The following is a 72,089-nucleotide window of genomic DNA, read 5'->3' on the forward strand; positions in this document are numbered from 1 at the left end:
ACGGGATATTCAGATTGCAGCATAGGGAGGGCAAGTGGGAGGTTGTATGCAATTATCTTTTTGTGTGAGGGATAAGACTAGAGTCTACACTTTGGCAAGGGTGACCTAGTGGAGCTTGGATCTACTGATTCCAAATATACTCTTCCTAAATCAAACTTTAGGTTCCCTAATGGATGTAGAGGGAGGAGTGTCTATAAAATTGCTCCAAAATCACATGCAGAAGATGGCTAAAAGCGTTGGAGGTGGGTAGACATCCATGAGGAGCTATAGAACCTCAAGTGTCTCCTTCAGTTTTGTATTTTTCTTGGTGATTCCCTAGTTGCAATGGTGTGTATGTTGCTTAACCTGGAGTGGAAGATCTATCATAACAGGCCATACGATCGAGATATAACCCAGAATAAACAATTTTTTATGTAAATCCTCTATATAGCTTTTTTTGTAATTACTTTTCATAATGAAATTGGGCCTAACATTTAGCAATTCCTTATGAAAAAAATTGTGTTTGTTTATGCACGTTGCTCAACAATGGGATCATGGACAAGGTTATTGTTCAATGCATAGTTATTGGAAGCTAAAAGTGCCACCCTTCCTCCTTTTGGGGGAAGTGTGGGCAAACTTGCTTCTCATTTGGGGGATGCACACTTCTCACTTGCTTTCCAAATCTCTTTCCTCTCACATATGTTTCATTTTTCATTCGTTATGATGTAAGGGTGGAGTCAAATGACTTGGAATCCACCTTTATTTTATTTGGATTTAAGTAATTGGATATTGGATCATTGAGTTTGATCCATATCTTTAGGATAAGTTTGTTTTGGTTGAAAAGTTATTAGAATATGGTAATTAGTTTGATTATAATTAGGAAACTCACATGTAAAAAGATGAGAATCTAGAAGTTTTATTCAATTGTTTATATGAGATAAATCCAGTTTATTTGAATATCCTATTATTTCTATTTTTTTCTTGCTTTTATAGATAAAACTAGATAAGTTTAGATAATTATAGAAGTAGTTGGTAGTTTGGTAAATCTTCTCATAAATCAGGTGATGGGTTTATGTCAATTGTTATTAGATCAAGGGATCATAACCTTGATTCCATTCTAGGGATGATCCTATCAGTTTTAAGGCATTCAATCCAGAGAGTGGCACCAAACGGTTTTAGGTTATGGGTTATGGCTATCGGGATGGACGACAAACACAATCATCGACAAAAGAAGTCATGTGGCAGCATGATCCCTCATGACCACTCATAACGGCCACCACAACTGACTATTCCATGTTGCACGATTCTTCATAGCAACAATCAATGGCAACATAACCCTAGTCATCTGGCAACCTGTCCGTTGACCCCCACCTTACTTTCTTTGCTTTTCCTTCTCCTCCCTTTTTTCCCTTCTTTTTCCCTATCTACTCATGTTCTCTATCACAATCCAATGGGACAAGGTTGGCAGGACCCCTGCATGTTGTCTAATTCCTCTCCTTCTTTCTCGGCCATGGTGAGTTATCAACGGGTGGGCACCAACCACCCTAGGCCAGCAGTACACCTGGCCATCGATCGTTGGCCCTACTGGTGGCTTGGCCATGCATGTGGATGTTGAGAGTTGTCAAAACCCAAAACACAAGTGAGATCCAAACTTGAGGGCAAGTCTTCTTCAACCTAGCGAGAATGATGCAGGATCAAAGCTGAACGACCCAAGATCCAATGGATCATTTTTAGATTCATCTTTGTTTTATTTGGATTTAAAAAATTATAATTGTATATTCGATCATTGTGTTTGATCCTTATCTTTTGGATAAGTTTGTTTTAGTTGAAAAGTTATTATAATAAGGTAATTAGTTTGATTGTAATTAGAAAATTCATTTATAAAAATATTGGAATCCAAGAGTTTTATTGAGTTTTTTATATGAGACAAATCTAGTTTATTTGAATTTCTTATTATTTCTAATTTTTTCTTGCTTTTCTAAACAAAACTAGATACTTTTAGATAATCATAAGAGTAGCTAGTAGTTTGGTAGATCTTCTCGTAAAGCAGAAGATAGGTTTATGTCAGCTTTTTTTTTTCACTTCCACTTGCTTCCACTTTGTTCTCCCTCACTTCCTCTTTGTCTTACGAAAAATGATCGTACTATACAGTAAAATTGATTTATTTTTCTAAAAACTCCACAATTTGCCAAAATCCACTTGATGACCAAAACTGCAAATAATTGGATATAAAAAGACCATCTTAACCTTTACATATACAAATTTTCTTCACATATAAGAAGTTTCTCCCAAATATGTGCCTAAGTATTGCATCCAAGATCTTTGACAAATTTTGTCACAATTTTTTTACCCATAAAATGAAGAATTTTTGAAAAAATACAAAAAAAGCAAAAAAATTAGACACAACTATCTTTCCAACGATGCTTGATTTGCTGAAAAAAGATGAATGAGTGTTGAGATACAACCCTGTCAACATTCCTAAAATAGGAGATGAACAAACACAGTTGTTTCTATCCTGATTATTCTATACCATTTTTTGGTCATCTACCCTAAAAATCTAAAAAAATAATAAGAATCAAGATAGATCAGGATGTTAGCTTTTCAATGGAACCAAGATCACCTTAATCTGATGAGTGGTTGGAAAGAAATGTCCTTTGGAAAATAGATTGTTCAGTTGTTCCTATTTGCAAAGCATATTTTTGTTCCAGTCTTAGAACTAAAAAACAAGAACCTTAAAGGGGTTTTCGGTTCTGACTCAAAACAGTAAATTTATAGGCTTATGTCTCATATTTTCAATTACTAAAAATGAAGATTTTTTACGTCGAATCGAAGAGATACATATATGAGAGTAGAGATTATTTTGCATAAAATACATGAATATGTGAATATCTTCATATGCATGCAAAGTTTCTCTTATATATGTGGATTTCCTCGTAAGCATGTGAATTTTCTCATATATATTCTCCTAAACATGCAAATTTTCTCTTAAATATATGTGAAGTTTCTCTTACATATTCAAACGTGTAATCCATATATATATATATATATATATATATATATATATATATGAGGAACTTTGCATATATTTAAGAGAAAATTCACATATATTTAAAAAAATATATATATTTTAAGAGAAAATTCGCATGTTTAGTAGAAAATTCACATATATAGAAGGAACTTCACATATATTTTGGAGAAAATCTAAATGTATATGGGAAAATTCACATGTTTAAGAAGAAATCTGAATATATATGAAGAACTTCACATATATTTAGAAAAAAATTCACATATATATGATAAATTTCTCATGTTTAGGAGAAAATTCATTTATATATGAAGAAATTCAAATATTTTAAGAGAAAATTTGCATGTTTAAAAAAAATCATATATATAGGAGGAACTTTGCATATATTTAGGAGAAAATATGCATATATATAAGAAAAAACACATGTTTAAGAGGAAATCTACATATACAAGAACTTAGCATATGGGTAACTGGAATATGTAAACTAACAAAATATATAAACTGGTATACACCGAGATTTTTATAGATCGTTTTATTTTTCAAAAATTTTACTATAAAGATGCGATCTAGATGCTTGGTTTTATAGAAACATACTCTTAGATTATTCGATTATGATGTATACGAAGGATCTTTTAAGGCTAGAAAATCAATGACTCAAAATTTTTATAAATATTCAAGCATACAAAATCACATTTCTTGATCTGATTATGATGATCTAATAGTCGATTTCAAGCAAATGGACTACATCGAATGCATATGTAGGGCTAGATTTGCAAAAAACCTATAAAAGTCTTGATTCATACTACTTTACATATTTTTATTGGTTTACATATTCCAGTTTTCCCGTCGCATATATATGAGAAAATTTGCATATTCGCATATTTTTTGCAGAATAGTTTATGTTCCCAGATCTATATCTCTTCGACCCAACATCATAGTCATTAAAAAGTTGAGTCATATGCCTATAACTTTATTGTTTTGAGTCAGAACCAAAAACCCCTCTAGGGTTCTTATTTTTTAGTTCTAAGAATGAAACAAAATATGTTCTATATACATGAACAACCAAACTGTCTATCTTCCATTGTGGGATTTGCAACTTCTGGTTAGTTGAACCGTCAAAAAACAAAGGTTTGGGAGAACAAAAAAGTAAAGATGACCTATATGTTTCTTCTCAATCGCTCACCAGATCAATGTGATCTTGATGGTGTTGAAAAGCCAACACCCTGATCTATCTTAGTCCTTTTTATTATTTTTTCAAACTTCTAGCGTAGGAGGCTGAAAAATAGTATAGAATAATCAGGATAAGTACAATCGTGCATGTTCATCTCTTGTTTTACGAATGATGTTGGAGCTTTATCTCAACATCCGTTCATCATTTTTCAGTGAATTAGGTGTCGTTGGAAAGGTATTTCAGTTTAGTTTTTTTATTAATTTTTGTATTTTTAAAAAATTCTTTATTTTTTGGATAAAAAATTAGTGACAAAGTTTATCATAGATCTTGGATGCAATACTTAGGCACATATTTGGGAGAAAATTCACATATCTGAAGGAAATTCACATATGCGAAAGTGAAAATGGTCTTTTTACATTTGACTATTTACGATTTTGGTCACTGGGTAGATTTTAAAAAATTATAGGGTTTTTGGAAAAACACGTCATTTTTACGGTACAATATGATAATTTTCTGCTTGTCTTATGTGTTTTTTCATAATATTATTTGTTTTTTCGCTCCCCCTTCTCCTTTGCTTCCTGCTTGTTTTTTTCTTAGTTTCCTTTCTTCTCACGTGCTTTCAAAACAAATCCCACTTCATGCTTAATATACTTTGTAATACTCATTTCCTTGCTTCCTCTTCACGTATCACTTTTCGTATCAATTTAGCTTCCGGGTAACCATGGTTCAAAGACTGCCTAGTAGAAACAAATTATAATGTGTTCCCGAAGAATGTAATTACATCCACAGGAATTATTGGAATTAGGAGCCCTTTTGCTTAGATAGGTACTAGAAGGATAAACCTCCAATTTGGTTCATTTGATTCATTAATTCTCTTCCATGTAATACTTTGTAATTTGGTAGTAATCTGTGTAAACTTTGCTTGCCTAGAGAGGAACGAAGTAAGGAAATGTATCCAATACCAATTTCGTCTAATCAAATATTGGCTAATGGGCATGGATTGGTGGAGTTCAAACTCTGATGAAAAAATCCAACACCAAATCCTATTCAGTCATGAAATCCCTAAACAAAATCACCCCATTAATCGGATTCAGACTTGGATTGGATATCATATATGACACTTATGTCCAATCCACATCAGGTTTCATAGTAATTACCAAGTTCACACACGGATCAGACAGATACATAGGATATGCATCTTAAAAATGGACCTTTCTCTGCAATCTAGATCAGGTTCGAGGTTCCAGACCAGATCCAATCCTGTTTTTCTCACTTTTTTACATGTGAAGTTTGTTTGGATCTTTTTTCTTTCTTTTGGTTTTTTTTATGTATCCAGTGTTATCATCTGAAATTCGAATCCGGAATCAGTTCTGTATTTAGTTCCGATACCGATATGTGTTTGTGCCCAATATAGAATTATGGTTCGGATCTTAAGCCATCAGGCCTGTATCCGACCCGTTTAAACATCGTCAGTGGCACTGTATCATGCAGTCAGGCAAGTATCACATTTCTCGCGTTCCATTTGGTCCTCGGGACTCTCTCTCCTTCCTGTGGGCTGTTTCAGAATCGGTGGCCACTCTTCTCCAATAAGAAAAGGAAAAAGACTTTCAAAGAGGAAAACAAAGAAGAAGAAGAAGGGAAGAGGAGGAAAGAGAATTCATTTTCCACCTTTTTCCCGGTTTGGCTGGAGCTGCAGGAAACCGATGTTCCAGAGTCGATTGGTTTCCCTCCTCCGGCGAGGCAGGACGCCCCTCCTCTCTAGGGTTTCCAATGAGGCCGGGATGGCTTCTAGGGTTTCCTCTCTCTCGATCTCCAGCAAGGAGATCGCCGGCCGGAGCTCCTCCCTCTTCTTCAACCGATTCGTCCAGAAGGTTAGGTTTTTGTATCCCACCCTTTTATCCCCTTGTTTTTACTTCTGTTCATTCCATTCTGATCACGAAAAAGTCGTACTTTTTTGGTATTCTTCGAATGGATTTGCTCAATGTTCTTCTGTTATCTAGGTTTCAAAATTTCCCCTTCTAAGCTATATCTTTTTCCCCCTATGTGATTGTCTGTTCATTTCTTTCGCTCGATCCTTATCCGGATTATTGATTTTTTTCCTCCTGCTTTTAGTATTTGGTGTCCTTTTTGTTTAAATTTCTTAAGTTATTCAAGCAACGAGTTTCATTGTGGATTTTTTGGTATTTCCCAAAAAAAAACTGTTTTTTGAATTAGTTAGCTTAATATTCTCTCTCTCTCTAAATCTACGTTTCAAGTTTGCCACCCTTTCTTGTATTTATTTTTTATAATGTGTGGTTGCATCTTAAGTTTATTTGATTTATTTCTTAAATTTTACTCTCAACGTCTGGTTTTTTGTATTTAATGACGTTTTTTATCAGATACTTTTAGTAGATACTTGCATTTACTTACATATAGTTTCTGAGTTTTTAGTATTCGCTCCTGTGTTTTTTTGGGTGTTTAATTGCGTTTTTGCGGTTGTGCATCATAGGTACAAAATTTTTATTTTCTTTCTGAATTTATTGGGTTGATAATAGCAGGTTTTCTATGCCCCACCATCAATGAACATGTCTACTACATCGACTTTGTTATCATCTGCGGAAATTACAAAGGCTGGGATCTCCATGCTCGTAACAAAAGGGCCTGATGCCCAGAAGAAGGTTGGAATTTGGCTCTTTGGTTGTGCTACTTGGGTGTTTAGCATGGTGGTGCTTGGTGGTGTGACGAGGCTTACACGGTCCGGCCTCTCGATGACTGACTGGAAATTCACAGGCAGGCTTCCTCCTCTGTCACAGGAAGAATGGGAGGTCGAATTTGAGAAGTACAAACAGTCTCCCGAGTACAAGAGGTTAGTGCAATCTAAACCATGCTTGTTTATGAATCAGCATTCCATGCTATCTAAAATTTATTATCCATTTTGGTTTCATCATGAAATCCTTTTTTTTTATCAGCAGCATCTGTATTGCCCAAAGAAACAAGGAAAGGGCATTGTCAACCAATATCTAGTAGTGCACTGTCCTCAGTATTGGTTTTCATGTTTCACATACTTTTCTAATGATATACAATTGTGAATTCAATTAAATGAGCTTTTTTAGTTCCCACAAACGGATTCATTGTTCTTGGAGGATGTATGTCCCTATGCACTCGAAAGGACTAGTGGCACGTAGGTGCCAGTCCATGGTCACCAGGTGCATTGGTGACTGGTCGCAGGTTGCCAAGGCCCAAAGACTCTGTTATGCTGGCGTATGTTCATTTGAATGGAAAGGGACTTGGTATTCTTGGAATGCTCCATTGAGGGTTGTGGTTTGCTGCCCAAAGTAGAGAATCTACTAATTGTTCACCAGCCCCCTTGGTGACACTTAACCCCCTTCCCCCCACCACCCCCAAAAAAGTTAAATAATAAAAAAATTCAATTTTAAATAATATGAAAAATTCTGGAAATTTATTAATATGACCTTATATTTTTGTAACACTATGTAGAAATTTTTGAACAATTTCTTGTAAGTTACTATCCTAAGAAGTTGCCTAGTTCCCCATCCTTCACCAAGCTATCTAGGAAGCGGGCCAGCACCTATGTTGTCCTAGTGTCAACTAGGCATCTGTTTAACTACATAGGTATTACTAGGGTTACCAAGAACATCACCTACATGTGGGAAATAGATTTTTTAAGAAATTGTTTCCAATGCGAAACCCAACATTTCTGAAACGTGTAGGAAACACATGGGGAACCCGTTAAAATATTGAGACATGAATTATTCAGAATTTTTGTTTACTTGTTTTCTTTAAAAATATTATGTTTTTTGAATAATTTTTTAATGTTAAAAAGGATGTAATGTGCTGGATGAAAGTAGGAAGTTTTATAATTTAATGTAACTGCAATATTTTTATTGTATTTCTTGAATCTATTCCATCTAAGCACTAAAGCCCTATATTACGTTTAAATACTTGATTATGATATTTATTATTTTATTAAAAGTATCCCCATTATACACTTGTTTACATGAAGTATAAACAACTACTTAATGGTTTTATAGTTGTAATCAATGCATTCACATGTTCTATGAAAGAACTTAATTTATTTATTCTTACTAGTTATCATGACTTGGTAAACAAGTAAAGTTTGTCTAAGTTTATAATATTCTCTTCATAAATATTTTCATATCTATACTTTTCATATATATATATATGTATATGTGTGTGTGTGTGTGTGTGTGTGTGTGTGTGTGGAACCCCTTAGTAAAAACTGAATATTTTTAAACTTTTAATGTTTTTTTCACATCTGACCCTCCTGATGTGATCTACATGTTTGGGTTAGTAGAATTTGGTGCTTGGATCATGCTATTTGAACGTGTATGTAAGATTTTGCAGGGTTGAAAAATCAACGGCCTACAATGTATCAAAATTCCAACCCCCATAAAATCATATTTTTACATCAAACAACATGATCCAAGAGTTGATTCCTACTATTTTGACAATGCCAAACACATTCTTTTCATTTTCAATGGCATGCCTTTTCATTTTCAAGTGGCTATTATGGAAGGCAGCTATTTGTTTCTACTAGGTTAGTCTATAAATAGAGAATGTGCAAAGAGATCCAACCCATCAAAAAGCAAGAATGGCTCCACAGCATTCCCTATTGGTTTTACATTCCAACGACATCTCCAACACCTTCTAATTTGGCTGATATACCTCTCAATTCATATATGCAGTACCCTTAATGGTATGCATTTTTTAACACTTTTTGCCATGTAAATATTTTAAAATTAATTTTTTTCTATTGCTTCATCCTAATTGTGGACAAAATGCTTGGTTAATCTTTTCAGAGTTTTCTTATTCAATTATATGTTGTATAAAATGGTAGTTGTTTGCTTTAATATTTTTTCATATACATATCTTTAAGAAACTTCAATTTACTTGATATGTAGACTTATTTTAATACATTTATTAATTTTATTTGTTCTCATAATAAAATTTTGACATAAGCTTTACTTATAAAGCTTGGCCATATGGACAGCTGCTCTTCTTCCTTTTTTAGATTGGCAAGCTGGGGTTGGGCAGACCCCGACCAGTTACATAGGTTCAGTATGCGACATTTTAAAGATTTGGAAACCAATCAGGAGGTTTATATTTCCAGATATGGTCCTCCTGAAAAATCTCCAACCTCACCAGACAAAAAAGGGGCATAATTATGTTCTGCAGGCACACATACAGCAAAAGTCACCAAAAATAGCTATAGAATCACCCACGCAGAAAGATGGACTCTGTGGAAAGCCTCTTCCAATAAGCAACTGTGAAGTAGCTGCCATCAAATCCCAATTTGATGACTCTAGAACACACTTACTCTTCTAGTATGTATAATGTGTATTGTAATATACATGCATGTATACAAAGTGATAATTTTATTATTTGTTTATTATGTAGTATATTATTCATATATGTTCATGTATCCTTTTATATATAATATGTATAATACGTATTATGTCATATATAATATATATAATTCTATATAGAATATATAATATGTGTTTGTCCATATATATATATATATATGAATGAATGACTTGGCTGGTCAATCTATGACTTGGCTCAGTCATGACTAACCTCGGTTAACTCAGTCGAGTCAGCCCATCAATCGGCGGAGGTTTGTGAGGTTCTGGGTCGTTCACTGGGTTAACCCAGTAAGAGGCTGAGTCAACCCAGTCACCAGGTTGATTTGGTGTGTTTTCAAACGCTAGTTTCAGTTGATTGCAGGGATACAATGTGTGACTATCCCAAAGTTCAATGCTATAGGAAGATATGGAAGGGGAGGCATAGTAAAATTTCAGTCAGAGTCCAATTGTTATTATCATGATGTTAGGAAACATTAGTAGCTTGGTTCAGTTTCTGGAACATACAAGGGCAACCCCTTTATCCATGTGGATTTTCTTGAAGAATTTAATAGATACATGCAAAGATGTACACATATTACAAACTTGGTATTATTTTGCAGTTGAGTGAAAAATATACTCACTCTGACTGTACCTGTATTGATGGCATGATTGGTCAAGTGAAACACTTGCACGGGTGCATACTCTCTCTCTCTCTCTATATATATATATATATATATATACAAACACACACACACACAGACCCATGCACACAGGCGCTCTGGTGCTACTGGTGGTTATTCATTTTTACTGTTCCTCTTGGTAAGATTATTGTCAGTTCAGAGGTCAGTTTTCTCATGTAGTTCACTTAGAATCCTCTACTTGTAAGGCACAGTTATTAGAATGTCTTGGCTTCTAAAGGTAAAAAGGTTATTGAAATATCTCCACCTTAGTTTGTTAATTTGGATAGACTGATGAAGAAATTTATTTACTAGATTATGTGTGCCGTGTTCGTCGACATTTTGGTTGTGTACATTGTGCCTTTTTCAATTTCTTGTAGACCTTCACATTTATTTGTTGCAATGTCTCAAAGAGATGTTATTTATTATTGTTGGTGACATTAGTTGGAACATGACACCATGCAGATTAAACAGAGGCATGAGTCTGGAAAATTTCAAATTCATATATTGGATGGAATATGCACATCGTATGTGGGGAAGGGGATTGGGTATCATCTTTGCAGTGCCTTGCACATATTTTCTTGCTAAAGGGTATATCACTCGTCAACTAGGACTGAGGCTTTCTGCTCTCTTTGCACTTGGTGCTGGGCAGGGATTTGTTGGCTGGTGGATGGTGAAGAGTGGCCTTGATGTAAGTGTTTCTCAAGTAAGGTTAGGTAATTGGAAGTTGTCACTCAATTCAGCTGTATATTCAACTGTAGTTCTTTCTTTTTCTAGGAACCAGTATCCAAGTACGTTGAACCAAGGGTTAGTGCTTACCGTCTGGCTGCACATCTTACATCTGCTTTTGTAATCTACTGTGGCATGCTATGGACTGCTCTTTCAGTTGTTATACCAGAGCCACCCATGGGAACCATGCAGTGGGTTCATGGATCTGCTAAAGTCCGCAAGTTCATTCTACCTGTGAGCATTTTGGTGGGCGTCACTGCTATCTCTGGAGCCTTTGTTGCAGGAAACGATGCGGTATGGAAGTATGCTGTTTTGTTCATCTTTTCTGTTTATTAATATTCTGTCTGCTTGATGTTATGTGATGATTTTACACAACAGTTTCATTTTTCACTAGTGGACTTTATTGTCAGGGCCGTGCATTCAATACATTCCCAAAGATGGGCGATAAATGGATTCCTGATGACATTTTCGACCTCAAGCCAATTTTTCGAAATTTTTTTGAGAATACATCTATGGTTCAGGTAACTTTTATTTCTTCATGCATGGCTAGACTCATGGTGTATGTGACTCCCTGTAACTAGTAACTGTATTCATCTTAATATTAGTGTATCCGTGTCATAACATGTTCTTAGGTTTGTAATCATATACCTTATATACTTAATAGATGAATAGACATCAGTTGATACATCCAATTCTTTCTACTATTGATGGCTTGATTGCATCTATGGCTTACAAAATTGGAACTACTAAACTCTTTTTACATTTTACACTGATGTGTTTCCCCTAGTGGATTAGGATATTTACATTCTTCTTTTGAATATTTTATTTTGCAGCTTGATCACCGAATTCTTGCAACAGCAACACTGTTTGCTATTGGGGCAATGTGGCTTACAACAAGAAAACTAGACATTCATCCAGGAATTCAATCCCTGATTGGAAGTACTGTAGGCATGGCAGCTCTGCAGGTAATTACTGCATAGGCAAATCAAGTCCTTTTTTCCTTGTTTTACCCATTTAGGGGCCTGTTTGGTTAGATCTGCATATCCAGATAAATGAGATAATGGAAAAATAAAAACTCAGAGTATTTATGTTCAGATGTTTGACTAGTAAAGCTTGATAAGTAAAAATCAGATTATTAATAAAAACCAGAAATGTTTTAATCCAATGCATACTTGGATTTATGAAAACCCAAAAAATATGTGGACTTTTTATCCTAAAACACGGGCTCCCCCGCCCCACACCCCAACCCCTGATACGCTTCTCTCTCTCTCTCTCTCTCTCTCTCTCTCGTAGAGGATCAAAACATCTTCCTCTCCTCTCCGTCTCCTTCCCGAAGCATCCGATGAATCTCGGCCATCGATGGGTTGTCTCCAGTGATGCGGAAAGACCCACGGTTTGGTGGTTTTCCGGCCGATCTAGGCTGTTTCGGTGAGCCCTTGCATCGATTGGTGTTTGGCGCTTCACCTTTTCTTGATGAATTCATCAATCGTCTGCCCTAGCCCTTCTCTTCTCTAGCTCCCCTACTCAGAACGTCTTCCTCTACCACACCATCGTGCGAGCTCATATCAGCTGTTCTGATCATGCCCTTGACACCAAATTAGGATCTGCATACCAAATGTTTGATGAAATGCTTGTTAGAAATATAGTTTGTGGAATGCTATTATTTCAAACTCCTCTTGAAAATCCTGTTGTAAGTGAGATTAGAGATGTTTGGAAGATGGAGGGTGGAGCCCAATTCAATCACCGTGGTAAGTCTTCTTCCATCACCTGTGCAATTGATCTCCCTAGGCAAGGACGTAGCATCATGTAATGGAATACCATGACACTGTTACGGCATGCAGCATGAATTAGAATCAGCAATTAATCTGTTCAAAAGTATGAAAAATAAGTCAGAACACCTGGATGGAGGGTGAAGATATTCTATAACTTCAAATAAATGACCAAACAGGGGGAAACTTTAATTTGGTGTTTTTTCTAGATTTTTTAAGTACATCCAAGCATTACATGTTTCTAGATTTTGAAAAAACTAGAGGTTTAAAAACTCTGAAGATCAGAAAACTTAAAAATTAAATTTCTGGATTTATATCCAAACAGGCCCTTAAAATCTTTTTGTAGGATAATATTGTGTACACGACTGATCTATATAAAGTCTTTGGATTGTGCACGTGAGTAACTGAAAGCTTAAAAGAAAATTCAAGCTTACTGGGCCCCTCTCCTACTGTAAATTGGGTACCACCTTGGTTATGAAAGTAAGAATTGCTAATCTATAAGCCGCAGCTAGGCTGCATGTTTAATGTTCAAGTTTTCTTGCCAATCAATAGACCGCATTCATGCTTACTATATGGCCAAAATTGGAGAAACCGGATCAGAATATAAAATGAACATCGATGAGCATTTACTTGGTAAAGTTTTTATTCTCTAATCCACTTGACACTTTAGCGTTATCTTGCATGAAATCAATGACTAAGAAAACCACATTACGTGCCGTTAATATTTTGGCTCAGCTAATTGAGCTGGACACTGTAGTTCTTTACCAGAGCTGCTGTAGCGAATTGATGGGCTGGCTAGTACATGTTCCTCGTGCTTTTGTTGGTGTCATCATTTGTTGACGACTCTAAGCCTAGATTGCCGCTTCCCCCTAAAGGGTGTATACCATAATTGTACAAATGTTTCCAAACATGACAAAAAGCTGTATTTATATCCCTTTACATGATAGGGATCTTCATTCATTTTAAACCATGCAGGTTACACTAGGCATATCTACTCTTCTGACGTATGTTCCTGTTTCGCTGGGAACTGCACACCAAGCTGGGGCGTTGACATTGTTGACAATGATGATCATCCTTGCTCACACTGTGAGGAAGCCATCTCCAGCCCTTCTCAAGTCTTTGGCTTCACTACCAAAATCCGGTGGGTAAACCTTGTGACTCAATATCTAAATTTATTGGCTATTCTGGTAGTTGGGATCTACAAACATGACAATTGAGTGTTACTTTTTTATACAGGCTGATATGAAGATTGTTATCTTGTTCATTGAGGCTTTGGCCAATCCATCTTTTTTGGTTGAGGTTAGTGTCAGAGATCCATTCATCAACAAAGTTTTCACTGTTCAATTATAGTTTTCAAAATTTTTCATCATATTTTGCTGAAATCGCACTCAGCATGGCATCAACTTTCTTGCTCTGTTCACGGCGGAGTTAGTTCAGATTTTGTCATCTTAGCTGTTGAGAACTCGTTCATTTGGTTTCATGCAACATACGGCTTATCAGTACGTAAGTGTAGCAGATATATTTCTTTGTAGCAACCTGCTACTGCAGATGCATCAGGCAGTTAGAAGTCGTCTCAGAATAATGTAGGAGCATTCATCAAGTTTTTTGGAATTCAAATAGCCATCCAATGCTCGACTCATATGAGGTTTTGATTGTAGACGATCAAAGATACAAGTATAAGGACACATTCAGGAAAATAAAACAATTATCATGATAGAACGTGCTGATGGCTCTTGGGATGTGTTGTCTAAAGTTTATTTATGAAATAAAAGGCGAAACATTGATTGTGAAGGGTGAATTTGTATTAACTTGCTGATACATTGTTCAACTGCTTTTTCTTTTCCTTGGTGCACGGTATGTTGAGAAATGATTTATGGTTGTGAGTGCGAAACTGCTCACTTGGTGGCTGTTCACTTTTATGGATTTTAATGCCCACAGAGGAACGAAGAATTGTTCTGAGTTGCATGAAATATGTAATTTATTTTTTCTTAAAAGCGTAATTTTCAAATGGCTCCCAAAAATTTGGTTCTAACTAGGCCCTATTTGGAAACTGCCAGTCGGTGGCAGCTAAGGATGTAAATAGGGAATCCCCAAAATTTGTGGTTTTAACAAATCCACATGATTATTTGGGATAAGTGGAATGGTTCAGCTGAGAATTTACCACTTCCACTTGTGTGGCTGTTTGAAATGCAGTTAAAAAGCTGAAATTAAAACTAGGAAGAACGGTGGGAAGGTTGACGGAGCAGTCGAAATGTTCACCAGTGGAGAACTGGTGAAGTACCACCTCATTCCGGTGGAAAGTAAAATGCGGAACTGGAGTCATCAAATACCACTTCAGTTTCATTATTTTCTACAAACGCATCCAACTCAAATGACATTGGCGATGGGTTTTCCCCCACTTCCACTCCGGCTACCTCCGACTGGTGGTTTCCAAATATGGCCTTAGTGTATCTACCAAATGTATCTTGGTTTTTAAATAACCCCCTAAACTTTTGACTTTGGGTCTGGCAAAAACAACATAGATCAACTACCCTGAAACTCATTTCGATTTGACGGATTTCTCCTTAGGAAATCGTTATAAATGCATTTTAGGCTATGTTCGGGAGCCTTGCAATCGGATGAAAACAGGTTCCAGTGTGTTGCCAAATTATCATGATGTTGATAAACGAAGTTGCGACCAGCTGGGGTTAGGCGGACTTTACCAGAACAACAGCTGCCCCATGTGGCAGAGGGATTCGATCCTGGGCCTTCAGTTTGACACAGGACCCCGCTTATCACATGGGATACCACTTTGGTGTTAAGTTGCCAAAAACATCCTCTCGTGAAAGGCGTCGTTGAAATATGGTGTTGGATCTGCCAACAGCAGCCCAACGCATTGTTTGAGCAATGCCACTGCTCTCAAACAGGAAGAGAGTCTGAGAGCATGGCGGAAACCAACGGTCCCAAACATAGCCTTAGTTGCAATACTTTATCCTTGTCCGGAGTCGTCTATGAAATGTCAAAACTCCTTCACAAATAAAAGCTTTGCCTTGCTCCTGTTGTCTTGTAAATTCGACAATACTGGACCTTTGGTATCTCTTGAGTGTAGAAATGTGTTTAAATTGAGCATAAAGAGAAAATTACACGTTTTCATGGGAATGATATGGTAAATTTGTTTCTATAGTCAAAATTAACCTAACGTTAAATTAAGGGTGGTAGAAAAACGACCCTCCATAAAACGATGTTTACTATCACGCTGAGAGCTCTCCCCATAAAATTTCCATGGCCATGGTTGGACATAGATCAAACACGTGTGCTACCTATCTGTATCGCGTCAGGTTTCTCTCAACACGTTAGCTTGACATGAGCAGCACAACGGCTATAATGGACAAACCTGCAAAACCCAGAGAGAGAGAGAGAGGGCGCAACCTCAAGGAACAAAGCGAGGGACCGAGCAGAAAATGGGCTGCTCCACCATCTTGTACGCCACCTTGGCCTCCCTGCCCATAGCCTGCCGTCTCCTAGCCATGATGTGCGTTTCTCTCTTTGCTTCCTTCGCCATCCTGCTCTTAGCATCCCCTCTCCTCTTGATATTCAGCCCTGTTATAGTCCCTGCCACCATTGTTCTTGGTGGTGCTGTGTTCGCCTTTGCTTTTGCCACACTAATGGAGATTGCTGGCATATCTGCTTTCGCATGGATCCATCGAACTGTTGTGAAAAAACCGTCATTTCTGTTTGCTCTTTGTGATGTAGGTGGTGGTCCAAGCATGGTAACATGATCTGGTTTTGAAGCGAAAGGCCCAGCTTTGACGGGCTGGGATGGCGAGTTGCAGGAGGTGGTGCCTCTTGAATATAGGTGATGGGGCAAGATGATGCAATGGTGTATGCTGTGGATTGTAGATTACTGGGTGATTGTTAAGTGGTGTAGTCTGTGTTTCTTAATTGGGCTCCGTTTGTGAAAGAGATGCCATGTTGAGAATTTGGTCTGATATAATACTTTATGTTCTCTCAAAAACACAAAAGAATAAAAAAAAAACAAGCTTTCTGTTCTTTTTCAGGTGTGACCCTTGGGGATACATATGGTTATCTGATAAGAAATGGATCTAAATTATTTATTGTATGGGTGTACCCTCGGCAAGACATTGACAAATTTCACGCTCAATTATTATATATGATAAACGAGTGCTTTGAAAGAATAATGAACACAATGATAAACTCGATATTTGCAATATTTGCTCTCTTATCGACTAAGAGAATCGAGTATTCTATTTATAAACATAGCAATGTTACAATGATTTGAATACACGGTTTTGATATGATAACAATAAGTAACAAATGATAACTAAAGATAACATTTATCAGCAATTATCATTTTTGATAATTTTATCAAAAATGATAATGTTTGCACGATAATCTCACGATACTCTTGATTGGATTTGATCTCTCTAAGCTTCATTTGATTTATTCAAAGCACATGAGCTGTTATGGAAGGAGTCCAGGTTGACGCATTTGGTTTATGAAAGATTCTTATCTCTATGAGGTTTAACCATATTATCATTATCTTTATCATGCCCCTGCGAGTTCAACATGAGGTCGACCATGTTGAGCTTATCACGAATGAAAACAAACCATGAGAACGAAAGAGGCTTGGTTAGATTGTCAACCAGCTGATCAGAGGAGGTGATAAACTAAACTTGAAGATGACCTTTTTGCACATGATCTCGAACAAAATGAAAATCAATTTTCACATGTTTGGTTTGAGTATGAAACATCAGGTTCACAACGAGATATAAGGCCTCAATATTATCACACCAAACAGTAGGTGACGAAGGAGGAATGAAGTCAAGCTCAGTTAGAAGTGACTTGAGCCAAAGAAGATCAGATGTAGCACAAGTGAGAGACTTGTATTCAGCTTCAGTACTGGATCGAGCTATTGTTCGTTATTTGCGAGAAGACCAAGAAACCAAGTTAGAGTCCCCCAAAACAACAAAACCACTGGTAGACTTCTGGTTATCAAGGTTGCCATCCCAGTTAGCATCAAAGAAGGCATTGAGTTGGAGAGAAGATGAGCGTGCAAAAAATAAACCATGTTGAATGGTATTCTTGAGATAACATAGGATGCATTTAACAGTATACCAATGAGTAACCATGAGCTGATGCATGAACTGACAAACCTTGTTGACCGCAAAGGCAATGTCAGGTCTTGTGATAATTAGATATTGTAACCTGCCCATAATGCTTTGATATAAAGTAGAATCATGAAAGAGAGGAGCATCATCTTTAGATAACCTAGTAGTGGAGCTCAAAGGAGTAGAGATCGACTTCACATAGGCCATAGAAGCATGATGAAATAAAGTAAAAGCATATGTTTGATGACAGAAAAAGACTTGAGGAGTCACAATGAACTTCAATACAACAACAACTACGCCTTCATCCCAAAACAATTGGGGTCAGCGATATGAACCAAAAAAGAAATTCATTTTGGGTCTTCCACAAGAATCCTTTTCCTCCAATCATTTCTATCCAATGCCATGTCCTCGGTGAGGTTCAAAGCATTCATATCCTTTCCTATCATCTCCAACCAAGTCTTCCTAGGCCTACCCCGACCTCTTTTAACTAATATATTTTCCCATTTCTCCAACCTTCTAACTGAAGCATCATTAGGCCTTCGCCGAATATGTCCAAACCACCGTAAACGATTCTCTCGCATCTTATTTTCAATGGGTGCAACACCTACCTTCTTACGTATCTCCTCGTTCCGAATCTTATCTTTTATTGTATTTCCACACATCCATCTAAGCATCCGCATCTCAGCTACACTCATTTTTTGAATATGATGTCTCTTGGCAGCCCAACATTCCGTACCATATAGTAAAGCGGGTCTAATAGTCGTCCTATAAAACTTTCCCTTCAACCGCAATGGCATTCTACGATCGCACAACACTCCAATTGCACTTTTCCATTTCATCCACCCAACCTTTATCCTATGATTTACATCTCCATCAATTTCTCCATACTTTTGAATGATGGATCCCAAATATTTGAAATAATCATTCACCGGTATTTCTTGCTCACCAAGCTTCACTACACTCCCATCACTACTTCGTTGCTTACTAAACCGACATTCCATATATTCAGTCTTACTCTTACTCAACTTAAAACCTCTAGCTTCCAATGTCGGTCTCCATAATTCTAACTTAGCATTAACCCCAGCTCTAGACTCATCAATCAAAACAATATCATCAGCAAACAACATACACCACGGTATATTTTCTTGAATTGATCTCGTAAGCTCATCCATCACTATCGCAAATAGGAAAGGGCTTAAAGCAGATCCTTGATGTAACCCAACCGTTATCGGAAAATTGGTTGTCACCCCTCCACAAGTGCGGACATTGGTTACTACTCCTTTATACATATCTTTAATTATACTAATGTACTTTAGGGAAACACCTTTCTTCATCATTGTCCACCAGAGAACGTCCCTAGGTACTCTATCGTATGCCTTCTCTAAATCAATAAAAACCATATGCAAATCTTTGTTCCTCTCTCTATATCTTTCAATAAGTTGTCTAAGAAGATGTATAGCTTCCATAGTTGATCTTCCAGGCATAAAACCAAATTGATTCTCCGATATCATGACAACCTTTCTCAACCTAGACTCAATCACCCTCTCCCAAAGTTTCATAGTATGACTCATGAGTTTTATACCACGATAATTTGTGCAATCTTGTATATCACCCTTATTCTTATATAAAGGCACCAAAGTACTCTTCCTCCACTCATTAGGCATCTTATTTGTTCGCCAAATCAAGTTAAAAAGATTTGTCAACCATTCTAAACCTTTCTCTCCCAAGCATTTCCAAGTCTCGATAGGTATACCATCTGGACCAACTGCCCTTCTTGATTTCATTTTCTTCAAAGCCTCTGCAATTTCTTTCTTTTGAATCTTGCGCATGAAGTCATGATTTATCTCATGAAAAGGAATGGAGAAGTCTCTAAGATTTTGAGCATGACTATCATTAAATAGCTTATCAAAATAATCTTTCCATCTCTCCTTAATCTCCTCATTTTTGACTAAAACCCTTTGTGTTTCATCTTTGATACATCTAACCATTCACAAATCCCTCGATTTCCTATCTCTCATCTTTGCAAGCCTATAAATATCCTTCTCGCCTTCTTTGGTATCCAACTTGTCATAAACCTCCTTATATACCTTAGCTCTCGCATTTCGAACTACTTTTTTAGCTTCCTTCTTTGCTATCATATACTTCTCCAAATTTTCATTATCACGACTCTTATTTAGATTTCTATAACACTCTCTTTTAACCTTAATAGCTAATTTGACATCCTCGTTCCACCATGATGTATCCTTACCTAGTGGTGCACCGCCTTTAGACTCACCCAATACCTCCTTAGCCACTTTTCTCATGCCACCCGCTATCTTATTCCACATTGATTCTGAATCCTCCTCGAGACACCAATCAACTTCCTTAACTACCTGCTTTACAAACATTCCTTGTTTAGCTCCTTTCAGTGCCCACCACTTAATTCTAGGATCTATCCTATGTCTATCCCTTTTGCGGCATTGTCTAATTCTAAGATCTAAAATTAAGACTCTATGTTGTGTAGCTACACTTTCTCCCGGTATAACCTTACAATCGATGCAACAACCCCTATCTCTCTTTCTAAGTAGGAAAAAATCTATCTGACTCGTATAAACCCCACTTTTAAATGTTACTAGGTGAGACTCCCTCTTCCTAAACCAAGTGTTTGCTAAGATCATATCATAGGACAAACAAAAATCTAAAATCCTTTCTCCACTTTCATTTTTTTCTCCTATACCATAGCCTCTATGGATACTCTCAAATCCATCTCTACTAATGCCTACATGTCCATTAAGGTCACCGCCGATGAAAAGCTTTTCTCCATAAGATATCCCTTGTACTACTCCATCTAAATCTTCCCAAAATTGATGCTTAATGGAATCATCTAAACCTACTTGAGGTGCATAAACACTAATAATATTAATAATATCCGTACCTAATACTAATTTAATAAGTAAAATTCTATCACCCTTCCTACGGACCTCAACTACATGATCTATAAACTGACGACTCATAACAATCCCTACTCCATTCCTATTCCTATTTATTCCTGTATACCAAATCTTATATCCCCAAGGTTCTATCACTTTTGCTTTCTCACCTACCCATTTGGTCTCTTGTAGACATAAAACATCAATCTTTCTCCTACACATAACATCTACTAACTCTACCAACTTACCAGTTAAAGACCCTATGTTCCAAGTGGCTAACCTAATTTTATGGTCTTGGACTAACTTCTTTACCCCCACCCGTCCAACAAAGTGAGGGAACCCTTGCCTATTTGACACCACACCCGGGCGCCGGTGTGACGCGTCGCTTCTGGGCGACGACCTAGCAACCCTTGCCCATTTATCACTGCCTCCGGGCCTAGAGAGTACAGCGCGTCGCTCAGTAGGGAACGCCCCAACGAAATTCTCATATTGGTTCATTTTCATAGGGTATGACTAAGTTTTTATGCTGGCTGTCACAGGCCTACCACAACCCTCCTCCTTTATCCGGGCTTGGGACCGGCAGTGTATAACTAAACAGTTATACACAGGCGGAGTTTCACAATGAACTTCAATACCCAAAAAATAATTTAAGCGTCTGAGATCTTTGATGAAAAAAAGCAAGACTAAGGCGTTGAATCAACTGCTTAATGAAAATATTGGAGTTGTCGATGATGATGATATCATCAACATAAACTAGCAAATAGATAACCAGACTGCTATCTTGAAAAAAAAAAAACTAGGCATCAGAAAGTGAGATACAAAATTTGCGGGACTGAAGATAAGAGTTGAGACGCTACCAAGCGTGTGGAGCCTGCTTGAGGCCATACAGGGTCCGATTCAATTTGCATACATGCTGAGGGTAAAAAGAGTCTTCAAAACCTAGAGGTTGGGCCATGTAAACATCTTAAAAAAGTAAACCATTTAAGAAGGCATTATTAAAATCCAATTGGTGAATCAACCAGTTTGACAAAACCGCAAGAGCAAGAACAACACAGATAGTAGTGGGTTTCACAACGAGACTGAAGGTTTCAAAAAAATCGATTCCTTCTTCTTGATGAATAACCTTAGTAATGGGACGAGCCTTGTAGAGATCCATCGAGTCATCATCATGCCGTTTGATCCAAAAAACTCACTTGAAACAAATGACATTATAGTGAGGTTGAGAAGGAACAAGATGCCAAGTATGATTAAGCTTGAGCATGTGAAACTCATCCTGCATGGTCATGCACCACTTGGGGTCAAGATTGGCTTGTTTAAACAAAGTGAGTTCGGGTGTAAGTAAAATAGAGCTAAAGCAGACAAGGGAGAGTGGGTAGCGGGTAGTGAAAAATGCATGGGGTTTAAGAAAGTTGGTCATAGAGTAGGTGATCATGGGGTGGGTATTGTTAGTTGATCGACTAATGATATAATCAATAAGAGGAGAAGAAGGATCAATAGAGGAGGAGGGTGATTGCTGAGGAGAGTCGGGTGGGTCATCAGTCAGAAGTTGGATCACAGGACAGTCGGATCAGAAGAGACAAGAATATCAGGAGGGACTGTCGGAATGGGAAAAAGCCAGTGAGGTGGATCAGGAGGGGGTAAGACGACGAGCTGAGACAGACCCCATTCGGAAATGTCAGGTGAGAGAGGACGAGCAGAGTGAGAGACTAACCCAAAGACAGACTCGTTAAAGTAAATGACAAGAGATATAGGTGTGGTTTTGAGAGAGATCAAAGCAAAGATAACCCTTGTGACAAGAAGCATAGCCAAGAAAAACACAGAGAGTGGTTTTAGACTAAAATTTAAAGGTATGATAGGGAGTCAAAAGCGGGTAGCAACGTGCACCAAAGACATGAAGATGGTGATAGTTGACAGGTTTGAGAAAGAGAATCTCATACGGGGTCTTACGATTAAGCACTAAAGTTGGAAGACGGTTGATAATGTAGACGGTTGTGTGAAAAGCATCTACCTAGAAGGGATAGGATAAAGAGGAGTTGTGTAACAAGCTAAGCTCGGTTTCAAGGACATATCAATGTTTGCGCACAATGAGCCCATTATGTTTTGGAGAACGCAGGCATGAAAATCAATGAAGTATGCCATGGTCACATAAAAAGTTTTCAAAATCATGACTGATAAATTTGCCTCCATTATCAGATTAAAAAGCACAGATGGAGAGTTGAAGTTGCTTTTCAGTGACATGCTTGAAAGACCTAAAACACTCAAACGCTTGAGACTTAGCATGCATGGGAAATAACCATGAAAAATGAGAAAAGTTATCCACTATAAAGAGATAAAAATAAAAACCATCCCGGGAAGAGACTAGAGCAGGTCCTCAGACATCGACGTGGAGAAGTTCAAGTGGTGATGATATAGAAGAAAAAGAGTGACCAAAAGAAAGTTTGTGAGCTTTGCCAACAAGACAACTCTTACACACTTATTTTTTTGTTTTTATTAACAGAAATAGCATGATTGGAGTTAAGAAATGATCTTATTTGCATGTCCTAGACGTTGATGCCAGAGATCAAAAGATGCCACTTTTCCTGCATAAGTAACTACTTTCATTAGATCATCAATTTTGATTGGATAGAGTCTCGCATTGGATTTCGATCCCCTTAGATGAATCTTGCCCGTCTAACGATCCTTGATAAGGAATTCAAAGGATATGAATTCAAAAATATAATCATTATCTTTAGTAAATTGGCTCACAAATAAAAGGTTTTTTGTGATATCAAGAACATGAAGAACACTTTTTAAATTAAAGGAAGAGCCATGAGATTTCAGAACAAGATTACTAGTGTGGGAGATGAGAAGCATCTTACCATTGTCAAACATGATTTGCTCACCCCTATGACACTGGGATTTATTAGAAAGTTGTTGGTCATCCATAGTTAGATGATTCGTAACACTAGTGTCATGATACCAATAGTCATCAATGAATTGCTGAAAGGACATAGCAAAGAAGGCTTTATGGATATCTCAACAGGTTTTGGCAATATATCCACGTTTTTCACAGTATTGACAGGTTACTACCACACATCCACCTTGATTTTGGGCAACTGGGTTGCTATTAGGCAAGTTTTGAGAGGGATTTCTCCCTTAGCCCCTGCCACAACCTTGATAAAAACCACAACCACAACTGTGATCCCTGAAGAGAGTATGCTGAGGTTTGGGCGTTTCAGTAAACTTGGTATGGATCAGAAGCACATGTTTTTCTCGATTAAGAAGTAGATCATATAGATCTGTGAAGGTATACGGGGCAGGATTGGTGGATTAGAACAAAACTTCCATACTCGAGGGAAAGTTCATTCAAGGTTATTTGAACTAGTTTCTCATAGTCTACGAGGTGATTGGCGACAACAAGAGAATTGGCTAAAAAAATTTTGCGGTCTAGATATGACAACATATCCAAAAAAAATTCTTGATGAAAGTCAAGTCTTTCTTCAGAATAATGAGTCTCAAAGGGGATTGAGATTCATATGTTATTTTCAAGACAAGCCAGACATCAAGGGTTGTTCTTGTTCTCATGATTTGATCGAGAACAATTTCTAAAACATAGGCCTTGATCTAGCTGATCAGAATGAACCCAAATAGGGTAATTTGGATTCTCTATTTTACCTCCATCAGACACAACAATGAAGTGATCTGGTTGAGATGAAGAGCCATCGATGAACTTGAGAAGATTCTAGTTGATCATGACATATTCGAGCTAAGATCTCTATAGTAAGTAGTTGTTTCGGTTTAGTTTTATAAAGACAAGACTGACAATAGCATTCCACTAGGTCATAGGAAGGAAAAGTGACGACGAGGAGGCCATTGGACACTCGTTTGAGCTTGATAGCTCTGATACCATGAAAAAATAATAAACACGATGATAAAATCAATAATCGCTCTCTTGTCTACCGAGATAATCGAGTATTGTATTTATAAACATAACAATGTTACAATGATTTGAATACACAGTTTTGAAATATTAATGATAACAATAACTAACAAATGATAACTAAAAATAACATTTATAAGCAATTGTAGTTTTTGATAATTTTATAAAAAACGATAATGTCTGGTCTCACGATACTCCTGATCGAATTTGATCTCTTTGAGTTTCATTTGATTTATCCAAAGCACATGAGTTGTTATGGAAGGTGTCCAAGTTGACGCATTTGGTTTATGAGAGATCCTTATTTCTATGAGGCTTAACCGTATTATCATTGTCCTTTATCATGCTTGTGGGTGGCACAGAAAGCACCATTATGATTTCTTGTGCTTCTCTAGTGGTCACATGTATTGCCTGCTCAGAATTTGTGTTGCAGTCTTTTACATATGTAGGTACATGTCTGTTATTTCACATTGAAACAGGTTTATCTCCATCTTTTCATAGCGTCTTCCTAGTCTAAATTAGTCTTGCCTACTATAAAGTGAACGTCTAATCAAGTAGGGTGAACTTAATTGGGATCCAGGAATCTCTTAAAAGATTCCTTATGTGCCACAACCAATCACATGACTTCATTTAGAGTGGGCCCAACATTTTGTTGTTGTTGCGGGCTCAATGGAATGCCTTCATGTAATTGGTTGATGGCACACAAAAGATCACTTAACAGATCCCTAGATCCCCTCCAGTGGTGGTGGTGGTATCGGTGCTTATTCATCATCTCTATGTTGTACTGCCAATATTCCTTCCTTTAGGACTAATGTTAGATTATTTACTTCTCTGTTCATGCATCTAGCTTTTGACCTTCGTGCATGCATGAGGCTGGCTGCAAGTGCAATTGATGTCTTCTTTTAAAGCGTTGTAATTTTGAAAAGATTTTTATATGAAAAACATGTGAAAACCACACATCAAATAATAAAAACCGGTTCTCACTAGTGGATGAGACCGAGTCGAACTCAGGGAACGAGAATATTTCGTATTCAAGTACACAATTCTAAACTAATCTTTATTGCTGAATTATTTGAAATGTAAAATGTTCAAGAAAGGTAAAAACAACTAACTATTACAACAAATGAATACCCTTCGCAGAGGGCGTAAAGTGCAATATTTACAAACCCAATTAAATTCCTAATTCTAAACTAAAAAGTAAAAAGAAGCTTTATTCTTCGTACTTTGTGTCACGTAATCACTTCCGCTTCACTCCTGTGCAATCCTGCACAAATCAAATGAACACGAGCAGTACCAGAGATAGAAATATACTGGCTAAATGATCTAATGAAATCACAATTCACTAAGAAATGCTAAACAAGTAACTACTTAAGCTAATAACAAAGTAATTAACAACAACTAATTATATCTAGCTAATTACTTACTAACATCTAGCAATTAACTAATATTCAATTAACTAATGTCCAATAAAAACAAGGAATGGACAAAATAAGAGATTTATGTAAGGAAAAGCAAAACAGTAATTGAAACAAGAACAAAATAGTGAAATTCAACAACAAACGAGAAAATACTAAACAGGAAAAATGATTGAACTAAGTAATTTGAAAAAAATGAACATAAAAAAAAACATTGAAAACAAAGAATGCAGACAATCAGAGAAAACAATAGTCTGAAATGAAAACAAGGAAAAAAAAAACTGATACATGAATTAAAAGTAAAACTGGAATTTTATTTTAGAAATTGGAAAATGAACAAAAATAGAAAAAAATAGAGAATTGGCTGAGTGAAGAACAACAAGAAATCAGTTACTTTTGAACACAGTGCTTGCAAAAACATCTCAGCTATATTTCAAACTTAGAATTTAGAAAAATAACAAGACTTCAGACACTCGCCGGAAAATGAACAGTAACAGCTGCTGAACTTTGAATAACAGATTGATTTCAATTGATCAATCACCAGCTTCTATCAGACTCTTTATGAAATTCATAGTTCAGCTTTGAATAGCTTTAAATTGAAACAGAATTTTATAGTAATGAACAGAATTTCTGAATATTAGTGAAATACGGTCAATCAAAATACTCAATAACTCCAGTTGATGCCGGAATTCACTCAGGCGATCAATTTCAGCTTCATCGAATGCAGATGTAATGTAGAGAATCACTGGAGATGCAACAATTGCAGGAAATCACCGAAAATGTAAAGCTCAAAAGCAACTTCAATTCACCAGAGAGATCAAATGATCTATTGTCGAAAAAAAAAACAAAGATGCCGAAAAAAAAAACACGATGATAAAAAATTAGAAATAAACGTATCCATTTGCATTTCAATCGATTGAAAATATCTCAATCCGGCTGACTTCAGTCGATCAAACAAGACTCACTCATGCTGGAATTTCTTAAACATCATTAGGACACTTACCAGATTTTGATTATCAGAAATTTACTCACCGGAAAACAATAAACGCACGGTGATCAGAATTCAGTAATTCATAATTCCAATATTTCCATCGGATTCAGATATCCGATTGATTTTTTTTAAAAATTAATCACTGAAGATTCAATTAACAGACACTTCATGGAACTCAGCCAGAACATTCATCACATTCAAAGAACAATAACCTTTACCGGATGATACGGTGAACAGTAATTCCAGAACTTATCTTTCGCCGGAAAATGCAAATATCGATCCAGATGATCAATCAACTAAAAAATAACTTTTCTTTATTATTTTTTTTCATTTTTCACTAAACAGAAACATATCCTAACTTTATTAATCGAACCAGCAACAGAAGATAAATGTGGGAAAATAAGAAAAAGAAGAAGAAGAAGAAGAATTGGAAGAAGAAGAAGAATTGGAAGAAGAAGAAGAAGAAAAATTGGAAGACTTACCGTGAATCTTAGAGGGGTTAGGAAAGAATTGGCCCCCTCCTGTACACCATCTCCAGATTGAAGACACCTCCACCTGAAAAGAGAAGAGAAAAATAGGGAGAAAGAGAAGAAGAAGAGAAGAATGAGGTGGAGGGGAAGGGTTAGAAAAGAGGAAGAGGCGCACAGGAGAAAAAACGATTTTCATTTTCCCTCTTTTGGGTTTTTAAAGATGTTCAAACCGGTTTGTTTTATTTTTTTCAAAAATAAAAAAAATGGTTAAAGACTTTTTATTTACTAAAAACCTCAAAACTAACTAAACTACTCTAATCTAAAGATTACTTCTAAAAAAAAAATATTTACAATCAACCTCATTTCAATTTATTTTTAAAACTAACTATATTCTCAACTCTAATTTTTCTTTTTCTTTTTATTTTTACTGAAAACTAAAACTAAAACTAAAACTAAAACTACTATGTTAATATCAAACATCAAAATATGTACTAAAATATACAAATAAAGCTATTTTTCATACATTTTCTGTTTTGAAATCAATTTGGCTCATTTAACAAAAACTAGCCTAAAGTTGGGTTTTTAAAACATTTTTTCATAAAATCATGCATATTTTAATGTGAAATCACCTTGAAATATATGCATGATCAAATACCCCCATGCTTATGTTTTGCTAGTCCTCGAGCAAACTAGAAAAATGCATGAAATGAAAACTATCACCTAACTCACTTTCGTAGGAATCACGATTGCATTTAGCTCATACAACAAGCCCTTTCAACCCCTGGTTTACCCCAGTGGACGAGTAAGGTCTCGTGAGGGTTTGCAGTGATGCTACCCACAAACATCTCTGTCATGTATGCATAATATTACACATCCTCATAAGCAGTAGGTAATTAAAGACTTTGTTTTCACAAATATTTCGTGTTACAAAAAAAATCAAAACATAATTAGAGTCTTTTATATTCCACCACAAAAAAAGAATTTCTTTCACTTTTCTAAATATCACAATTATTTATGTTTTATTCTTGGAAAATCCAATAAAAACAAGTTATTATTTACTTATCCTCACTCATATATTTCCTGCACAGGTTTTCTCAATCACACTTCTAAGCACTGAACTTTTTTTTCTTTTTAAGCTCTTTTCTCTCTTCTTTTTTTTCTTTTCACGCTTTTTCTTTTTAGCTTGCGTGTGGTCTGCTTTTATGCCTTATGCAATGTCAATATCTTCTATACTTTTTCAATACATACCAAAAGATATCAACTAAGACATAAAAGTGACTTCCTTCATTCACCTTTGCAACATGAGAGTCAAACATTTCAACTTGTATCTGTTCTCAGCTACTTAGGATCACGAAGATTTCCACTCTCCTGTTCGAAATGGAATTAAAAGTTTCAACTTACATCTAAGTTACATCTACTAAGGATTGTGGAATTATCCAAACAACCTAACGCATGCTCTTTTTTCACTTTTGAGCTCTTTTTTTTCGCTTTTGTTCATTTGCTTAGTTTTTCAAAAATAGAACTGTGCATATTCATATTTGTGATTCAAAATAAGTTCTAACATGTATCTATCAGCATTTCTTCGAAATCCGCATAAACAACCATAATTTTTAGATCTATGTCAGAAAATTTTTTCGTGGGGCTTAAAAATCCTCTAAAAACATCAGATTTGAAATAACATTCATATAAGTTCAAACTCTTTCTTTAAAAATCTACTTTTCATGAGAAATGTGTAAACATGTGCAAGAACGTAAACAGAAATATCTAGGTGTGCAAACTACACCCTCCCCCATGCTTGAATGACACTGTCCCAGTGGCACTCTCCCATGCTTATATGAAACTACGTGAATGCACATGAGAGGAAATAAATGAGAGAAAGGAGTAGAATAACCTGACATGAATTAAAAATGTACATTCTATGAATATAATGAATGCAATGTATATATGACAAAACATGAAACTTATAGAAAGAAACAAAAAGAACATGAAAAACTCATGAAGAAAACTAAAAAGTAAAAACAAAATAAAATCTATAAATTCTAAGCAAATCTAATAATATACAAGATATGGGTTGCCTCTCATCAAGCGCTAAGTTTCACGTCCCCAGCCAGACGGATCCCTGAAAAAATCCTTCATCGTCCATGAGATCAATGGACATGAAGTCAGGCTCAATCGGGCTCTCTATGAAAAATAGTGTCATCTGTGACACTGCGCAGTGTGTTCCCATCCTGTCTACCTCTGAATGGCTCGAAGTGCCCGATCCAATTCAAATCACCTATCTGATTCGCAAGTAATTCTAGGTGATCCTCTTCTAGTGATTCCTTATCCTCCTTAAGAGGTGGATTACTCAATAACCAAGCATATTCTGCTTCTACGAGGTCTTGAATGACATCAACCTCGAAAGAAGCCTCCTCAACAGCAGGCCCCATAGCAGCACAAAAAATGTTCAGCCGCATCTTCCTATTTCCGAATGACACATTCATCGCACCAGTGCGGCAATTAATGCACGCGTTGGCGGTAGCTAGGAAGAGGCGACCGAGAATAATAGGAGTCTGTTGTGGGTTATCAACTCCCTCCATATCTAATATCACGAAGTCGACAGGGAAATAACAATCCTCCACCTTGACTAAAACATCTTCAAGTATCCCTCTTGGGACCTTGATAGATCTATCTGCAAGCTGAAGAGTCATAGGTGTAGTTTTCATCTCTTTCAATCCAAATTGATCATAAAAGAAACCCGGCAAGATGTTAACACTTGCCCCAAGGTCGAGCAATGCACGCCCAACAGTGATGTTTCCTATGACACATGAGATGATAGGAGTCCCTGGGTCCTTGAGCTTAGGTGGGGTTTGATGTTGCAATACTGCGCTCACCTGCCTAGTTAAATAAATCTTTTTCTGCACATGGGACATCGACTTCCTTTTCTGCGTACAAAGTTCTTTGAGGAACTTTGCATATGCAGGGACCTGTTGGATGACATCTAGTAAGGGGAGGTTTATCTGAACGTGCTTGAATATCTCAAGCATCTCTTGCATGTTCACTCCAGACTTACCTAATGCTCTCGGTCTCTCTAACGCCTCAGGAAAGGAGGCTTTAAGAATGTATGATGGTGAAGGCTCAGATGAAAGAACCTTCTCGCTTTCCTGAGGTAAAACCTTAGGGATAGACTGCTTCTCACTTATCTTCTCTCTTTCTTCTGCAGCCTCCCTCGCTTGGTACTGCTTCCCACTCCTAAGGGTTACGACTTGAGCTTGCTCTTTATGTGCATTGGTCATATGCAAGCTACGCATGAGTTCCTTTCCCTTAGGGTTGACAATAGGCTGGCTAGGCAATGTCCCCTCACTTCGCCTGCTAAGTGCCTCAAAGAGCTGCCCCATTTGAGTCTCTAATTTTGCAATAGACTGATTATGCGAGCTCAAATTCGCTTTAATATCAGAAAATGCTTGTAGCATCTTGTCCTCGAAGGACTGACTATACGAAGGCTCATGAGACTGGGGATGAGTATAAACAGGTTGGGCTGGGGGATAACTGGATCTTTGAAATCCAGACGCATAACCACCTTGATTGGGTTGACTCTGGAAAGGGTTAAGGGGTTGGATCTGTGAGTTGCGCCATGAAAAATTGGGATGATTTCGCCAGTCCGGGTTATAAGTGTTGGAAAATGGATTGGGTGCGGGCCTAGCGAAGTTTTGAGCCATCTGAGCTTGCTCTTGGACAAACTCAGGGTACTGTGGCGCAACTAGGCACTAGAAAATATGGTGTGCAGGACTCACACACAACGCGCACACCTGCATGGCAGGAGAGGGACCCAACAAAAACTGATCTAATTTCTGGGACAGTTGGTCTACCTTGTTGCTCAACTCAAGGTTTATCCCTATTTCAAAAATACCTGTCTTCTTAGTACTATCCTGTGCAGGTGCAGCCCTATCGAACCGTGAAGTTGTCGCATGGTGCATAGAATTTTTGCTCAATGTCTCAAAAAGCGACCACGCTTCATTCTCACTTTTTAGCATAAAAGTGTCCCCACATGACGAATCCACTATTTGCCTGTCCTTCTCGGTCAGACCATCGTAAAAATACTGCACCAGTTGCCAATGAGGCACCTGGTGGTGGGGACACTTGCGGAAAAGATCTTTCATCCTCTCTCAAGTCTCGTAGAATTGTTCTCCCTCAATCTGCAAGAATCTGATTATGGCTTTACGAAACTGATTCGTCTTACCAATTGGGAAGTACTTTTTAAGAAATTCGCGCTGCATTCCTTCCCAAGTGGTAATCTGAACCGTATCGAGAGCCTTTAGCCAATGTTTAGCTTTATCTTTGAGAGAGAACAGAAACAACATCAACCTCAATGCGTCATCTTCAAAGTTGTTGATCCGCACTGTCGAGCAGATCTCCAGAAAATCATCAATATTACTATATGGGTCTTCGTTGCTTAGGCCATGAAATGATGGTAACATTTGAATGGTACTGGCCTTTTTTTCAAATTGATTGGCTCCTACATCAGGTCTCGTGATGCAGGAGGTGGGAGTGTATATGGTGGGCATGAAGTACTCCTTAAGGGTACGGAACAACGACCGATTTTCGGCCATGGTGATAAGATGAGGAGTTCTCCTAACAAGAAACTCGGGACTCAATTAGCTCGGGTCGAGTGATCGTTGCCTGTGCATACACCTTGAAGTAGACCGGTGTAACACTTGTCCTAATTTTGGGTTTTCTACCTAACTAACGCACTAAGCGGCCAAACCACGCAAACCACAAAGCGAGTAAACTAAAAACAACAAAAACTAAACAAACACCACGCAGTTACACATAATAGAGATTATGCAAAGAAATATAAAAACTATGTGTACGGTACCAATCGTACACAGTCACCTCTAAGGGGTTCCTAGTAGGTGGGCTGTGCAGAAAAGTAAGCTCGTCTCTAAGATATGCACATACGTGGTTCTAAACCTAATTGCAATACAAACAATAGGCAATAAAGTGAATACTAATATTATGCCGTTCCCCGGCAACAACGCCAAAAATTTGATGTCTTCTTTTAAATCGTTGTAATTTTGAAAAGATTTTTATATGAAAAACATGTGAAAACCAGACATCAAATAATAAAAACCGGTTCTCACTAGTGGATGAGACCGGGTTGAACTCAGGGAACGGAAATATTTCGTATTCAAGTACACAATTCTAAACTAATCTTTATTGCTGAATTATTTGAAATGTAAAATGTTCAAGAAAGGTAAAAACAACTAACTATTACAACAAATGAATACCCTTCGCAGAGGGCGTAAAGTGCAATATTTACAAACCCAATTAAATTCCTAATTCTAAAATTAAAAGTAAAAAGAAGCTTTATTCTTCGTACTTCGTGTCACGTAATCACTTCCGCTCCACTCCTGTGCAATCCTGCACAAATCAAATGAACATGAGCAGTACCAGAGATAGAAATATACTTGCTAAATGATCTAATGAAATCACAATTCACTAAGAAATGCTAAACAAGTAACTACTTAAGCTAATAACAAAGTAATTAACAACAACTAATTATATCTAGCTAATTACTTACTAACATCTAACAATTAACTAATATTCAATTAACTAATGTCCAATAAAAACAAGGAATGGAAAAAATAAGAGATTTATGTAAGGAAAAGCAAAACAGTAATTGAAACAGGAACAAAATAGTGAAATTCAACAACAAACGAGAAAATACTAAACAGGGAAAATGATTGAACTAAGTAATTTGAAAAAAATGAACATAAAAAAAAACATTGAAAACAAAGAATGCAGACAATCAGAGAAAACAATAGTCTGAAATGAAAACAAGGAGAAAAAAACCGATACATGAATTAAAAGTAAAACTGGAATTTTATTTTAGAAATTGGAAAATGAACAAAAATAGAAAAAATTAGAGAATTGGCTGAGTGAAGAACAACAAGAAATCAGTTACTTTTGAACACAGTGCTTGCAAAAACATCTCAGCTATATTTCAAAATTAGAATTTAGAAAAATAACAAGACTTCAGACACTCACCGAAAAATGAACAGTAACAACTGCTGAACTTTGAATAACGAATTGATTTCAATTTATCAATCACCAGCTTTTATCAGACTCTTTATGAAATTCATAGTTAAGCTTTGAATAGCTTCAAATTGAAACAAAATTTTACAGTAATGAACAGAATTTCTGAATATTAGTGAAATACAGTCAATCAAAATACTCAATAACTCCAGTTGATGCCGAAATTCACTCAGGCGATCAATTTCAGCTTGATCGAATGCAGATGTAATGTAGAGAATCAGTGGAGATGCAACAATTGCAGGAAATCACCGAAAATGTAAAGCTCAAAAGCAACTTCAATTCACCAGAGAGATCAGATGATCTATTGCCGGAAAAAAAAACAAAGATGCCGAAAAAAAAAAACACGATGATCAAAAATTAGAAATAAACGTATCGATTTGCATTTCAATCGATTGAAAATATCTCAATCCGGCTGACTTCAGTCGATCAAACAAGACTCACTCATGCTGGAATTTCTTAAACATCATTAGGACACTTACCAGATTTTGATTATCAGAAATTTACTCACCGGAAAACAATAAACGCACGGTGATCAGAATTCAGTAATTCATAATTCCAATATTTCCATCAGATTCAGATATCCGATTGATTTTTTTTAAAAATTAATCACTGAAGATTCAATTAATAGACATTTCATGGAACTCAGTGAGAACATTCATCACATTCAAAGAACAATAACCTTCACCGGATGATACGGTGAACAGTAATTCCAGAACTTATCTTTCGCCGGAAAATGCAAATATCGATCCAGATGATCGATCAACTAAAAAACAACTTTTCTTTATTATTTTTTTTCATTTTCCACTAAACAGAAACATATCCTAACTTCATTAATCGAACCAGCAACAAAAGATAAATGTGGGAAAATAAGAAAAAGAAGAAGAATTGGAAGAAGAAGAAGAATTGGAAGAAGAAGAAGAAGAAAAATTGGAAGACTTACCGTGAATCTTAGAGGGGTTAGGAAAGAATTGGCCCCCTCCTGTACACCATCTCCAGATTGAAGACACCTCCACCTAAAAAGAGAAGAGAAAAATAGGAAGAAAGAGAAGAAGAAGAGAAGAATGAGGTGGAGGGCAAGGGTTAGAAAAGAGGAAGAGGCGCACAGGAGAAAAAACGATTTTCATTTTCCCTCTTTTGGGTTTTTAAAGATGTTCAAACCGGTTTGAACCGGTTTGTTTTATTTTTTTCAAAAATAAAAAAAAATGGGTAAAGACTTTTTATTTACTAAAAACCTCAAAACTAACTAAACTACTCTAATCTAAAGATTACTTCTAAAAAAAAAAATATTTACAATCAACCTCATTTTAATTTATTTTTAAAACTAACTATATTCTCAACTCTAATTTTTTTTTTTTTTTACTGAAAACTAAAACTAAAACTACTATGTTAATATCAAACATCAAAATATGTACTAATATACAAATAAAGCTATTTTTCATACATTTTCTGTTTTGAAATCAATTTGGCTCATTTAACGAAAACTAGCCTAAAGTTGGGTTTTTAAAACATTTTTTCATAAAATCATGCATATTTTAATGTTAAATCACCTTGAAATATATGCATGATCAGCAATACTGCGTTTTGAGGTTACAAAAATGATTTTAGAAGGTGGACTCAGTTGCACAACTCAAACATGTCCGGCTGCCTCATGTGAAGTGGAGTCCTAACTATTCCTTTGCATCCCAAGTTATCATTGAAAGTGCTTTACTTTTCTTGTATAGAATGCATTCATTTAAATCCAAGTTAGGTGAGGGTCTTGCTCTTAATCTTGTGCCTTTCTTGCTGCTTTGCATGCGTAGTAGGCATGAAACCTGAAACTATGCTGTTAATATTATTAATCACGTTTGTTTGCTCCTACAGGTCATATAGGTCCTACCTGTGAAGAGGTTGGTCTGGACATACTACAAAAAAATCCACCTTTACAGTCGTTAAAATTGTCAAAATTTAATCTTTTTACTGGCGCTAATGTTTTGAGCCAGTAAAGCGCACTTTTGATCGCTTTATTGGCGGAGTGTAACAAGACTTCAGATATGACTGGCATGCTCTATTTTTTTTATTTAACCGTCTCCGGCTATCGAAGACCTAGTGGCGCTGGCTCACCCGGCCATCGCAACGATCATCCTCTCAAGAGCATAAAACTCAAAAGTCTGGACACTTGTCCCAAGGACCTATGTTGGGCATCGTCTTGGGAAAGGGAGTGATGCCTGCAGGATTTGAACCTTCCAGGCATCATGTTGACCCAGAATCTTTGGTGGTGGAGGGAGGGAGAGAAATTTGTGTAAGACGACTCCAATGGCATGTTTAGTTGTGTTCTGGAAGCACATTATGGAATCGAGAAATGAGCCCTTTGGTTTATGTGAAACTGAAATGCAATCTTAGGTATTGGTCCATAGCTAAATCAAAATGGAAGACTAATAAGGTTAGATTAATTTTCATAAGCTGGATAAATTTGAATCTATTGCAGTCCTCTGTCAGCTGTATTTTTTGGAGGGATGTGGGCAAACTGCAACAACTATCATAAGACATAAAGGGAGATAAGAATGAAGTGCTCACATGATTTACTCCTCTTTACTTTCCCAAAGAATCTAGGACAAAGAGTTAGAAATGGAAACTCAACTCCAGAGAAACCAAACATGTCATAGTTGAACAAAAATTTGTAGATTTCGCTTGTTGCAAGAACATGAACTAGTGATAATTCCTCAGCTCCATTAGTGACAATAAGAAGGTTTCCAACTCTAGGAATTAGAAGACACCCCAAGCTAATTCTCCTGGAGCGAGGAGAGGGATCTTTAGATCCAAGAAATAGGACATGAGATTTTGAAAACGATCAGACACAAACACTGAGTGGCTCTAACCTAGGAAGTAGGATAAAAAAGAAGAGAGCAAACATGATGGACACATTGTTTTCAAACGAGTTTTTGAAAGCTTACCGGGGTAGAAAAGTATTTTTCTATGATTTATCTGACATGCAATGCCCCAACAATGTGTTGATACTCAAAAGGTGCCTAGAAAAATCAATTCCTAAGAAAATCTCAATCCCATCGAGCGTGCCAAAAAAAAATTTGTAGGACCAAAATCCTACCTTTAAAGATCTTTTTATTTGAAAAGATAATTTAGAAAAATATTTTTTTTAAAAACTCACTTCTTTTCAGAGAGATGTGGGATCCTGGCGGGTACGAGGTCAGAACATTCCTCCCCAAGTGGCAAGGAATAATTTGACCAAGGTTGAGATTTTCCTGAAAAAATCATCCTTCAAAGCTTTTTTTGAGCACCTTTGAAGTAAGCCTAAAGTGGTGGACTCACCCAAGTTCAAACAAAAAAAAAAACAAGTGTGTGCAAGTCAGTGAACTGCTTAGGAAAAACAAATCACAAGAAAGGTAACATTAAAGAATAAGAAAAAGAGACAACATACTTGCTCGTGCTTCTAGTTAGCCCTAGCTTTTGCTTGTGCACTGACGGGTCTTTTTACCCAACCATGAGCCTAAAACCGTCTGTCTCCAATCTATTCAGAATTTCTGTGTGGTTAAAAAATTTCTCATAGAAAAACATATTCTAGAAAATGAAAAAGTGATAGAAAAGCAAACTATCCTAAGCAAGAAGAGTGCTAAGCACTCTTTCATATTGTCAAGTGAAAAATCTAGCCTAAAACCTATAAAAACTAATTTCTACCTAACTTAAGAAGAAAGTTGAAAATTTTACCTAGAAGAGCCGCTCCTGACACTAAGGAAAGAAATTTGATCAGTTTATTGAACGACATCTAAGCAAAAACACATTCTTTAATTAAAATAAATGCAGAATAATTTAAGAGAAATAATACTCACAATGCGATGCAGATGGCGGATGATCAAGGATTACCACATTCCCGTGTTCTAGCCCAGCCTTAGTGATGTTAGATTTTATGGAGACTATGTCTAGTTAGTTTAGTTAAGATAATTCGAGTTTTTTTAAGAAGGGTATTGTTAACATTTCAAGTGATAGGTGTTTTTCCTTTTTTTGTTTTTAAGTGGATGCCTAATTTGTGGGATTCCAAAGGTGGAAAGTATTGAGACTCCTCTAAAGATGCCAATCTGGAATATCTTCTCCTTTGATGATTTAGGAAAGTATAACATATTTCAAAACTCTTGACTTTGTATACGTTAACACATAAAGGGAGGAGATTTCCTTTGAAATTGAAAAGGGAATTCAAACCGTGTGTGTCCCATATGGCTGATGAATTCTTGATTTAAGGAAAGTGTATATGGGTCCACTCTGAGCTCATTCAGCCTATTTAATCATTAGCCCCTTCCTTAGTTAGGTTATTATCTCTCATAGTATACCTTAGGCAATTAGTTAAGTAACTTGGATGTTTGTCTTACTACATGTCATGTGTTAATTAACTTTGTATATTAGTTGTGTCAATTAGGTGTTTCATTTGTTTTAGATAGTGAGTATGTCCAATAAAGGAGGCGTGAATGTCTATGTCAAACCCATAGTCGTCCCTTAGACTAATTCTAGTTAGTCAACTAACCTTAGTTAGGTTCAAGTAGTATTAAACTTTATTTAATAGGTAGTTTTAGATAGGGGTGCAATCGTGTCGGGTTGGCGGGTCGACCCGATGGGTTGGCGGGTCAGCATACCTCAACCCGAACCCGACCCGTTTATTAAATGAGTCAGCTATGGCAAACACGAACCCGACCCGTTTAATAAACGGGTAACCCGACACGACCCGCCAACCCATTTAATAAATGGCTAGGGTCGGGTAAACGGGTTTGTAGGTTCGCGGATCAGGTTGGCGGGTCGATGGGTCGGGTTGGCAGGTTGACCCACCCGCCTAACCCGTTTATTAAATGGGTCATCCGGTTGGCGGGTTGGCATACCCCTAACACGAACCCGACCCGTTTAATAAACGGGTTAGGCGGGTCGACCCGTTTATTAAACGGGTTCGTTTTTCCCAAACCCGAACCCACCTAAGAGGCGGGTTGACGGGTCATGTCAGGTTTTGCCACCCCTAGTTTTAGAATTAATTTTCATGTTTGTAGTTAATTAGTTAGTTAACATTAATTTAGTTACCTTAGGTTAGTTGATTTCATTAATGTAAATTAGCTTAACATTTGCTAGTATTTTATTTGAGCATTAATGTGTATTTCTCACAAATAATGTAGGTAGTTATTTAGATTTTATTTTCTTAGTATAATTAATTTTATTTTCTGTTAGGTAGTTAGTCTTAGGTCTGCTGATGATTGTATTGCATGTGTATTAAATAGATAGTGCAACAAATTGGATTTTACCAAATGAATAGTATACTGAAATAAAAACCAGAATTTTACACTGACTTGCACTCATTATTTTATGTGAAAACTTTCTGAGTTTTTCTGAAATTTCTGTTCTATTATATTCACTGATGTGTTAATTGACTACAAACCAAAAATAAGCTCATTTCGAGTTTATTTGGTTTGACTTTTAAGCATTTTGCAAAATCAGGTTATTCACGTTTTTAAATTTCGGGACAAATGATTTCCAGATTTTTTTATGAACTTGAAACGCTTATATCCGGAGCTTCCGGATGTGTATTTCAAATCCGTAAAATCTGACAGATTCTTGAATCTGTCAGAAAGAGAACAAAAGATAAATCTTTAAAATCGGACTTCATTTGCCCCTTCAAATTCACTTTTTGTGAAACCCTGTCAAAATCCAATTTTGCACTATTGGAGGGTAAAATAGTCATTTTACTAGTTGTTTGATTTTCGGTAGTTCTTAGTGTTTTCTGCATTTTAGTTAGTATAGTTGCAGTAGTTATCTTAGTTAGACTTAGAATAATTAGTTGATGTAATTAGAAATGACATCTTAGTTAATTTTGATTTTTAATTATAATTTAGTTCAGTAATTCCTCGTAGAATTAGATTTAGTATAATTTTTAGAATCACTTAGTATAATTGTGTACTAATTTTGTGTCTTATTATGTTTTAGGTTGATAAAGTTTGCAACAGGTCTAAAGGTGAATTCAAAGTGAGAGTGTGAATGCACATATGATGAAAAGACAAAATTACCCCTGGCGATCTGGTGAAGACTTTAGAAACCTGTTTCTAGTTAACTTTAGTTTTTAGTTTGTAATTTCATTAGAATTATATTGTTTGACTTGGTATAACATTTTGATATTAATAAATTAAAGTTTTTAGAAGTAAATTGCAGATTTTTCGTTCCCTGAGGATTTGACCCATACTTGCCACATTCGTGGAAAGTTAGTTTTTATTATCTTTGGTTGACGATTTTCCAAATGATTTTATCGAAAATAATGTTTTAAAAATAGCACTGCAAAAAGTTCAACCAATCATGATCTAATTTCATTTTGGATATAGATTTGAATTTTGGATTCGGATCCGAACCTAAACTCATGTCTAATAAAATGTTAGCTTTAAAATCAGTTTAAAGCTTTAAATTCAATTTAAAGCTTTAAATTCAGTTTAAACGTTTAAATTCAGTTTAAACGTTTAAATTCAGTTTAAACGTTTAGATTAAAGCTAGCTGAAGTTAGGAAGACTCCTAAAGTGATTAAACTAACTTTGGAATTTCAAAAATATTTAATTTATTATTAAATAATTAATAATAAATAAATTATTTAATTAAATCTTATTAATTCCAAAATTTTAATTTAGGGTTGAGTAGGACTTCTTAAAGGAGTCCTTATACTTACCTAAATAGAGCTAAGAGGGATTAAGAAAGACTTTTAAAAATACCAAATTTGGAAAAGTCAACTTTTGAGGAGTTTTAAAAAAATCGGAAACTTGGGAAAGAGAGCCACATAAGGTAAAGACTCTCTCTCCAACCCATTTTAGAAGGGGCTGGAGAGAGGGGGGCGTCACCCCCTACGCCTATAAATAGGCCTCAAGGCCTAAAAAAAATGTCAAGTAGGGAGAGAGGAGAAAGAAAGAAAGAAAAGAGAAAAGAAGAGAGAAAGTGTAATGCCCCGGATTTCCAAAACAAAGCTAAGTTAAAATTTTCATGAATTTCTTTTTTTTTTCTTTGCAGCGGAACTTACAAAAGCTTTTAGCAGCGGAATCAGACGATAATGAGTCGTCAGTTTTAGAAAACTCCGAGCACGTTGCAGGTATGTGGCCAAGCAACTCATTGACCACCAAAGTGTTCCATTTTATCGAAAACATATGTTTATTACAACACTACTGCTTAGGAAAGCAGTGTTGGTTCAATAAAAGGAAGCAGTACAACTCTGTCTAGAGAAACCCTGGAACTCGATGCCGCCTTGCTCCGCATATCGCCACGCAGGTCCAACACCTGAAATCCCCATTAAACGGGGTCAGAACCACTGATGGTCTGGTAAGCATGCAGTCATACATCCATTCAACTCAAGTACAATAATGACCACTCAGGGTCGCAATGCGTAACAACGACGCTCAAGCCTCAAGACTTAGCGTATATCGCAGGAGCCTCCTCAGGGCTATGAGTTGAACATCCGCTCAAGTCTTCATGACTTAGAGCAAGCCTTTTCAGGGATGTGATTTGAATAACCGCTTAAGTCTCCACGACTTAGCCATGACCTCTTTCGGGTCTCAAAGTGATGTTTAGCTCAAGTCTTCATACTTGGCACATCCGTATCCCACGCATCTAAGGACAACTCTTCGAGCTTCGCTTAGTCGTGCGGATACAACATGGGTCTTTGCCCAGTCGGTCCAGTAGTATACCGAACATGACACCTTCACAAAGGTTATACAGGACTGACTCAACACGTCATCCACTCATACATTCAAAGCATCACTGTACCTAGAACTAATGCATTGTTTGATAATTAACCGCTCCCGCCTTTGGTACGCAGGTAGAGCTATTGTTCGGGCATCAACGCGACGTTCTGGGGGTTGATTATTCTATGTATTTTAGATACCCCAAAGGCCTGTTGACCCTATCCATAGTAGGGCAGTGTGTTTCAACTGGGAGAACCCTACTAGGCCCATATTCGGATGCATTCTCTACTTGCAGTAGTTGGGTTCAATCCTTAGATCTTAAGGATAACCACGACCCCAAAACCCATGAGTGACTGAGGCCATCGTGGACTCTATCAGGTCCAAAGTAAAATACATGTCACTCAAGGCTGTACCATCACTGTCATTCCACAATGAGCATAATTCCTGAAGGGGTCTGCCAGTCTTACAATTACTTGGACAGAATCTGCATGCCATTTAGGCAGCCCGTGCTTTTAGCACTATGAGAGTATGTACCCGACCCCAATCAGCCTGCCCCAACACAGTCATTACTGAGGGGGTACCCCTAACACGATTTTCAACCGCGGGGTATGTGCGACCTTAAGTCTTATTCATATGCATGCAGAACACCGCTCTTTGGCACTTCGGCCACCACGAGCATCACACCTCTTTGGGTGGAAACAACACACTCTGGCTCTTCGGCCCTTACGAGTCTGGTTGCGTAACCGTTCTCAATGAGCATGCATATGACTCGATCTAAATAGATCGGATACTCGGCGTATTTTTACGCAACGAGTCCAAACCTAGCCAAGGCGCAACCTCTACTCCGGCTCAGCGGCCCTTACGAGCAAGGTGCCCTTGCAGGCACAAGGATACGAGCCGATCTGGCATCGTTCCATCAACGGACATCGTTATGCCGTTCCATTGGTTCCGGCAGCTCTTCTGCCAACCATTTCGTCAGCACCTCCTCTGCTCTACCGACAGTTGTGCGACGGACCCTTCTACATTGTAGAGGGCAAACCATGAACTGGGTAGCACTCTGCTATATGTCAGAGTATCCTGCTACGTCCTTTCTGAGCTATTCTTAGCTTCTTCCGAAATTTCAGCAGCACTTCCTCTCTTTTACGGAGAAAGCGTGCGTTTCTTTTATCCATTTCAGTGGCATCTCCCCTCTTTGATGGGAAATCGCTGCGCTTTAACTCGGGAAATGGACGCGCACTGTGGTGCGTACTTACATCCATCAAGGTTGCAGGAACCCTGGGCCATAGCCAGGCCATACGTAATTGACTTAGTCTTTACGTAAAGAGCAATTTGCCAAAAACCGAAGCCTTTCCAATAGGGGCTTCATTCGTCAAGCAGAATCTTGAACGATGAGCGGTCAGGGAATCACATTGGCGATTTGGAGTTTGATCTCCATTTGAACGCTCATTTATGCGCTATATATGTAGTATAAGCAGAGAAGCCTGTGCTTTATATAGCGGCGACGTAAAGAAATGCATATACTATTGTTCAGGGTGTGTAACTGAACGAAATATTCTACATATATAACAAAACAAAAGCCTTGGCATCGTTCGACGCGACGGCGTAAGTAAATACATTGCATAATCGGAAATGCAATAATCGGAAATGCAGAAAACAGGGAGCCTTGGCATCATACGACGCGACGGCAAAGGTAAATTACATAGCCTGTGCGATATAAGACGCGTCGGCAGAATCAACAGATATACACCTGGATCTGTATCCAATGATAGTTACGAGGCGAGCGAGTGAACACCGAAGTGTCCTAGAGGGCTCAACCAAGAACTAGGGCGAGATACTATTTTTGAAGAACGCATATACTGCGCATTCGAACATATATATCCGACGATAGTTACGAGGCGAGCGCGTGAACACCGAAGCGTCCTAGAGGGCTCAACCAAGAACTAAAGCAAGATACTACTTTAGAAAGTATATGTTATATACAAACAATCAAATACTTGAGAGAGATGGTTTAATAAAGCGAACTTACTTCAATTTGACAAAGAAACGACTCTGATTGCTTCAAACGCTTCGAACGAGGCTTGACTTCGAAAAAGGATCAACTTCGAACTTCGGACGAAAAAGGACTTGGACTTTGACTTTGAACCAAACCAGGTTCAAGTCAAGTCAACTGGGTTCAGACTTAGGTCAGGTAGGTTCAGACCTAGGTCAGGTGGGTTAGGACCAGGTCAGGTAGGCTCAGACCAGGTCAAGCAGGCTCAGACCAGGTCAGGCAGGCTCAGGCTAAGTCAGGCAGGCTCAGACCAGGTCAGGTGGGCTCAGGTGGGCTAGGCTAGGTAGGGGAGGTTTGGAAAAGGAGGAGAGAGAGAGGGGTTGGCGATTTTCTAAAGGAGGGGGGGTCCTCTATTTATAGGTTCTGAAACTTGGGCCCCAAGTTTCAGAATCCCCTCTTTACCCCTGGGCTTTTCTGAGAATCCCTTCCATGGAAGGTGCTGGAAGGAGCTGGAAGGCTCTGGAAGATGCTGGAAGGTGCTAGAATATTCTAGAATATTCTAGAATATTCTAGAATATTTTCTGAGAAATATTTCAGTGGGTCCCACCAACATTTTTGTGGGTCCCGCAAGAATTTCGGGTTTTCGGCGATTTTTTTCCGAAAAATTTTTAGTACGCCATTCCCTTCGTATTGACGTAACTAAGAAAGTTGGCTCGCAGGAATCCTTTGATTTCGTTCAGGTAGGAAGTTATGGCTTCCAGAGTGTTTGAGCATATATTCGCGATTCGACAAATATCCTAAGTATAACTGGCTCGCAGGAATTGATTCGTTTCGCATTCTGAGAAAAATGCTATTTTTACGGGTAAATGCCTCATGAATTTTATTCAAATATTTTCTGAAAAATTGCGGGTCTTACATCATTACCCCCTTAAAGGAATTTCGTCCGCGAAATTCAGTAAGAGTACAAGGTGAAGAGTTCAGGATATTTATCCCGCATATCAGCTTCGGGCTCCCAAGTGCAATCCTCTATTCCATGATGCTGCCACCTCACTTTAACAAGTGGAATGACCTTCGTCCTTAGCACTTGCTCCCGTCGGTCCACGATCTCTACTGGCCTTTCTTCCACCGTCATATCTTCTCGAATGTCAATGTCTTCATGTTGAATGACGTGAGAAGGATCATGAACATACTTTCGAAGCATTGATACGTGAAATACATCATGTATTTGCGCGTATTGTGGTGGCAATTCTACTCGGTAGGCAGTCTCTCCGATTCGGCTCAAAACTTTGAAGGGACCAACGAATCTGGGGCTGAGCTTCCCCTTCTTTCCAAAACGAAACACACTCTTGGTTGGATAGACCTTGATAAAAACCTTATCTCCAACCGCAAAAGTGAGTTCCCTACGCCGCTGATCGGCGTAGCTCTTCTGTCGACTCTGAGCAGTCAGTAGCTTCTTTCTGATCATGTGGACCTGCTCAGTATAATGCTGCAACACAATGGGCGAGTCCAAGGTTCGCTCACCCACTTCACCCCAATGGATTGGTGATCGACAGGGTCGCCCGTACAAGGCTTCATACGGTGCCATCCCAATGCTAGCGTGGTGGCTATTATTATAAGCAAATTCAGCCAACGCTAGGTGGGAATCCCAATCACCTTTTCATTCCAGCATACAGGCTCTTAGCATATCTTCAAGAGTCTGTATGGTTCGTTCTGATTGCCCATCTGTTTGGGGATGAAATGCTGTACTGAACTTGAGTTTCGTCCCCAAGGCTCTCTGAAGCTGCTCCCAAAAGTGAGAGGTGAACTTCGGGTCACGATCAGATATAATCGAAATCGGCACTCCATGGAGTCTAACGATTTCCCGAATGTAAATCTCTGCCAATCGTTCAGTTGAGTATCGAGTGTTGATTGGCAGAAAATGAGCAGACTTGGTGAGTCTGTCCACGATCACCCATATTGAGTCATGTTGTCTCTTGGATCGAGGCAATCCAACGATGAAATCCATCGTAATGCCCTCCCATTTCCATTCTGGAATCTCGATCCATTGCATCTTTCCACCAGGTCGCTAATGTTCGATCTTAACTTGCTGGCAGATCAAACATTTTGAGACAAACGTAGCCACGTCACGCTTCATACCCCTCCACCAGTACTTTCTCTGCAAGTCTCGGAACATCTTCGTACCTCCAGGGTGGATAGTGTACTTGCTACTATGGGCCTCCTGGAGCACTTCCTGTCTTAGCTCAGGGTTATTTGGAACCCAAATCCTTTCTTCCATCCATATTCCTCCATCTTCTTTCAAATGGAAGAAAGTGTCCTCTCTTTCAGCACGAGCTTTCAATTCCAAGTACTGGGGATCCTTAAACTGTTTAGCTACAATTTGATCGAGGAGCTCAATGTGGATCGTCAAACACGACATTTGGATTCTGCCAGAATCAGCCAAAAATGGCTTCCAGTTGACGAAATCCTCCATCAACTTCCATTGTCCGGTTAGGCTGGCCAGAGTGCCAACAGTCTTGCGACTAAGGGCATCTGCTACAACATTTGCCTTTCCAGGGTGATAGGAAAGCGTGAATTCATAGTCTTTGAGGAATTCCAGCCATCGCTGTTGCCGCATATTAAGTTCTTTTTGAGAAAAGAGGTATTTTAGGCTTTTATGGTCCGACATGACCTCAAATTTCTCTCCATACAGGTAGTGTCGCCAGATTTTAAGCGCGAACACTACCGCGGCAAGCTCCAAGTCGTGGGTTGGATAGTTTTTCTCATGGACTCTCAACTGTCGTGACGCATAGGCGATTACTTTGCCATGCTGCATCAACACACAACCCAAACCTGTTCCCGAGGCATCGGTATATGCCACGAAGCCTCCCTGACCAGAAGGTAAGGTAAGGACAGGGGCAGTGATAAGCCTCTGTTTGAGAACGTCAAAGCACTCCTTACACCGGTCAGTCCATTCAAACTTGACTCCCTTTTTAAGTAATTTTGTCTTCGGTACGGCGATTCGGGAGAAGTCTTGTATGAACTTCCGATAATATCCGACAAGTCCAAGGAAGCTACGGACCTTAGTGATATTTTCTGGCTGCTTCCAGTCCATCACAGCTTCCACCTTCGCAGAATCTACTGCGATTCCATCTTTCAAGATCACATGACCAAGGAACATTACTTTATCTAGCCAGAATTCACATTTTGAAAACTTAGCATAGAGTTGGTTATCTTGAAGGGTTTTCAAGACGATTTTCAAGTGCTCCACGTGTTGTTCCTTGTTCTCAGAATATACGAGAATGTCATCAATAAAGACGATGACAAAGCTATCCAAATATGGTCTGAATATCCGGTTCATCAGATCCATAAAGGCAGCAGGCGCATTAGTAAGTCCGAAGGGCATTACTACGAACTCATAATGGCCGTATCTCGTTCTAAAGGCAGTCTTGGGTATATCCTCTTCCTTTACTCTGAGCTGATGGTACCCAGACCTGAGGTCGATTTTGGAGAACACTCTTGCTGTTCTGAGCTGATCGAATAAGTCCTCAATCCGAGGCAACGGGTACTTATTTTTAACAGTTGCCTGGTTAAGCATCCGATAATCGATGCATAACCGAAGGGATCCATCCTTCTTCTTTACAAACAGTACCGGGGCTCCCCACGGTGATACACTTGGTCGGATGAACCCTTGTTCCATCAGTTCTTCCAACTGACACTTTAACTCACTGAGTTCAGCAGGCGCCATTCAATACGGGGCTTTGGATATCGGCGTTGTTCCAGGTAAGGATTGAATTCCAAATTCAACCTCACGAAGTGGCGAAAGTCCTGGCAATTCCTCAGGAAATACATCGAGAAACTCCCGCACCACTTCCAAACTCTCAAGGGGTTGGTCATTGGATTTTTCCACCGAGAGACTCAACAGGAAGGCCACACAACCCTTCCTAAGGTATTTTTGTACCTTAAGTGCTGATATGAGCCTTTTCTGTGGAACTGGTTTGGATAACCGGTATTCCATCTTAGGCAATCCAGGTCGGGATAGAATCACTCTGCCCTCACGGCACAGAATCTTGGCATTATTCTGGGCCAACCAATTCATTCCCAAAATGACATCGTACTGTATCATATCGATCAGGATGGCGTCAGTAGGCAAGTGGTGCCCTGCTATCTCAATATCCAAATTTTTCACACACCGGATACATTTGGTGCGTGAACCCAACGGGTTATACACTTCGATCATTTTATCAATCGGTTGCACCGAGGCGTGGAGTTGTTCGGTGAAATCGTCAGAGATAAACGTATGAGTAGCACCACAATCAAACAAGACGTAAGCTGCATGTCCATTAACAGGTACGGTGCCTTCAATCAGGTCACCATTTTTGACTTGTTCAGTCGTTACAGCATATACACGGCCTGCAGCAGGCCTTTGTTCGATCCTAGGGGGCTGTCGTTGGAACTGCGAACGCTGTGGTGCTGGTCGAGAGGGTCTGGCAGATCCGGCATTACTCCTCTGTTCATCTGCAGCCTTCTTGGCGCAATCCCTTATAAAGTGGCCCATCTTGCCACAATACAAGCAACCACCCATGTCACGAGGACATGGCTTTCCGGGGTGGTTCACACGACACCTTGGGCAGCTGAAGTTGGACTGCTGACCATTCGGAGTTGTGTTCTGCCTTGGCCTCACGACTTGTTGAGTGTTGTTCCCTCCTTGGAACTTCTTCTTTTGAAAGGGTTGTCGTGAACCCTGGCCACTTGGGAACGTCCTTTTACGATTCCCACCATTCACTATGGGCTTCTTTGCTACGATCACTTTAGATCGCGCCCAATCCTCTTGGATTTTTGAAGCCGCTGCTACCGCAGCCTGAAAAGTCGAAGGCATGCTTGTTATTACTCGAGATCGCAGCCCTTCGCGCAGACCATTCACATATTTGTCGGCCCTTTCTTGGTCTGTTTTGAACAATCGAGAGCAGTAGCGCTCTAGATTCTGAAATTTGGTGGTATAGTCCATTAGACTCATACCGCCCTGTTCCAACTCCAGAAACTCCATCTTTTTCTTGTTTCTGGAATGCAACGGGAAGTAGTTATCCATAAAAGTCCTCCGAAAGTCAGTCCAAGGAATGACTTCGACTTGTGAGAACTGGATAAGTTTAGTGGTATCCCACCACTTCCGTGCATTGTCTTTTAATCGATATGTGCCAAAGTTGGTCTTTTTCTCTTCTGGTACTCCCAGTACCGAGAAGGCACGTTCTGTCTCTTCGATCCAACTCTCTGCGAGCTCCGGATCGGCTCTGCCAATGAAAACTGGCGGATCAAGCTTGAGGAACTTCTCATAAGTCACTCCTCCCAGGTGCTCGTTTCGTGGTGCGACTGGTTCTTGCCTCGTTTCATGGATGGCGGTAACCAGATTGTTGAGTGTTTCCAACAGGAATCCTTGCGTATGGGACTCCTCGCTTGGCATGGTTCTCCTCGTCGTAGGAGCCATTTATCTATGCACACACAAGCACTTGTTTTTAGTTTCTCAATGTATATATCGAAGCAAAGTTTCATTTACTTAATATACATCACATTTACACAAGCATCACCTTAGACAAAATGTCATGCCGCACTGGCAGACTTTTAGGCGTTGAGAAACTATGTACATGAGTCTATTGACTCAAAAACACGACCAGTCTCTTCTAGGAACTGGATCTCTTTCTTGACCCAAAGAACCCAAAGTATCGTTTACTTCCACATTGCCTTGGTGCAGGCACTACTAGTTTTGGCTTGGGCGGCACTTCCGCGCTCTCAAGCGAATCTTGTGGGTAGATCAGTGATGCCGGTCCACTTGCCCATTCAGTGGCATCATGGCTCGGGGAATCCGATACCATAACGGGATGATAGGGGTTGTATCCCTCTTCCTGGCCATTCAGACTCGGCCTTGGTGAAGCCGCTCTGTTCCCCCATATAATAGTACTTTGATTCGAGGAATCTGAAATCATAATGGGATTATAGAAGGAGTTGCTGCATCCCTCCTCCCAACTGTGCAAGCTAGGCGTACATGATGCCTGTTGATAGCCTTGCGATTGACCAAATCCCTCAAGGAAGTTCAAGTCAAATCCTACCAGAGACGGTAGTTCATCAGAAGTTGCTGGGGTACGGCTACTCCCTCTACTGGAGTAATGTGGCCCACTAACATGCGAGGTCTCATCCCTAAGACCAAGCGATCCCTGCTGACCCATATCGGCGGTATGTTTTATTTGGCATTCGTTGGCAGAATGCCCTTCTTCGCCACAATACTGGCAGTCTTGGACTTCATATGGTCATCGTGCATGATCCCACAACGATAGCAGTATCCTCGGGAGTCGTGAGTTGCCATCTATACAAAGATGCACCCAGATTTAGAATACAAGTATAAAATATACTTACAGTGCGATATCGTGACATGACGGATCTTGAACCAGGTTTCTCAGACACATGCTCTGATACCAATTCTGTAACGCCCTGGATTTCCAAAACAAAGCTAAGTTAAAATTTTCATGAATTTCTTTTTTTTTTTTTTTCGAGCGGAACTTACAAAAGCTTTTAGCAGCGGAATCAGACGATAATGAGTCGTCAGTTTTAGAAAACTACGAGCACGTTGCAGGTATGTGGCCAAGCAACTCATTGACCACCAAAGTGTTCCATTTTATCGAAAACATATGTTTATTACAACACTACTGCTTAGGAAAGCAGTGTTGGTCCAATAAAAGGAAGCAGTACAACTCTGTCTAGAGAAACCCTGGAACTCGATGCCGCCTTGCTCTGCATATCGCCACACAGGTCCAACACCTGAAATCCCCATTAAACGGGGTCAGAACCACTGATGGTCTGGTAAGCATGCAGTCATACATCCATTCAACTCAAGTACAATAATGACCACTCAGGGTCGCAATGCGTAACAACGACGCTCAAGCCTCCAAGACTTAGCGTATATCGCAGGAGCCTCCTCAAGGCTATGAGTTGAACATCCGCTCAAGTCTTCATGACTTAGAGCAAGCCTTTTCAGGGCTGTGATTTGAATAACCGCTTAAGTCTCCACGACTTAGCCATGACCTCTTTCGGGTCTCAAAGTGATGTTTAGCTCAAGTCTTCATACTTGGCACATCCGTATCCCACGCATCTAAGGACAACTCTTCGAGCTTCGCTTAGTCGTGCGGATACAACATGGGTCTTTGCCCAGTCGGTCCAGTAGTATACCGAACATGACACCTTCACAAAGGTTATACAGGACTGACTCAACACGTCATCCACTCATACATTCAAAGCATCGCTGTACCTAGAACTAATGCATTGTTTGATAATTAACCGCTCCCGCCTCTGGTACGCAGGTAGAGCTATTGTCCGGGCATCAATGCGACGTTCTGGGGGTGGATTATTCTATGTATTTTAGATACCCCCGAGGCCTGTTGACCCTATCCATAGTAGGGCAGTGTGTTTCAACTGGGAGAACCCTACTAGGCCCATATTCGGATGCATCCTCTACTTGCAGTAGTTGGGTTCAATCCTTAGATCTTAAGGATAACCACGACCCCAAAACCCATGAGTGACTGAGGCCATCGTAGACTCTATCAGGTCCAAAGTAAAATACATGTCACTCAAGGCTGTACCATCACTGTCATTCCACAGTGAGCATAATTCCTGAAGGGGTCTGCCAGTCTTACAATTACTTGGACAGAATCTGCATGCCATTTAGGCAGCCCGTGCTTTTAGCACTATGAGAGTATGTACCCGACCCCAATCAGTCTGCCCCAACACAGTCATTACTGAGGGGGTACCCCTAACACGATTTTCAACCGCAGGGTATGTGCGACCTTAAGTCTTATTCATATGCATGCAGAACACCGCTCTTTGGCACTTCGGCCACCACGAGCATCACACCTCTTTGGGTGGAAACAACACACTCTGGCTCTTCGGCCCTTACGAGTCTGGTTGCGTAACCGTTCTCAATGAGCATGCATATGACTCGATCTAAATAGATCGGATACTCGGCGTATTTTTACGCAACGAGTCCAAACCTAGCCAAGGCGCAACCTCTACTCCGGCTCAGCGGCCCTTACGAGCAAGGTGCCCTTGCAGGCACAAGGATACAAGCCGATCTGGCATCGTTCCATCAACGGACATCGTTATGCCGTTCCATTGGTTCCGGCAGCTCTTCTGCCAACCATTTCGTCAGCACCTCCTCTGCTCTACCGACAGTTGTGCGACGGACCCTTCTACATTGTAGAGGGCAAACCATGAACTGGGTAGCACTCTGCTATATGTCAGAGTATCCTGCTACGTCCTTTCTGAGCTATTCTTAGCTTCTTCCGAAATTTCAGCAGCACTTCCTCTCTTTTACGGAGAAAGCGTGCGTTTCTTTTATCCATTTCAGTGGCATCTCCCCTCTTTGATGGGAAATCGCTGCACTTTAACTCGGGAAATGGACGCGCACTGTGGTGCGTACTTACATCCATCAAGGTTGCAGGAACCCTGGGCCATAGCCAGGCCATACGTAATTGACTTAGTCTTTACGTAAAGAGCAATTTGCCAAAAACCGAAGCCTTTCCAATAGGGGCTTCATTCGTCAAGCAGAATCTTGAACGATGAGCGGTCAGGGAATCACATTGGCGATTTGGAGTTTGATCTCCATTTGAACGCTCATTTATGCGCTATATATGTAGTATAAGCAGAGAAGCCTGTGCTTTATATAGCGGCGACGTAAAGAAATGCATATACTATTGTTCAGGGTGTGTAACTGAACGAAATATTCTACATATATAACAAAACAAAAGCCTTGGCATCGTTCGACGCGACGGCGTAAGTAAATACATTGCATAATCGGAAGTGCAATAATCGGAAATGCAGAAAACAGGGAGCCTTGGCATCATACGACGCGATGGCAAAGGTAAATTACATAGCCTGTGCGATATAAGACGCGTCGGCAGAATCAACAAATATACACCTAGATCTGTATCCAACGATAGTTACGAGGCGAGCGAGTGAACACCGAAGTGTCCTAGAGGGCTCAACCAAGAACTAGGGTGAGATACTATTTTTGAAGAACGCATATACTGCGCATTCGAACATATATATCCGACGATAGTTACGAGGCGAGCGCGTGAACACCGAAGCGTCCTAGAGGGCTCAACCAAGAACTAAAGCAAGATACTACTTCAGAAAGTATATGTTATATACAAACAATCAAATACTTGAGAGAGATGGTTTAATGAAGCGAACTTACTTCAATTTGACAAAGAAACGACTCTGATTGCTTCAAACGCTTCGAACGAGGCTTGACTTCGAAAAAGGATCAACTTCGAACTTCGGACGAAAAAGGACTTGGACTTTGACTTTGAACCAAACCAGGTTCAAGTCAAGTCAACTGGGTTCAGACTTAGGTCAGGTAGGTTCAGACCTAGGTCAGGTGGGTTAGGACCAGGTCAGGTAGGCTCAGACCAGGTCAAGCAGGCTTAGACCAGGTCAGGCAGGCTCAGGCTAAGTCAGGCAAGCTCAGACCAGGTCAGGTGGGCTCAGGTGGGCTAGGCTAGGTAGGGGAGGTTTGGAAAAGGAGGAGAGAGAGAGGGGTTGGCGATTTTCTAAAGGAGGGGGGGTCCTCTATTTATAGGTTCTGAAACTTGGGCCCCAAGTTTCAGAATCCCCTCTTTACCCCTGGGCTTTTCTGAGAATCCCTTCCATGGAAGGTGCTGGAAGGAGCTGGAAGGCTCTGGAAGATGCTGGAAGGTGCTAGAATATTCTAGAATATTCTAGAATATTTTCTGAGAAATATTTCAGTGGGTCCCACCAACATTTCTGTGGGTCCCGCAAGAATTTCGGGTTTTCGGCGATTTTTTTCCGAAAAATTTTTAGTACGCCATTCCCTTCGTATTGACGTAACTAAGAAAGTTGGCTCGCAGGAATCCTTTGATTTCGTTCAGGTAGGAAGTTATGGCTTCCAGAGTGTCTGAGCATATATTCGCGATTCGACAAATATCCTAAGTATAACTGACTCGCAGGAATTGATTCGTTTCGCATTCTGAGAAAAATGCTATTTTTACGGGTAAATGCCTCATGAATTTTATTCAGATATTTTCTGAAAAATTGCGGGTCTTACAGAAAGAGAGGAAGACAGAGGAAGAAGAAGAAGGAGGAGCCTTCTTCTCCAGCCATCCAACCTTTATTTTCTTGTTCTCTTTCAATCTTTGCAAAGGTACGAGTCTTCTTTTTTGGATTCAAGTGAGAAATCGAATGCCGATTTGATTTCTATGCATATATTGGATGGAAATCCATGGAAAAACGTTTATGTGTTTATTTTCCCAAAAACCCATGGAGAATGATTCATAGATCTTCCTCCATGACTGTATTTTTTATTTTTTTCATCCTTTTCATGAAACAAAATTATGTACATGTATAACATATTTTTTATTGGTGGTAGGAGTGGTTCTTTTAGGACCCCTACTTTTGTGGTTTTCGCAGCCTGAGGGGATCAATGAAGTGACTCGCTTCTGGGAGAGCTACGAGTGCTACACATTTGCTAGAAAGCTTCACGGATGGACAACACAACTTTACTTTTTTTTCATTTTCTTTACATTAAAATTGTTCATCACTCTAATTTTTCTTATACAATTGTCTTGAGACTATTTTTACTTATTTAATAAAAATTTGGCTTGCTATGGTGTGGATGATAAATGTAAGATCCTTGGTGTTTTGTTTGGTTATCCAATTGTAAGTGGAACTGTAAGAGCCCTGGGTCTCTGAGAATATTTCCGTAATAGTTTAAAAAAAATCACACTTTTTAAGGGGTATATGTTGGGGTCGTTACAGTTTCTCCCTACTTGGAAAATCCTGTATTTCAATCAAGAAAAAATTAACACAATGTAAGGCTTCGAAAGGTGGCTATGAAATCTAATCTCTCAGGGCATGAGATGGGATCAAAACATAGAAAGAAAATGTGAATTAGAAAAGATATGTTAACACAATACCTGTTCTACCACATTAAATTTGCCAGTTTCACTCCTAAAGCTCTGAAAATTGACAAATCAAAATAAGAAAATTCTCTGATTTTGATTAATATCAGAAATTCCTTGAAAACCAAACAAGCATTGGCAAGATCAGAAACTATCAAGAATCAGGACCAAGAATGAACTTACGACAACAGAGATCAATTCACCAAATCCTTGGTCACTTGAAAAATGCCGAAAAAAACAAAGAAGATATTTGTTAATTGAACATGGTGAAGAAAATGCATGAAGAGGATCATTGAGCATGAGAAATTGAAGATGAGCAGTATAAATGTGCATTAGTTTCATTCGAATAATGAGATGGAAAAGCATCAACACATTAGATCCTTAATAGTTTTACTCAACTATATAAAGAAAAAAGAAAAGAAACACACTTAGGGGTTGTTTGTGTTTAGGACTGCCAAGTTTTTCACTTTGTTACTTGATGTAAATACCTATTTGCTTTCTTTTAAGCCCGTGACAGTTTGGATGTCCCTAGTTATTCAGAAAAGTGAGATAAGCTGGGAAATCAGTATTGCCGTTTACAATTCAAATTTCCAACTTATCCAACATTTCAAGATAAATGGATGCATCCAAACACCACATTAAAGATCAAACCTTTTTACTAGAGTAAAGGGAAATGCTCATCAATTGACCTTCAGTATTAAATTAAATTACAAAAGAGAAATAGAAGGGGAGAAATAGGCTTTTTTTCGAAACAGAATGAAGGAAAATGCCTAAAAATCTCCATTCTGACTATGCCTAAAGTTAGATAGAAAAAAATTAAACGGTAGAAAGAAACGTTGAAAGACGAAAAGAAGGAACATTAAGCTCCAAGATTCCACATTATCCTCTTCCAAAAGATTAAAAATAACGAGAAAAAATAAAAAAGAATGCAATTTTTATGAATCAAACAAAGAAAAGGAAAACTTGATCTCCATTTATTTGAATTTAAAACAAGAAATAGTGGGAAAGAAAACCTTAAAATCAACTTAAATTTCTTAGATAACGAAAGAAAAAGATTTGTGAAAAATAAAAAAAATAATCAATTTATAGAAATCCTAATCACCGTAGGAACGACTGATGTCCCCCATTCACACAATTAAAGAGGAAAATAAGAAATCGGGAAAACATAAGAAATAAATTGTTCAAGACTTAAGTATTTTCCATCCAAAACACGAAATTTATCCCATTTTGGCGAATTCTAAACTCAAAAGCCTGTTAAATTCCTCAAAAATCTCAAAATTTATCCAGTTTCCTCAAATCCCGTTCCCTCTACTCACCGAGAGAACCACCGAATGCCTCCATTGTCTCAGCGAACGAGATTAAACAAAAAGAAAAAAAATTAAAACAAAAAAACAACCACATTAAAACGTCAAACCAAGAGGAGAGCAAGAGTAAACTATCTAAGGCCTCCAAATTCCTTACAGGAAAAAAAATTTTGTGTGATTTCCGGCAAGCACCGAGCGCTTCACTCACCGAAAGAGCTAGTGAACGTAGCTAGTCTCTCCGTGAAGAGAACGATCGGAGAGACGACAATGATGAAGAGCAAGAACAACACGAGTCTCCTCGAGATCATCCTTCCTCTCCTCTGCTCTCCTCTTCGCTACAGTACCCCTCCACTAGGGGCCGCTCGGAGTGATCCTCCTGAAAACCACTACACAGAAAATTGCCTTCTTCTGTCACTCTCTCCCATTTCCAATTTTGTTCCCGAAGCGCACACCAACGAGTCTCTATCTCTCTCTTTCTCTGAGTAGGAATCCAAACGGGTCGGATACAGATCATGGTAGATTGGAATCCAAATCTGGATCGGAATAGGATTCAAACTAATGCCGAAGTCGAAACCGGATCCGAAATTTAATTGTTTAACATGTCAAACGTGCTGTAACGCCCCAAAATTTCAACTTGTGATTTCAAAAACATTATCGAAAAACCTTTCAAAGATTTAAAGTTTTCACTTTTAAAAATGACAGCGGAAGACATTTAGAAAGGAGCACAAGTTAACAATCCTGGGTACGTTAGCTGAAAGACCACCATTCACATGAATAACTACTAAAAAGGAATTGAGGAAATAATACAATAGATTATTAATAAAATCTGCAGTTTATTACAAAATAAGCAATTTTCCAAAGTTCCATAATCTAAAGAAAAACTCTAAAACTCAGAGTCAAGACGCTAGTAGAAAGAAGAGAAATCTTGAGCCATATTGCACCATGCCATCAGCCGCCTGTGAAGTCCTATTCTTCACCTATCCATGAAATGGGTCAGTTTCATAACAAACCAGTAGGTGCACGAATAGATAAGTAGAATAAAATAAAGCAGGACATTCATGAGATAAGCAGTTATTATATTAAACCAACCAATACAATTGTAATATATTCTAACAAGTGTAATATGTGCAAAGAGCTATTGTTTGAAGCATTTCAAGCAGTGTAAGTCTCAATCATCTACAACTATTCAAAAAGATATTTTTTAAGTTCTGATATTAACTGGCCTGTGGGTACGCACAGACGCGAAACGTAGAAACAACCAAGACCGATCTGGGGGTTTATTATGTCAGGTGTTTTTATTAAACAGGATGGCTGACTGAGTCCGCTCCTAAGGGGACGGTCAGTGACCAAGAGAGAAAATCCCCAAAGGCATTCGTGGCCCATGGATGTATCCAACTTCTGCAAAAGTACCTGTGAGTTACCACCTAGGATAATTTATGGTAATCCCAATTTTCCTAACTCTGATGACTGAGGAAGCCGAGTGTTTTGCCCGTAGGGTGGTTGTTAACAACCTGTCCATCAGAGTTTTTGTACCATCCATCCTCTCCCTTGATGAACCGTGAAGGTCGAATGGGTACGACGGGGGTTTCTTAACCGCCGCTCCATTCTACATACTCTGGTCTGTTAGACCCACTCGAGCATCTTGCCTGTGAAGGTGAGTTGTCACCATTTATGTGATTTCAGCATTGTTCTAAATGCACGCATCGAGGTTGCTACAAGCTCATCATCCAAACATCGTAACACATATGGGACGTACTTGTCCAAAAGTATGATCGTACCTTCCTAGATGTACGTCTACGATGAGAGGGTAACAATTAATGTTTTGCGATTCTTTTGGTTCATACATGACATGTATTGCTCTTTGAGCAATTCGCCTGTGGAGGCCGACATTATCTCATCTATATCAATAAAGTGTTGATTGCCCACTTCAAGATACTTCATGACCTCTCATAAAATTTATACCATATCTGTCTTAAGGTTTGGTTACAATAGCAATTACAGTGGGTTTCTCTCTAGAAATGAGTCTATTCACAAAGTTTACATTAAGTATGCAATTTCAAAAGAATAAGCTCGAGGAAACGCAGAACAGACAATCACAAGTTAAGTAATCCTACAGGTAAGCATGTATGTCAATTAAACCATTCGATTCTCTCTAGAATGAGTCTACCCATGCAATTTCAAAAGAATAAGAACGAGGAAAACACTGACCAGACAATCATAAGTTAAATACTTCTTCAGATAAGCAGGTATGTAAAATAGTTATTCTATCTCAGAAGTCTTATATTTTATTTCACTCATCCAAAATCCTTGTCCGACTTTCCCCTACCTCGGGATGTCGTGCAGTTGCATGCATCTACGGGTGTAGATGATACGGGGCTCAGACCGCGGAGCCAGAGCGGGGTTCGATGCGAAGTCTGCAAAAGTGTGAGTATTTAGCGCTACATTATTTATCATGCAGAGAAATAGAAAGTCAAGCAGGGCATCTCCCTCGGTCTGTCGATAAAAAAAGAGAGAAGCAGTAGGGGTGTGCCCCTGTTTGACGAAATAAAAAAAGCGACAGGGGGCGAGCCTCTGCCTGTCGACAACAGTGGGGCGACAGGGGATGAGCCCTTGTCGAAATCAGCGAGGCGGCTGGGGGCTAGCCCCTGCCGACAGCAACGAGGCGGCAGGGGGCCAGCCCCTGCCGACAGCAACGAAGCGGCAGGGGCTCAGCCCCTACCGACAGCCACAAGACGGCAGAGGGCCAGCCCCTGTCGACAGCAACGAAGCGGCAAGGGCTGAGCCCTTGCCGACAGCCACGTGACAGCAGAGGGGAAGCCCTTGCCGACGACATCGAAGCGGCAGGGGCTGAGCCTCTGCCGACAGCCACGAGGCGGCAAGGGGCCAGCCCTTGCCGACAACATCGAAGCAGCAAGGGCTGAGCCCCTGCCGACAACATCGAAGCGGCAGGGGCTGAGCCCTTGCCGACAGTCACGAGACTGCAGAGGGCCAGCCCCTGTCGACAGCATTGAAGCGACAGGGGCTTAGCCCCTGCCGACAGCATCGAAGCGGCAGGGGCTTAGCCCCTGCCGACAGCATCGAAGCGGCAGGGGATGAGCCTTTGCCGACGGCATCGAAGCGGCAGGGGCTGAGCCTTTGCCTACAGCAACAAGGTGGCAGGGGCCAGCCCCTGCCGACAGTCGAGAGGCAGCAGGGGGCCAACCCTTGCCAAGAGAGAGAGAGAGAGAGAGAGAGAGAGATCGGGACATGGGTGACAAGAGGACGATTGACCTCCTGTCGGTCACCCGATCGCCCGCAGGGGAGAGGGGGGTGTTGCAGGGGCCATTGGTCCCTTGCCGGCACTCCGGTGAACCCCTAGAGAAAAAGGGGACGACAGGGGGGCCGTAGGCCACCTGTCAGGCCTTCGATGGGCACAGAGGAGGTGGGAGGCCCGACAGGGGTCGTGCGCCATCTGTCGGCCTCTCGGAGAACCCTCAAGAAGAGGGTGAAGAGGGAGAGTATGGCAGGGGCCATCGGCCCCCTATCGTGCCTTTGGGCGAGGTGACAAAGAGAGGGGCGAAGAGGGAGGAGAAGAGGGTGGAGACAACATACCTGGGAATAGGATCATCGGCATCATCGGTCGGTAGTGGTTGTCGTGGTGGCGACGATGTCGGCGGCGTGCGCAGCAAGGAGGAGAGGACCGATGTGAGGAGAGCGAAGAGGAGGAAACACGAAGGGCGGTGTGCCTCCCCTTGCCCTTCTGCAGTGCTCATAAAGGGCTCGAGGGGCAAAAAATCTAGGGAACCCCGATTGTCTTCAGTTATTGGGTCAAAGGCGCTGGTGGTTGCGGCGCACAGAGGAAAGGGTTTTCTCAAAACCCTTTCTTTTGTGTCGGGTTTTAAAACCCTATCGATGACGGGCCCGGGTCTGATACAATAAATTTTTTTTAAACTGTGGGTTTTACATCCTACCCCTCTTAAAAGAATTTCGTCCGCGAAATATGTTTATTGCCTTCAAGAATCAAAATACAGGTCAAAATAGTTTTCCCTGATATCGCTCTCAAGTTCCCAAGTACATTTGTCGATTCCATGATGTTGCCACCGAACCTTTACAAAGGAAATGGTCTTTGATCTTAGCACTTGGTCACGACGATCGACAATCTCCACTGGTCTTTCTTTGAATGTCAAGTCCCCTCTAATGTCCACATCATCATAATGGATGATGTGCGATGAATCGTGAACGTACTTCCGCAACATAAATACATGAAAAACATTATGGATCTGAGCATACTGAGGAGGAAACGCCACGCAATAAGCTGCTTCTCCAATTCGCTCCAGGATTTTGAACGGTCCAATGTATCTAAGACTTAGCTTTCCCTTCTTCCTGAACCAAAATACGCTCTTCGTTGGAGACACCTTAACAAAAACCATCTCGCCAATTTCGAAGGTAAGCTCTTGTCGGCGTCTATCTGCATAGCTTTTCTGCTGACTCTGAGTGGTACAGAGTCGTTCATGAATCATTTGCACTTGTTGAGTATAGTGTTGCAAAACTATAGGTGCCTCCAACCTTCGTTCGCCAACCTCATCCTAGTAAATAGGTGATCGGCATGACCTCCCATACAAAGCTTCGTATGGGGCCATCCCGATGCTTGCATGATAGCTGTTGTTATACACGAATTCCGCCAGACTGATGTGGGAATCCCACTCTCCCTTCCAATCTATCATACAAGCTCGAAGCATGTCTTCCAAGGTCTGAATCGTACGTTCCGACTGCCCGTCAATCTGAGGGTGAAATGCAGTACTTAACTTCAACTTTGTGCCCAAATCCAACTGAAGTTGCCCTCAAAACCTCAAAGTGAATCTAGGATCACGATCGGAGATAATCAAGACCAGAACACCATGCAGTCTCACAATCTCTCTAACATAGAGATCAGCGAGGCTATCCAACGATTGGTTGAGACAAATAGGTAGGAAGTGAGCAGACTTGGTGAGTCTATCGACGATTACCCAAATCGCGTCATGCTTCCTCCGCGTCCTCGATAGGCCGACTATGAAGTCCTTAATAACATCTTCCCACTTCCATAGAGGGATCTCTATCTGCTGCATGACCTCACCGGGTCTCTGGTGCTCGATCTTGATCTGCTGGCACGTCAAACACTTCGAGACATACTCAGGCACGTCTCGCTTCATACCGTTCCACCAATAACTTCGTTGTAGGTCCTTGAACATCTTCGTGCTGCCAGGGTGAATGGTGTATCTAGACTTGTGGGCTTCCGCAAGAATTTCATCTCGTAAGACAGGGTCATCAGGAACCCAAAGGCTCCTTCAACCATATACTTTCATCCTCCTTCAGACAAAAAGGTGTATCTGCCAGTATCGCTTGAGCCTTCAACTTCTCGTAGCGTGCATCCGTCTTTTGCCCATTGATGATCCTCGCTAGTAGCTTAGGTTGAGCAACAAGGTAGGATAAACCGATTGAACCTTAAGTGATTGCGAAAGGTTCCCAAGAGGCTAGGTCTTCGATCAACCTCCAACCAGCAAATAAGGCATTAATCGAAACTTCCGATGCTTTGCAGCTGAGGGCGTCAGCCACGACGTTCGCCTTTCCTGGGTGGTAGGAGAGGGTGAAGTTGTAATCCTTGAGGAATTCTAGCCAATGTCATTGCCTCATGTTCGATTCTTTCTGCGAGAATAGATACTTAAGGCTCTTATGATCGGTGAATGCTTCAAACTGCTCTCCATACAAGTAGTGTCGCCATATTTTTAGTGCGAACATCACCGCAGCTAACTCTAAATCATGAGTTGGGTAGTTCTTCTCCTGAATTTTAAGTTGTTGAGAGGCGTAAGCGATCACTTTCCCATTCTGCATCAGCACGGCCCCTAGGCCTGACCTAAAGGCATCAGTATAAATCATGAATCCCCCTTTACCAGAAGGTAAGGTCAAAATAGGAGCACTGGTAAGTCGCTTCTTCAATAACTGAAAACTCGCCTCGCACTTCTCGTCCCATAAGAATCTGGCCTTTTTCTTTAGCAACTTTGTCAGGGGTAACATAATTTTTGAAAAATCCTGAATGAATCGCCTGTAGTAACCAACTAGTCCAAGAAAACTCCTGATATCACGTGCGTTCTTTGGTTGCTACCAACTGAGTACAGCCTCAACCTTTGCAGGGTCCACGGACACTCCTTCCTTAGAAATAACGTGTCCCAAAAATATAACTTCTTCGAGTCAGAATTCACATTTAGAGAACTTGGCATACAAATGTTCCTTTCGCAGGGTCTCCAACACGATGGTTAGGTATTCCCGATGTTGCTCTCGACTTTCTGAGTACACTAAGATGTCGTCGATGAACACGATCAAGAAGGTGTCTAAAAATGGCTTGAACACCTTATTCATTAAGTCCATGAAAGTTGCTGGGGCATTAGTCAGTCCGAACGGTATGACTGTGAACTTGTAATGTCTGTATCTCGTCTGAAAAGCCGTCTTAGGAATATCATCATTCCTAATTCTGAGTTGATGGTATCCAGACCTAAGGTCGATTTTCGAGAAAACTTTAGCCTTCTGTAACTAATCGAACAAGTCTTAGATCCGCGGCAATGGGTACTTATTTTTTATCGTGGCCTGGTTGAGCATTCAATAGTCGATGCACATACGCAAGGTCCCTTCTTTCTTCTTCACGAAAAGCACAGGAGCTCCCCAAGGAGATACGCTTGGGTGAATGAATCCCTGATCCAACAACTCCTGCAACTGCTTCTTGAGCTCCTCAAGCTCAGCTGGCACCATCCTGTAAGGTGCTTTAGAGATTGGCGTCGTACCTGGTAGCAATTCAATATTGAATTCTACCTCACAAGACAGTGGAAGTCCCGACAGCTCTTTAGGAAAAACGTCGGGATAATCATGAACAACATCCAGCTCACCGATGGGAATAGGCATTGGATCTGATTGGATAACACTAACCAAAAAGACAGTGCATCCCTTCCGCAAGAAGTTCTGCGCCTTAAGCGCCAAGATCATCCGGCTTGCTCGCACAGGTCTGGGAGTTCTGAATACTACTCTCGGAGAGCTTGAAGGTGATAAAACGATCTTGTCATCATAGCAACATATCTTGGCATGATACTTGTGCAACCAATCCGTGCCTAGGATGACGTCAAATTCTGTCATCTCAAGCAAGATAGCACAAGCAGGCAAGTGCCACTCTGCCACAACTACGTCCAATTCAGGTATGTAAGTGGTGCAAACTGTGTTCTTCCCAACGGGGTTATACATGTCTAAAGCGTTGCCAAGTGGTTTTACAATTATATGTAATTATTTTACAAATTTTTCTGAAACAAACGAGTGTGTAGCACCATAATCAAAGAGTGCAAAAGCTGCTTGACCAGCAACAAGAATGGTACCTTGAACGAGATCCCCTTTTGTCAATTGATCGACCATGGCTGTATAAACTCGACCCGGCTCCCTGACACTGCTTGGTTGTGCTCGATGTTGCTGCTGATGAGGTGGTCGTGGAGGCTGAGATACATTGCCGGTTCGCTTGAGGTCATATGTTGTTTTCTTTCGGCAGTCGCGTATGAAATGACCCATCTTGCCACAGTACAGGCATCTGCCAGTGTCCCGCAGACAAGATTGTCCTACGTGAGGCCTCTTGCACTTGGGGCAGTTATCTCCAGACGACTGTCTGGGCGGTAGATGGCCCTGCTGTCGTTGGCGCTTTGCCGGAGGGAACTGTTTCTTCCCTCCCTCAGTCTTCACCGGTAATGGTAGTCGCTGCCCTGGGCCGCCAGAATAGGTCCTCTTCTGATCACCACCTGTCACGGGTGACTTTTTGGTTTGCACACTCTTTGAACACTCCCAATCTTTGTTCAGTAGGGTGGCTGCTGCTACCGCCGCAGAAAAAGTCGCGGGCATGCTGGTGAGAACCCTATGCCTGAGTCTTTCCTTCAGTCCGCGAATGAACTTCCCAACCCGCTCATGAACATCCTCGAATAGTTGAGGACAGTAGCGCTCCAACCGTTGAAATTTGGTGACATATTCGTTCAAACTTAAGCTGCCTTGGCACAGCTCCAGAAATTTTACTTTCTTCTTTTCCCTCGCATCAGGAGAAAAGTAGTTTCCGAGAAAAGCCCTCCGAAAGGCCTCCCAAGGAATCACCTCAGCACCTGGGAACTGCACCTTCTGGGTAGTGTCCCACCATTCGCGAGCGTCATCCTTCAATCGAAAGGACCCGAACATTGTCTTCTTATCGTCAGGAACAGACAATACTTGGAACACCCGTTCCACCTCTTTGACCCAACTCTCCGCCAAATCAGGGTCAACCTTGCTAGAGAAGGTAGGAGGGTCAAGCTTCAGAATTTTTTCATATATGGCGGTTGGTGTATTCCCAACAAGAGAACCCGAATCCTGCTGAGAACGACCTTGGCTACGAATCGCCTCTGCCAAGGAGTTGAGGGTATCCATCATGAATCTCCTCTGCTCACGCAACTCATCAGCCATGATGTTGCTTGAGTTCCCCGTCATCCTTAAAAAGCAACCAAGGTTAAGAGTTAAAATACCGAAGAAGCACAAGAAGACATAAGTATAGGAGCAAAGGAAAAATATAGGTCTTTATTACGAAAGTCATTTATTTTGAATCCAGTCGTGCTGGTACATAAGCAAAAGTTCTATTCTGTAATGATAAATGAATTCACAAACTCCAACAAAACTTGGTAGGTGCTACCTCCCCTTAGGGACGACTAGAGTACTTTCTAAGATATTCCCTTCTATTGCTTATGCGCCTGAATCTGCGCTTAGAGGTGAATGAAGGTGACTCCCCGTAGGAGGTCTCCTATCCGTAGAGGGGCGTCGTTGGAGTATATTCTAGTGAGCCAAGACTGTAACTTGACGAATCAGTTGCAGGCGTGTATGTGGGTGATACACCGCCCACTGGTTCTGCTGGAGGTGGTGGTTGCTCGCCTGCAGTCAAAATTGCGATCCTGCCTTCATGCTTGGCCTTGCAGAGGCAAGCATCCATGGTGTGCCCAGATTCTCCGCAGAATACACACTCCTCTGCTAACTCAGGGGGAACAAAATCTCTTGATGATTCTTGTGGTGTCTGATGGTGCATCCGAACATGCGAAGGCACGAATCCACCTTCTCGAGCATACACCTCAGCCCACGTTGTTGCCAAATGTATTTGGTAGGCGATCGGTAGTGGGAAGCCTTGCTCATCTGTAAAAATGGGTAGAGGAGGGCGTTTAGCCCAGTAACTAGCCCCGAACATCCCATGTCTGCCCCTCTCCCTTACGGAACGGCCACACACCCTACGCGTGCCCCTACCGTGACTACCACTAGAACCAGCAAACAAATCCATCTATCCGACGGTACTACGAATAAAAACAAGAATATAATTTAGTCTAAACATGTTATAAAATATCAAAGACTTACTTACAGCGCGATGGGATGCTCAATAGTCAAGATTCACCTCTTTCTAACCTGGCTCTGATACCAAGTTGTAACACCCCAAAATTTCAACTTGTGATTTTGAAAACAATATCGAAAAACCTTTCAAAGATTTAAAGTTTTCACTTTTAAAAACGACAGAGAAAGACATTTAGAAAGAAACACAAGTCAACAATCCTGGGTACGTTAGCTGAAAGACCACCATTCACATAAACACCTACTAAAAAGGAATTAAGGAAATAATGTAATAGATTATTAATAAAATCTACAGTTTATTACAAAATAAGCATTTTCCCAAAGTTCCATAATCTAAAAGAAAACTCTAAAACTCAAAGCCAAGACACCAGTAGAAAGAAGAGAAATCTTGAGCCATATTGCACCATGCCATCGGCTGCCTGTGAAGTCCTATTCTTCACCTACCCATGAAATGGGTCAGTTTCATAACAAACCAGTAGGTGCACGAATAGATAAGTAGAATAAAATAAAGCAGGACATTCATGAGATAAGCAATTATTATATTAAACCAACCAATACAATTGTAATCTATTCTAACAAGTGTAATATGTGCAAAGAGCTATTGTTTGAAGCATTTCAAGTAGTGTAAGTCTCAATCATCTACAACTATTCAAAAAAATATTTTTTAAGTTCTGATATTAACTGGCCTGTGGGTACGCACAGACGCGAAACGTAGAAACAACCGAGACCGATCCAGAGGTTTATTATGTCAGATGTTTTTATTAACTCAGATGGCTGACTAAGTCCACTCCTAAGGGAACGGTCAGTGACCAAGAGAGAAAATCCCCAAAGGCATTTGTGGCCCATGGATGCATAGAAGTACCTGGGAGTTACCACCTAGGATCATTTATGGTAATCCCAATTCCCATAACTCCGATGACTGAGGAAGCCGAGTCTTTTGCCCGTGGGGTGGTTGTTAACAACCTGTCCATCGGAGTTTTTGTACCATCCATCCTCTCCCTAGATGAACCGTGAAGGTCGAATGGGTACAACGGGGGTTTCTTAACCGCTGCCCCATTCTACATGCTCTGGTCTGTTAGACCCACTTGAGCATCTTACCTGTGAAGGCGAGTTGTCACCATTTATGTGATTTCAACATTATGCTAAATGCACGCATCGAGGTTGCTACAACCTCATCATCCAAATATCGTAACACACATGGGACGTACTTGTCCAAAAGTATGATCGTACCTTCCTAGATGTACGACTACGATGAGAGGGTAACAATTAATGTTTTGCAATTCTTTTGGTTCATACATGACATGTATTGCTCTTTGAGCAATTCGCCTGTGGAGGCTGACATTATCTCATCTATATCAATAAAGTGTTGATTGCCCACTTCAAGATACTCCATGACCTCTCATAAAATTTATACCATATCTGTCTTAAGGTTTGGTTACAATAGCAATTACAGTGGGTTTCTCTCCAGAAATGAGTCTATTCACAAAGTTTACATTAAGTATGCAATTTCAAAAGAATAAGCTCGAGGAAACGCAGAACAGACAATCACAAGTTAAGTAATCCTACAGGTAAGCATGTATGCCAATTAAACCATTCAATTCTCTCTAGAATGAGTCTACCCATGCAATTTCAAAAGAATAAGAACGAGAAAAACACTGACCAGACAATCATAAGTTAAATACTTCTTCAGATAAGCAGGTATGTAAAATAACTATTCTATCTCAGAAGTCTTATATTTTATTTCATTCATTCAAAATCCTCATGCGATTTTTCCCTACCTCGGGATATCGTGCAGTTGCGTGCGTCTACGGGTGTAGATGATACGAGGCTTAGGCCGCGGAGCCAGAGCGGGGTTCGATGCAAAGTCTACAAAAGTATGAGTATTCAGCGCTACATTATTTATCATGCGGAGAAATAGAAAGTCAGGCAGGGCATCTCCCTCAGCCTGTCGATCGAAAAAGATAGAGGCAGCAGAGGTGTGCCCCTATTTGACGAAATCAGAAAAGCGACAGGGGGCGAGCACCTGCCTGTCGACAACAACGGAGCAACCGGGGATGAGCCCCTGTCAAAAACAACGAGGTGGCAAGGGGCCAACCCTTGCCGACAACAACGAGGCGGCGGTGGGCCAGCCCCTGCTGACAGCCACGAGACGGCAAGGGGCCAGCCATTGCCAACAGCAATAAAGCGGTAGGGGCTGAGCCCCTGCCGACAGCCACAAGACAACAGGGGATCATCCCCTGCCGACGGCATCGAAGCGGCAGGGGGCTAGCCCATGCCGACAACAACGAAGCGGCAGGGGCTGAGCCCCTGCCGACATTCACGAGACGACAGAGGGCTAGCCCCTGCCGACAACAATGAAGTGCCAGAGGCTAAGCCCCTGCCGACGGCATTGAAGCGGCAGGGGTTGAGCCCCTGCCGACAACAACAAGGTGACAGGGGCCAGCTCCTGCCGACAGTCAAGAGGCGGCAGGGGGCCAACCTCTGCCAACAAAGAGAGAGAGAGAGAGAGAGAGAGAGAGAGAGAGAGAGAGAGAGAGAGAGAGAGAGAGAGAGAGAGAGAGAGAGACGGGGGTGATAGGGGGACGACCGAATTTCTGTCGGTTGCCCAATCGCCCGCAGGGAAGAGGGGGGTGTCGCAGGGGCCATTGGTCCCCTACCGACACTCCGACGAACCCCCAGAGAAGAAGGGGAAGACAGGGGCCCCGTAGGCCACCTGTCGGGCCTTCGATGGGCACAGGGGAGGTGGGAGGCGCGGCAGGGGTCGTGCGCCGCCTATCGACCTCCCGGAGAACCCTCAAGAAGAGGGTGAAGAGGGAGGGTACAGCAGGGGCCATCGACCCTGTGTCGTGCCTTCCGACGAGGTGACAGAGAGGGGCAAAGAGGGAGGAGAAGAGAGTGGAGACGACATACCTAAGAATAGGATGGCCAGCGTCATCGGTCACCAGTGGTTGTTGCGGCGACGACGACATCGGCGGCGTGCGCAGCGAAGGAGGAGAGGGCTGATGCGAGGAGAGCGAAGAGGAGGAAACTCGAAGGGCGGTGTGCCTCTCCTTGCCCTCCTGCAGTGCTCATAAAGGGCTCGAGGGGCGAAAAATCAGGGAAACCCCGATTGGCTTACCTTATCGGGTCAAAGGCGCTGGTGGTTGCGGCACACAGGTGAAAGGGTTTTCTCAAAACCCTTTCTCCTGTGTCGGGTTTTAAAACCCTATCGATGACAGGCCCGAGCCGGGTCCGGACCCGACCCGACCCGGGTCTGATACAATAAATTTTTATTTTTTTTTAAAATTGTGGGTTTTACACGTGCAAATTTAAATTGGAAGCCTTACTTATGAAGATCTCACATAAAAGTTTGGTTATGTAAGTCCAAATATACATTTCGGGTTCTATTTTGAGATCCATATCCTAGAATAATGCATCGAGTTCAGATCGGAGATCCGACTGAATCCATGCATTTGCACCCTACTTCTAAAGAGGTAAGGCTGTGTTTGGGAGCCTTTCAATAGGATGAAAACACTGTTCCATTCTGTTGCCAAAATATAGCTTGCCTCAAAAAAAAAATGCCCATGATGCTTTGAAAATATCGCAAAAATAGCATTATTTTTTCAGCCATTCTAAATATTTAAGATATCACTACGTTTTAAAAAAATATTGTGATTATCAATTAAAATGATATGTCACGTATTTATCATATGATATTTATATTTTTATAATAAAATCTTCAGAGAAAGCACTATTTTAATTTTTTTACCTTTTCATTTTTATGTGTATATTTTCTGCAATAAAATTCCTTGATAAAATGGGAGAAAAAGTCTTTGCTGCTCAAAATAGGTTATTTACCAAACCATAACCGACTTTTTTTTATTGTCAAATAGAGTTTTATTCAAATTCATACATAAAAAACGTTTATAAATCAAAGTCATACCTGGCTTTATCTTCAGTTATTTAAATACATAACCCTGTTTACTATCCTCCCTTTAACCATAGTTAATTGTCAATAGTTCAAAATTATACCACTTTACCCTCTTTAAGCATGTTTTCTTTTGCTAATTTTACTTTTCATCTCTCTCTCTCAGTGTCAAATTTACTTTTTAAAGGATAATATCATAAATTCGAATGAGAATAGGAAATGCCAATTTAAGAATAAACCGCAGCCCACTTTTAGTTAACCACAAAATAAATGAGGTATGCATTTGAGTTGCCAAATCGTTATGGTATGAATCTCAACTAAATTTTTTGGGCTATGTTTTTGTACATATCCCTTTAAAATATTTGTCACTATAGTCTATGGTTATGAGTCTTCTGACTATAAGGTTACATACCAAAAGGATCTGGATCTAGATCTGGTCAAAGAAAGATCCGCCTATGTGGGAATTTGGTATCTTCCACATCAAGCGAATTCAAGCCATTCTCAGCTATGAGCCCCCCCCCAAAAAAAACCAAAGAAAAGTATATATAAGTCAAACACTTGTATAGATGGAGTTTAGTGCTTCTGACCCATTTAGATCAAATGCTAATATATACAGTTAGATCCAAAATCGGATCCTGCAATATACGTCAAAGACTGACCTGAGTATACAAATAGCTTCTCATATTTTTCTTGTCCTCAAAAGAAAAAAAAAACAAAAAAGAGTATTGGTTCAGAGTATGACCAAAACCGATCTGCTTCAGGAATTGGCTGGCAGCTCAGCCAAAGGTGATGTTGGGCACATTAGTGTTTTTGCGGAATCGGATCCTAATGTCAAGATCTAGGTATGCAAATGGTTCGGTTCCAAAACAGCTAAACAGATTGAGTCGGACTCTGATGCAGGAGCTGTGCACCGTGCCATGCAGGTCTAAAGGTCCATCTGAATCCAGTTCTTTGTTTAAGGCTTTATTTGAGTTTTTATAAATCCAGACTGCATGGTGCCATGCAGGTCTAAAGGTCCTTTTTGACTGGTTCATATAGGTTTTTCACCAGTTTCTAAATATAGAGGCTTTATTTTCATAAATCTATGAAGGAACTGGGATTTTACCATTTGGTTTTAGGAGTTTATAGGCTTTAGTACATGTTTTGGACCAATTTTGTTGTTTTGAGATCAGTTTCGGGCCTTGGTTGACTTGTTTGAAGATGTTTTAGACCGGTTTGAAGTATTTTTTTATCAGTTCCAGCATGGAGACCCGGGCATTACTTGTAAGAGTATATTTTTATCATTTTCTCATGCTTTATAGGTGTTTATTATCATGGAAGCATGACTTTTGCATGTCTCATGCATGCGTTTTATATTATTTAAGTTATAGATGATATTTGAGCATGAATATGACTATGTTTTCATCAAAATTTATTTTTGTATATAAGTTGAAGCATGAATTTGTGTTTTTTATTATATAATACATATTTTGTCATGAATATACATGCATTATCATGTGTGCATGGGCATGCTCCGGAATATGAATATATTTAGGGTAAAAGATCTCGATTAACTGACTCATAAAATCACCAAAGTAATTTGAGTTATGATGATTAAGAATTCTTTGGACCGTGTTAAGATTCACTATTATGATTGTGTGACTTTATGAAATAGTGATTCTACCTAAAGGTATGTCATTGTATTTCGAATTCACACTAGGTGTAATAATAGATATGTATATCAGCACATGAAGTATGTTTGTATCTAAAGGTACAATGCTGAAATGCCTCTATTTACATGATTTGTTAGTTTTACCAATTGAAGTCAATTCCTTGTGAATTGAGGAGATGGAGCAACTATGAGTATTATCATTTTCACTAAAATGAAACGATAATGACCCAATTATACTTGTCTTAGAAAAGGTGAATAATAAAGGGTCTCACATTTATCTTTTCAATATGAATCTCGTATAGAGCGATTAATCTTCCACTTATACAGAGAATAGAACAATTACTCTGAAGACTGTCTATTAGAAGTAAGAGCACTTAAAAAGATATCTATGAGAAGTGGAAGTGCTTAAATAATCTTAGCATGTTACTTTTACAATCGCAAGTGACTAAGAATATTCGAGGTGTCATCTCTCACTGCAGGACTGTGAAGAAATTTTTGAAAGCTATTGGGGCAAAAATTATTGATTTAAATGAGATTTTATCTCAGTCCATACAGATTAGAAGTTTTATTATGGGTATTGGTATAGTGGACTTTATTAAGAGGCCACTAAAGATCTGATGTGATAATGAAGCTATCATGTCCTTCTCTAATAACAATAAGAACTCAACCTCGTTTCGACATATGGAGTTAAAATACTTTGTTTTTAAAGAAATATCTAAGAATCATTTAGTGTATATTGATACAATCAGCATAAAGAAAATGATTGCATATCTCCTTACTAAAGGGCTAGCATCGAGATTATATTCTCAACATGTAAAGGGGATGAGTCTGGTTGATTTCTTCTGATGTATGACAATACATTATGGTTATATGTGATCACATTTGTGAAGCTAAATTGATTCTTTATGATTTTGTGTATTGTTAATTCTGTATAAAGAATCTCTTATTTAGGAAGAGAGAATAGCAGAATAATAATATTAAAGAACCAATAGAATGGGTTATAGACTAACCTATTCATAAAGGTAATCTTAACATGTTAAAACACTGAAAATGAATTATATTATAGTGCGTGAAAATATGATATTTCATACAAAGTTGTTCATCTTCATGACTCATATGATTCATTCTTGTGATACTGGATAGCATGTGAACCAACATAAAAATTGAATCAAAATAACGGTAAAAAACCTCGATTATGTGTCTTTTCGTGTCAATGGGTCAAGTGGGAGAATGGTAGACATTTTGAATCGGGTTCAACTATGTGTGACCCGATTTGACACAAGGCACTCTTAATGAAGGCATTAGTGGGAAAGGGGTTACGTGAATGTAAAGAATTCACATTCAATATAGCATGTGAAAGGTTACATACATGAATGTCATGCATATAACCCCCCACTCTCCGCCCACTATAAATTGAGGCATGGATGCTTGATGAGTGCAACCAAGGTGCTCTCTTTCTTTCATTTGGGTTTAGGGTCCTACTTACCATCGACTTGATGACCTAGGCTCATCGTGGGCGTTGATAGGTGAAGGAGAACACCGATCACCTGCATCTATGCAAGCTTCATCCAAATCGATTATGGTGGGATCCAGTATGTTTTCGTTCTCCATGTATTTTTGCCAACAATAAAACAATACCA

General features: G+C 39.8%; 1 protein-coding gene across 1 annotated transcript; it reads left to right on the plus strand.

The window, feature by feature from the left end:
* Positions 1-5,675: 5,675 nt before the first annotated feature.
* On the plus strand, positions 5,676-14,069 carry LOC149837592 (heme A synthase COX15-like). Its single transcript, XM_090007435.1, has 8 exons — positions 5,676-6,046; positions 6,713-7,020; positions 10,684-10,909; positions 10,996-11,241; positions 11,358-11,468; positions 11,781-11,912; positions 13,692-13,857; positions 13,953-14,069. Exons 1-8 carry the CDS (start codon positions 5,879-5,881, stop codon positions 13,955-13,957), a joined length of 1,362 nt encoding a protein of 453 aa, XP_089863561.1. The 5' UTR covers positions 5,676-5,878; the 3' UTR covers positions 13,958-14,069.
* Positions 14,070-72,089: the final 58,020 nt, after the last annotated feature.

This window comes from Nuphar pumila, chromosome 5 (assembly GCF_984573655.1).
Source record: "Nuphar pumila chromosome 5, dmNupPumi1.hap1.1, whole genome shotgun sequence".
NCBI classification, from domain to species: domain Eukaryota; kingdom Viridiplantae; phylum Streptophyta; class Magnoliopsida; order Nymphaeales; family Nymphaeaceae; genus Nuphar; species Nuphar pumila.

What these genes read in the sequence shown, in the direction of transcription:
- LOC149837592 (XM_090007435.1), top strand. Translation starts at nt 5,879, where the DNA reads ATGTTCCAGAGTCGATTGGTTTCCCTCCTCCGGCGAGGCAGGACGCCC. An exon ending in CAGTCTCCCGAGTACAAGAG is followed by an intron (nt 7,021 to 10,683) that starts GTTAGTGCAATC and finishes GACACCATGCAG; the next exon opens with ATTAAACAGAGGCATGAGTC. An exon ending in TAGGCATGGCAGCTCTGCAG is followed by an intron (nt 11,913 to 13,691) that starts GTAATTACTGCA and finishes TAAACCATGCAG; the next exon opens with GTTACACTAGGCATATCTAC.